This window comes from Macrotis lagotis, chromosome 7 (genome assembly GCF_037893015.1).
Source record: "Macrotis lagotis isolate mMagLag1 chromosome 7, bilby.v1.9.chrom.fasta, whole genome shotgun sequence".
In the NCBI taxonomy this organism is placed as follows: domain Eukaryota; kingdom Metazoa; phylum Chordata; class Mammalia; order Peramelemorphia; family Peramelidae; genus Macrotis; species Macrotis lagotis.
Genome location: NC_133664.1, coordinates 195372387 through 195444475, shown reverse-complemented (window position 1 = coordinate 195444475; position 72089 = coordinate 195372387). Strand labels below are relative to the sequence as shown.

The window sequence follows — 72089 nt, the reverse complement described above, 5'->3', positions numbered from 1 at the left end:
GGACTTTTAGAAGGGAAGGAAGAAACAAAAGTAAAAAAGAGAAAGGGAAAAGGAAAAAAAGGAAGTGGAGCTGATAGAAATAGGGCAGATTGAGGGATGTGATGTTCAGAAGAGAAACTCTGATAGGGGGAAAGGAGAAAGAAAAGTATAAATGGAGGGGAGATAGGATGGAGAATAATAAAGAGCTAATAATTATAACTGTGAATATGAATAGGATTAACTCTCCATAAAATGGAATTGGATAGCAGAGTAGATTAAAAATCATAATCCTACAACATGTTGTTTACAAGAAATACATTTGAAGAAGAGAGATACATACAGAGAAAAGATAAAGTGCAGGAGCAGAATATATTATGCTTCACCTGAAGTGAAAAAAGCAGGAATAATGATCCTTATCTTAGATAAAGAAACAAAAATAAATCTCATTAAACAGAATCTCCATCTTCCTAAAAGGAATTATAGACAATGAAGTAGCTTCAATACTAGCATATATGACAAAATGGTACAGCATCCAGATTCTTAGAAGAGTAACAAAATGAATTACAAGAAGATATACACAGCAAAACTATTCTGAAGGGGTATCCCTCTCTCAGAATTAGATAAATTTAAACAAAAAAATAAACAAAAAGGAAGTTAAAGAGGTGAATGAAATTTAAGAAAAGCTAAATATGATAGATCTCTGGTGAAAACTGAATGAGGATAGACAGGAATATGTTTTTTTTTTCTCAGAGTATATGGCATATGCACAAAAATTGACCAGGTGTTAGTGCATGAAAATTTCACTATTAAATCAGAAAGGTAGAAATATTAAACAGATCACCTCCAGATCATGAAGCAATAAATATCATGTAGATTAAAGAGCCATGGAAAGATAATCTAAATTGAAAGAATGAGTCGATCAAACAATAAATCATAGGAATAATTAATAAAATAACAATAATGAGACAATATAGCCAAAGCAGTTATTAGAGGACATTTTATATATCTCTAAATGCTTACATGATTAAAATAAAGAGGAGATCAATGAACTGGGCATGCAACTAAATAAACTAGAAAAAATTAAAATCCCCAATTAAATACCAAATTAAAATCCTGAAACTCAAAGGAGAAAGTAATAAAATAAAAAGTAAGAAAACTACTGAGCTCATAAATGAAACTGAGTTGGTCTTACAAAAAATAATAAAATAGATCTTAATTTTATTTTAACAAAATAAAGTCAAATTATTGGAATCAAAAATCATTAATGAGGAAGAAATTAAACTAATAATTTGGAGATATTTTCCTCCAACTGTATATTAACCAGTCTGACAATTTAAGTGAAATGGAGGAAAATTTACAAAAACATGAGTTGCAAAGATTAACTGAAGAGAAAATTAAAAACTTAAATAGCCCCATTTCAGAAAAAAAGAAATTAAATAAGTCATCAATGAACTCCTAAAGAAAAAAACTCCAGGGACAATTTACAGGTATACTCAACTAATCATTTAAAGAAAAATTAATTCCAGTTCTATATATTTGAAAAAATAGGTGAAGAATGAGTACTGCCAAATACCTTCTATGACATCAATATGGTTTTGTTAACTAAATCAGCAAGTGTCAAAACAGAAAAATATTTATAGACCAAACTGCCTAATGGATATGAATGCAAAAATTTTAAATAAAATATAAGTGAAACAATTACAGCAAATTGTTACTAGGATAATATAACATGCTCAGGTAGGAGTTATTCCAGGAATGTAAAATTAGCTCAATATTAGGAAAACTATCAGCATACTTGACCATATCAATTACAAAACTAATAAATCATATGATTATTTCAATACTGAAAAAGTTTCTGATATAACTCCCAGTCCTTTTAAAAATACTAGAAAGCATAGAAATAATTGGAATTTTCTTATAATGATGAGCAGCATCTATCTAAAACCATCTGCAAACATCATATTCAATGGGTATAAACTAGAAGCATTTCCAATAAGATCAAGGTTGAAACAAGGATGGCTATTATCACAACTATTATTCAATATCGTATTTAAAAAAGTTAACTTTATCAATAAAAGAAGAAAAAGAAATTGAAGAAATTAGAATAGGCAATGAGGAAACAAAACTCACTTTTTGCAGGTGATTCTAGCATATTTATTATATTCATTGTCTCTTGAATTATTGGAAGGTTTTCCTTGTGTTATTCTTATTGAGAACATTTCTTCTCAATACTTTGTTTCCTCTCTTACTGGACATAACCTTCCTAAACTGCTTCCAAAGTAATGACTAAGGGACAATCTCTTGAGAGTCTTTGCTAGGATGAACTTCTGTTGGAGCAATTAGTTTTGGTGATAATTCCTTGTTTTCATGCTCAGTTTTCCAAACTAGACAGCTCCTTCTTTGGGTGACATCTATTCCTAGCATTGATGATGCTTCCCCTTGTTCCAGTTGGCAGATCACCAGGGTTTTGGAGTCTGCAAGTCCCAAGAAGATAAGGATTCTGTGGTTCTCCAGCATTTCCTCTTTGTGCAGTTCCCTCTGAGGAGTGTTCAGCATGCCTCCACTCCTCAGGGGAGAACTACATGGTCACATTACTCAATGTCACTGATTTTTTTTAATGTGTAACTGTTTCCTGAGGCTCATTCCAGTCTCTAGAGACTCATTCCAAGATTGGAGAAGTGATTGATCTCTACTATTCCTTCTTCCAGTCTTGTAATTAGTCTCTGGGAGGTCCCAGATATCTGGGACTAGGAGCCATGGCCTCCTCTTCAGAGCCACCTCCTTTTCAGAGCCATCTCCTCTTGGTCAGGCAAAATGCAGAACTCTTTCTGGGAAGGAGCTGCCCCTGTTCCTCCACTGTTAAGTCTACATCTACAGGTCCTTGGTCTCCTTAAGCTCCCTTCTCAGTGTTAGGGCCAGGGCCAGAGATGCTATGATGCACATAGAGCTCCCTCCAAGGCCCTTAGATAAAATTTTTTCAAAAGATGAATGAGTATTTTATTTTATAAAGACAATTTTCTCCTGTTGATATTTATTTACATTTTGTTATTAATGTGTATGATTATGTTTTTAATTTTTCTCATATGTAGTGAATCCTCCATTCCTGCTATAGAGCCAACTCAGTCAAAATGTGGCTTCTTTTAAGATATTTTACTCAATATTTATTGCCAATATTCACTGAGGCAGTGATCTACAATTTCCTTTTTCTTTTTTGCCTTTCCTTGTCTTGGGTATCAAGACTATATTTTTTTATTAAGAAATTTTTTAGGACACCTTTCCTCTCCATTTTTCAAACAATTCATATATGATTCAAAATAATTTTTCATCAAATGTTATTAAATTTACCCCTTTGGAAATTCATTTTTTACTTGTTCAATATCATTTTCTGAGATTTGTTTAATTCTCTTTACTATGTTCTCTTAACATGAGAATTTTACATTTTCCTCAACTTCAATCTGTTTCTCTTAAGCTATTGCTTAATACTTTCCTTCATTTCCTCTTAATTCATTTTTAATTGTCCTTTTTCATTTTTCATATCAGTAATTTAGTTGTTCTTTCATTTTGGAAAATTAATTAACTAACACTATATCCAGTTTTACTTTTAAAAAAGTTCAGCCTTATTTATCTACTCAGGGTTTTTTTAAAAACATTTATGCAACTCCTCTATACTTATTCCCCTAATTCACACTCATATTCACACTCATAGATTGAGATGTCCCAGAGGATCATTTCCAATCTCAAGTACTAGAGGAAAGAATAGTGGATGACTATACTACTAACAATGAAGTTTCTGAATCCACTACTGATAGGAATCCTATTGGTAATTATTCTGTTTTACTAACATTTAAGTAAATATTAAAATGATTAAACATATGTAATTTGTTACATTTGAATGAACACATAACAAATTAACAATAAAAACATAAATATGCATAATTAAGCATATGTATAATATTTTCTAAGGAAATCACAAACCCTTAAAATATTAGTAGGTGATTTCTCTATATTTGTGTAGAAAATCAGTATTACACCATTCAGTATCTCCTATTATGTTTAAGAAAAAAAATACTTCCCTTAAATCCCTAGAGATAAAGTTGAAAACAGCTATCTGAGAAAAAGAGACAGAGACACATACACTGACAGAGGTACAGACAGAGAGACAGAAAGAAACAACTATACATTCTTACATCAAGGACATCTTTGATGATGGTATTAGTAGGGAATAGACAGATTTTTACAATTGATATTACTAAGTAATCACTATCATTATCATCACAGTTGACTGAAAGAGGTAGAAAATGCAAAATCTTGTTATACTTATTAATTTTTATTTTTAAAATAATTTTTCATTAATACTTCTCAGCAGATTAAAGATCTGTCAAAAGATGAGAGACAATAAAGGATCAAAGATGACAAGTAGGTTGTTAGAAGGGCTGGGAGAATGTTGCTGCCCTTTATATTTTAGGAAAGGTAGGAGGGGGGAAAGTTTAATGGAAACACTAATGAGTTCTGTTTTAGGCACATTGAGTCTAACATGTCTATAAGCCACCCAATTCACAATATCTGAAACAGTGAGAATTTGGGGAAGGATAGGCAGATTTGAGAATCATCAGTATAGAGATCTGTGGGAGCTGATTACTTCACTTGTTGAAATAATATAAAGGGAGAAGAGAAAAGTTTTTAAGACAGAAAACGCTGAGGAATGGCTACGGTTAGAGACTGTGATCTCGTGAAGGACCCAGTAGAAAGTCAGACAGATTGGAGGAATGTCAGGAGAAACTATTGTCTTAGAATCCTAGAGAGAGAGAGAGAGAGAGAGAGAGAAGAGTACCAAGAAGGAAAGAATGATCAAAAGTATCAAAAAAAATGAGAACTGAGAAAAGGCCATTGAATTTTTCAATTAAGAGATCTTTGGAGGTATGAACTTGGTGGAATAATAAGGTCAGAAGCCAGATTGTAAAAGAAAAAAAGGAGACTGGTAGGAGAAAAAGTGGAGGCACTTATTTCAGATTACTTTTCAAGTAATTTATCTGCAAAGGGCAAAAGAAACATAGGATGATAAGAGGGATAATGATGGTTAAATGAAGTTTTTCAGGATGGAGAAGAAAGATCATGTTTGCATGTAATAGGAAATGAGTCTGTAGTCAGGGAGAAATTGAAAATAAGTGAAAGAGTAGAGATCATAGGAGGAGCCAAGATAGCACAATAAACGCAGGGACTAGTCCAAGTTCTACCGCAAACACTCCAAATACCTTCAAATAATGACTCTAAACAAATTATAGAGTGGTAGAACTCAAAAAAAAAGACTGAGTGAAATAATTTTTTCAACCCAAGACAACTTGGAAGATTGATACGAAGTGTCTCCTGCACTATGATATGAAGGGAGGGCAGAGCAGTAGAGTTCTGCTCCAGAGCCAAGCAGCCCCAGCCATCCAGGAGCAAGCACCAGGGATACTGGGTCAGTGGCACTGGTGGTGGTGGTTTCCAGAGTTCTAAATTCAAAGATTACCAAGGACAAGTGGGAAGATCAACAAGAAAAGTCTGCCCCACTGAGCTGAAAAGTGGAGATCAAAAAGTGAATCTTTGTCTAGCTCAGGCTTTAGCAGCTAAGACTTGGCCTCAGCAGATCAAGAGAAGACCTCAAAGGGGGCAGTTACGTGGCACAGTGGATAGAGCATCAGCCCTGGAGTCAGGAGGACCTGAGTGCAAGTCTGGTATCAGACACTAATTATCTAGCTGTGTGACCTTGGACAAGTCACTCAACCCCATTGCCTTAAATAAATAAAACTAAGAGAGAGAGAAAGAGAGAGAGAGAGAGAGAGACAGAGACAGAGACAGAGACAGAGACAGAGACAGAGACAGAGACAGAGACAGAGAGAAGGCTTCAGAAGCCACAGAATCATCAGAGACAGCTGCTTCCAGAGCTTTTGACCCAGAGATGGAAAGGGGGTCAGAAGGAAATAACAAGGGTCTTGTTTGCTATTACTGAGATAGGACACTGTTGTTTTGCTTATTCTCTGAGCTAGGTTGAAGTCTGGAGCCCTAGTCATAGGAAAAGTAGCAGAGTTCAACAGAGCTCACATCACAGCAGAGAAGGGACCCTCCTCATAATTCCAGGGCAGAAAGGAGTGCTTGTGGTCACCCACAAACCATAGCACAAGTCAGGAGACTGGTATAAACCTCTCCTTAAAACATAAGACTTTCCAAGAATTGAAAATTTGCATATCTCTAGAAGTATTCCAAAAGCTTGGGAAAGTGTGTTCTCCACCCTAGAAACAAAACCCAACCTTAACAAAGAATTAAAATCAAGTCATAACCTGGGGAAATAAGCAAACAGCTGAAAATAAAAATTCTAACCATAGATGTTGGTCAAAAGGAACATCAAAATTCACACTCAGAAGAAGATAACAAAGTCAAAACTTGTACATCTAAAACCTCTAAGAAAAATATGAATTGGCCTTAGACCATAGAAGAGCTCAAAAAGGATTTTGAAAATCAAGTAAGAGAGGTAGAGGAAAAATTCAAAGAAAAATGAGAGCCATGTGGAAAAAAACATGAAAACAGAGTCAGCAGTTTGGTGAAGGAGACACAAAAAATACTAAAGAAAATAACCTCTTAAAAACTAGACTGGGCCAAAAAAAGAGGTCCAAAAATCCAATGAGGAGAAGAATGTCTTAAAAAGCAGAATTAATCAAACAAAAAAAGTAGATACAAAAGCTCACTGAAGAAAATAATTCCATAAAATATAGAATTTAACAAAGGGAAGCTGTGTAAGAAATCAAGAAACAATAAAGCAAAACTAAAAGAATGAAAAACCAGAAAAAAAAGATAAACTAACTCACTGGAAAAATAACTAACCTAGCAAACAGATACAGAAGAGATAATGTAAAAATTATTGAAGTACCTGAAAGCCATGATTAAAAAAAAAAGATCTTAAACATTATCTTTCTTAAAAACTATCACAGAAAATAAGGGAAAAAGCAGAGGGAAAAACAGAAATTGACAGAATCCACCAATCACCTTCTGAAAGAGATCCCAAAATTTAAACCATCAGAAATATTATAACCAAATTTCAGAGTTCCCAGGTCAAGGAGAAAATATTGCAAGCAAGCAGAAAGAAACAAGTCAATCATCATAGAGCCATAGTCAGGATAATACAAGATTTATTAACTTCCACATTAAGGGATCATAGGACTTGGAATATCATATTCTGGAAGGCAAAAGAGTTTGTGTTTCAGCCAAGAATTATAATCTTTTAGGGGGGAAGATGATATTCAATAAAATAGACAATTTTCAAAATTTCCTGATGAGAAGACCAGAACTGAATAGAATATTATGAGACTCAAGTGGAACATAAAAAAGTATACAGGAAACAAGTCATAAGGGACTTAATGACATTGAACTGCTTGTATTCCTGCATGGGAAGATGATACTGATAACTCATGACCTTTTTTAAGTTAGAAGGAGCATATATAGAATAGGCACAGGTGTGAGTTGAATATGAAGGGGTAATATATTAAAAAGATGGACTTAATGGGTGAGAGAGGAATGTTCTGGGAGAAAGGGAAAAGGGGAGAAAGAATGGCTTAATTTATTTCATATAACATAGGCAAGAAAAAACCTTGTGTTGTGGGGTGGAAGGGGGTGGGAGTGAGTGAACCTTACTCTCATCAGAATTAACCTAGAGAGGGAATAATATACATACTCAATTGAATATAGAAATCATTCACAGCCTAGAAGAAAATAGGAGAAGGGAATTAGAGAAAGGAGTGAGGGAGGTTATAGAAGAGAGGAAAGATTGTGTGAGGATAGGGTGAAAGGAAAGAGAGAGTAGAATAAATGGAAATGGGGGAATAGGATGGAGGGAAGTAAAATTAACAATGGAAACTATACAAAAAAGTATTGAACAAGTTTCTTTCATAAAGGTCTCATTTCTCAAACATAGGGAACTGAGTCAAATTTACAAAAAAAATAAGACTTTCCTCAATTGATGAATGATCAAAAGATATGAACATTTTTCAGATGGCTATCAATGCTATCTATGGCCATATTAAAAATGTTTTAATTCATTATTGATAGGAGGAATGCAAATTAGAACCATTATAAGGTACTACCTTATACATATTGGATTAGATATAAAGGGGAAAATGACAAATGTTGTGGGGAATAATGCGGGAAAAATTAGATATTAATGAACTGTTGAAAGAGTTGTGAAATTATTCAACAATTCTGTAGAGCAATTTGGAACTATTCCCAAAGGTCTATAAAACCATGTCTGCCCTTTGACCTAGAAATGCCACTACTAGGTCTATATTACAGAACAGATAAAAAAAACAGGAAGGAAAGGCCTTTATGTAACAATTTTTTTCTTGTAGCAAGGAACTTGAAATTAAGAGGAGGCCCATCAATTGAGGACTGACTGAACAAATTGTAATATATGATTGTGATAGAATGCTACTCTGCTATAAGAAATGATGCTGTCAGTAAAAAAACTTAAATGAGCAGATTCAATGGGAAATGTATTATATATGCATATGTGTGTGTGTGTGTGTGTGTGTGTGTGTGTGTGTGTGTGTGTGTGTGTGTAGTAACAGCAAATCTGTAGTATGGACTACTATGAGCGACTTACGATTTCTCACTATTACTGTGACTCAAGACACCTCTGAAGTACTTATGATAATGAATACTATTCATTCCAAAAACTGATGTATCTGAAAACAGAATGAAGCATTAAAAAAAAGAGTAGAGATGACAGTCAATCTGTTGGAGTCGGGATGAAATGGGATCAGTTGAATAAATGATAGAGGATTTAGTCTTGGTAATGAGTAAGGGCACTTGAAGGAAGAGTTAGTGGAAGAAGACATCTGAGTGATAGGAGCTTAGAAAGAGAGGAGAAGAGGAATGTCATGGTGTATTGCCCTGATTTTCTTTCTATAGGACTTCAAGGACAGAGCCAAGATGGTGGCACAAGCTTACCAAAATAATCAAGCAATCACCCAATCAACCTTTGATTGATGGTACTTTTATTGATAGTAATTTGATTGATAGTCCTTCTATAGGTCAGATAAAAGAAGTTTAATTTGATAAAAGGGAAAATAAGTATAAGACAGGGTTGAAATAATAAAAGCATAAAAAGGAGGTTAAGTATTAGTGGAAAAATAACACCAGGTGAAGAGGCACATAGTCTTATTATAGTAGAGGTAAAGAAGGGAAGGTGTGAACACAGAGTAAATTTTATTCAATAGATTTGGCCCAGAGAGGGAATAAGATTCATTCCCAGGGATAGAATACTGGTCCTGGAGTCAGGAGAACCTGAGTTCAAATCCAACCTCAAACTGTCAATACCTTGGACAAGTCACTTAACACCATTGCCTTGCAAAAAACAAAACTAAACTAAAAAACACAAAACTGTGAGCTTCCACAGGGCAGGGGTTGCTTTCAAAAAAGAGGTACATTCCCAATTGGGTTTAAAAAACCCAATTTCTAGTCTAGAGGGAAATGGGGGGGGGCGAGGAGGAAGGGAAAGAAAAGGGAAGAAGGGACTGATAAAAGGGAAGGTGAAGGTATAAATGAAATGAAATTAAAAATTAAAATTATTTTTTTATTTAAGGCAATGAGATTACACAGTCAGGCAATTATTAAGTGTCTGAGGCTGAATTTGAACTCAGGTGCTCCAGATTCCAGGGCCAGTGCTCTATCCACCATGCCACCTAGCTGCCCCAAAAGTTAAAATTTAAATGAAAAGTTAAGGGGAAAGGGAGTAAAACATTGCAAGGGAAAGAAGAACAAAGGAAAGAGAAAAGTAAATTGAAAAAGATAGCATGGAAGGAAATACAGAATTAGTAATCAACTGTAAATGTGAATGGGATGAACTCTCCCATAAAACAGAAGTGGATAACAGAATGAATTAAAAACCAGAACCTACAATATGCTGTTTACAAAAAATTCATTTGAAGCAGAGAGAAACACACACACACACACACACACAGGGTAAAGGTCAAAGGTTCAAGGAAAATATATCATGTTTCAGCTGAAACAAAAAAATCAGGAGTAATGATGCTAATCTCAGACAAAGCAAAAGTAAAAATAGATCTCATTAGAAGAGATAAAGAAGAAAACTTCATGTACTTAAAAGTCACCTTAGGTAATGAAACTATATCATTATTAAATATATGTGTACCTAAAGATAAAACATCCCAATTCTTAGAGTAGAAGTTGAATGAATTATAAGGAGACATAGCAATACTTTAATAATGGGGAACCTCGACCTCCTTCTCCTAGAATTAGATAAATCTAACCCCCAAAAAATAAACAAGAAGGACATTAAATAGGTAAATGAAATCTTAGAAAACTTAGATATGATAGACCTCTGGAGAAAACTGAATGAAGATAGAAAAGTATTTCCTTTTTTCTCTGCAGTACATAGCACCTATGCCAAACTTGACCATTTACTAGGGCATAAAAACCATACATTCAAATGCAAAAATTCAGGCATTATAAATATATACTTTTCAGATCATGATGCAATAAAAATTACATGAAATAAATGGTCATGGAAAGATAAACTGAAAATTGGAAACTAAATAACTTAATTTTAAAGAATGAGTGGATCAAACAACAAATCATTGAAATTATCAACCATTTCATCCAAAAAGTAACAATGAGACATTTTACCAAAATTTATGAGATGCAGTCAAAGCAGTTTTTAAGGGAAATGTTATATCTATAAATACTTATATTAAAAATGTAAAAGACAATCAATGATTTGGGTATGCAACTAAAAAAAGTAGAAAAAGAACAAATTAAGCATCTCTAATTAAATACTAAATTAGTAATTCTGAAAATCAAGGAAGAGATTAATAAAACTGAAAGCAAGAAAGTCATTGACTTAATAAATAAAACTAAGTTAGTTTTATGAAAAAACAGTAAAATAACTAAATCTAAGGTTAATGTGATTAAAACAAAAAAGAAGAAAAACAAATTATCAATATCAAAAATGAAAAGGGTGAACTCACCACCAATGAGGAGGAAATCAAAGAGAGAATTCATGGCTTCTTTGCCAAACTGTATGCCAATAAATAACCTGAGTGAAATGGATGAATATTTACAAAAATTCACACTACCCAGATTAACAGCAGAGGAAATAAAAATACTTGTATAGCCTCATTTCAGAAAAAGAAATTGAAGAAACTAACAGTAAACTCGCTAATCAAAAGTCTCCAGCTCCAGGTGGATTTACAAGAGAATTCATACAAACATTTAAGGAACAATTAATTAAAATTGTGCATAAACTATTTGAAAAAATATGAGAACAAAGGAGTTTAGCTAGATTCCTTTTATGACACCAGTATGATGCTGATATCTAAACCAGGAAGAACCAAAACAGACTAAGAAAAATATAGACCAATCTCCCTAATAAATATTGATGCAAAAATCTTAAATAAAATTTTAGCAAAGAGATTACTGCAAGTTATTACTAGTATAATACACCATGATCAGGTAGAATTTATAGCAGATATGCATGGATGGTTCAATAATAGAAAACACTCAACATAATTGAAAATATCAATAACAAAACAAACAGAAATCATATGATTATCTCAACAGATGCTGAAAAAGCCTTTGATAAAACACAACATACATTCCTATTCAAAACACTAGGAAAGTTTAGGAATAAATGGTGTTTGCCTTAAAATAATAAATAGTATCTATCTATCTAAAGCATCACCAAATACATGTAATTGGAATAAACTCAGAGCATTTCCAACAAAATCAGGGGTTAAACAAGGATGACCATTATCGCCATTACTATTCAATATAGTATTAGAAATGTTAGCTTTAGCAATGAGAAGAAAAAGAAATTGAAGGAATCAGAATTGGCAATGAGGAAGCAAAGCTTTCACCATTTGCAGATGATATGATGGTGTACTTAGAAAATTCTCTAAAAAAACTACTTTAGATAATTAACAAATTTGGCAAAGTAACAGGATATAAAATAAACCCACATAAATCATTAGCATTTCTATATATGAACCACAATGTCCAAGAACAAGAGAAAGAATGAAAAATTCCATTTAAAGTAACCACAGACAACATGAAATACTTGTGAACCTATCTCTCAAGACAAACCCAGAAACTCTATGAACACAATTACAAAGCACTTTTCACACACCTATATAGTCATGTCTAACAACTGAGAAAATGTCAGTTGCTCATGGTTGGATTGAGCGAATATAATAAAAATGTCAATTCTACCCAAATTAAATGACTTATTCAGTGCCATACCAAAGTACCGAATAACTACCAAATATTTTACCAAGCTGTAAAAAATGGTAACAAAGTTCATCTAGAGCAGCAAAAGATCAAGAATATCAAGGGAACTGATGAAGAAAAAATGTAAAGGAAGGTGGCTTAGCTCCACCAGATCTAAAACTGTGCTATAAAGCAGCAGTCATCAAAACTGCCTCCTACTGGTTAAGAAATAGATTAATGGGGACAGTTAGATGGTGCAATGGACAGAGCACAAGCCCTGAAGTCAGGAGGCCCTGAGTTTATATTTGACCTCAGACACTTGATACATAATTAGCTGTGTGACCTTGAGTTAGGCACTTAACCCCAATATCTTGCAAAAATTAAAAATTAAAAAAATTTTAAATGGATCAGTGGATTAGGATAGGTTAACAAGGAACAGTAGCAAATGATTTCTATAATCTACTTGACAAACCTAGAGACATTAGTTTCTGGAACAAGAATCACTATTTGAGCAAAATTGTTGGGAAAACTGGAAAGTAGTATGACAAAAATTAGACATAGACCCCACATCTCACACCCTATACCAAAATAAAGCCAAAAGCAGTTCAGGATTTAGATATAAAGGACAATGCAGATCAGAAGTACTTTATCTGTCAAATCTATGGAAAGGGAAGAAATTTAAGATCAAGCAAGAAATAGAGTACATTATAAATTGCAAAATGAATGATTTTGACTATCAAATTAAAAAGATTTTGCACTAATAAAATCAATGCTGCCCCATTTAAAAGAAAAACAAAACTGAGAAACAATATTTACAGGTAGGGGTTTTGATAAAGTTCTCATTTCTAAAATATATAGAGGAATGCATCAAATTTATAGTTACAAACCATTCCCCAATTGAAATGTGATCAAAGAATTTGAACAGGCAGTTTTAAAATGAATAAATTAAAACTATAATCATATGAAAAAATACTCTCAGTCATTACTGATTAAAGAATTGCAAATTAAAACAACTATTAGGTTCCACCTCACACACATATCAGATTGGCTAAGATGACAAAATAAGAAAATTATCAATGTTGGTGAGGTTGTGGGAGGATTGGGACATTAATGCATTGTTGGTGTAACTGTGAACTGATCCAACAGTTCTGGAGAGCAATATGAAACTATTCCCAAAGAGCAATAAAACTAAACATACCCTTTCACCCAGCAATTCTAATACTAGGTCTATATCCATAAAAAAATCGTGAAAGATGGGAAATTCCCCCCTTTTTCCAAAATATTCATAGCAGTTCTTTTTTGCAGTGGCAAAGAACTGGAAATTGAGGGGATTCCTATCAATTGGAGAATTAATGAACAAGTAGTGATATATGAATGTTATAGGGTGTTATTGTTCTATGAGAAATCATGAATTGTTGGACTCTACAGAAGAAATGGAACAAATTACAGGAACTGATGCTGAGCCAAGGGAGCAGAACCAAGAGAATATTGCATGCATTAACAGCAGCATTGTGAGTTGATCAAGCTTGATGGATGCCACTCCTCTCAGCAGTTCAGAGACCTGGGAGACCCACTCTGGACAATGCTATTCACAATCAGAAGAAGAAAACAGAGCAAAGCAAAGCAAAACCAAAACTTACAAATCTGAATGAACACTACATTCACTTTTTTAAAAATTTCTCATGTTTTTCTTTCTTATCTCATGGTTTTCTTTCTTTTCCCTTAATTGTAATTCCTCATACAGAAAATGACTAATCTGTAAACATATTAAATATAAATTATATGTATAATACTCACCAGTCTATTTACCACTGAGGGAAGGAGAGTGGAAAGGGAGTGTGGAAGGAAATATGTATATGTAACTTTTAAAAAAGTATAAGTATATGGATGAATGTTGAAAAGCTTTTATAACATGTAAATGGAAAAATATAATAAAATATTAATTTGAAAATATAAGAATTTTATTTCTGTGAAATAGCAAGATTGTCAACTAAGAAAGTGGGGAAGGGGGAACCATGAAAGATCTGAGGAAGAATGAAAAGATTTGAAAGAACTGCTAATGAAAGTGGGATAGTAAACTGAAGGCCCAGTTAGGTTGTGTTACATAAATTAAAGTGGACTGAGAATGCTTGAGACAGATTGACAGATTTGGGGAGAAAATGAGAGAGAGAGAGAGAGAGAGAGAGAGAGAAATAGGCAGAAAAATAATATTTGTTCAAACTACTAGCTGAATTTGAATTCTCAGGTTCCTAAGGTAAAATGGCCGCTTTCCAAACATGTGCTTCGATAGTTTTATGATTCTATGATTAAGATAGCATTGTAAAATAATAAATAAGAAATATTCTGTCCTCTTCCCCTAATCCTTGGGTATATTCTCACACAAATACCTTGTCCTTGGGAAGATGGGTATATATTTAGAGTACAATGGCAACATCATTGAACATCAATAGGATAAACGTGTAGCCAAGCTCCTGGTACTGACTGAAGGACTTGGGAATCCTTTTTCAGTTGAAAGAATCCTGCATTGATGCAGCTCCCCTCTTCTGCCTCATCTCTGTTGGGCATGTGGCTCTTTCCTACTTTCTATTGCCAAGGCTATCTCTCTCTTAAGTCTATAGTAAACTCTTTTCTGCACTGCCAGGGACACTTTCCTTGGAGCTACTTCATCTGTTTAACACCCGATTTCTTTATGTATTTCTGCCTGAAGTATATTTCTGCTCCCTCAGTTGAGATTCAGAAATTTGGAACAAACTAGTAGAATACTGTTCTAATATTAGAATGTCTCCCTTTCTTTAGACAAATTGTTGTATATGCCAGGGTCTATTCCAAGGAAGGAGAGAATAGAAATCTGATGTCCCTACCCCAATCTCCCCACAAAGTAGGGAGATCCTAGATATTTAAAGCCTCCTGGGCATAGTAAATTATTTGCTTCTGACTCAAATAGAGAGGTAGTCATAATTTGAAAAGTGGTTGAAGAAGCATTCCTTACCATCTTCTTGTCACTGCTACTTTATACCTGGTGATGGGGTTGTAGAAAAACTCTTTAAGCCACTCCTTTACACTAGAAAGAAAAGAATTAAGCAAAGCAAGTTAAGAAAAAGCAAAAGTATGCAAAATTCTGAGTTTCTAATGAGAAAAGAATATGTAATAAAATCTGTTCTTTAAGAACTAAGATTGCTCATTGCGATTAACCTACATTTAACAGTATTTAAGTGATTTTTTATCCTAGTCATTGCACATATTGCTCTGGTTCTTTGTTCTTCACTGTGGATCAGTTCTGAATTCCCTTTAATTGACATTTCTTATGGTACAGTAGTATTTGTTTGTATTCATGATCACATTTGTTCCACCATTCCTCAAATGATGGGGAACCATTTTGTTTCCAGTTTTATTTTTGTTTTGTTTATTTCTATGACAAGATTGTCACAACTATAAATATTTTGTTATCATCGGATATTTTCATCTTTGTTCTCCTTGGAATATATTCATTGGTGAAGTTTTTGGAACAAAGTCATGAATAGTGTTATGACTTGCATCATCAAGTTGCTTTTCAGAACAATTGCCTGGATCATAGCATACAGTTTATTGGTTACAATAGAAATAGCAACTATCCTGCCTCCCCCTACTAAAATATAAGATCTGCATAGTAAGTTTACTGACTTATTTCCATTTTTGACTATATAGAATGATTGGGTGTTGTTAAGAGTATTACCTTTTATTCATATTCTGGGTCCTTTTGCTTAAGAAAGGACCTAGACTATCTTCCATTTCCTTATAGAATAGAAAAATAGATCCTGGATAAGGGAGGAGGGGAAACAGAGTATAATAACTCTGAGGGATCAAAATTAGGCCATTTATCGATCACTAATAAACAAGTGTGTGTAGCATATATTGGTAGCTCCATGTATAGGAAGCAGTATTCTCCAATTGAGAGCTCTGCCCTTATATCTGATGTTTGTCCATGGAAAGATTCAAGAGAAATGTGTAGCAGAAAGATTTTTTTGTACACTCAGTGTGTTCTTTGTACTTTGACTCTCCCAAATCCTTTATCAACCACAGTAACATTATCTATTTGGATTAAATAAAGTTGGCTAAGCTAATAGTTTACTAACTTTATATTTCTAACCCTAAATGTAGCAGATCAAACCAGTTGTTGGATAACATAAGAAGTTCCTCAGTATATAGATAGGTTAACCAGTGGTCAAGCATGGAGTCATTTCTGCCAGCCAGGACCTAGTCAAAGGCTAATCCTCTCATCCTAATTCTTTAGATGTCTTTTGAGAAAGTATTTTTCTTTTTTCCAGTAAAGAAACTTCTAATAACTTATCTGATTGGATTCTTTGAACAGTATTGTCTTTCTCACTTTACCTGAGGGGAAAGGAGAAAAAGAAAACATAATGTGATCTCTCCCTACTATTTTCAAGATATGTTCCATGTGAAACTAAAAAAAAAAAAGTGGCTAAATTTCTGATTCAGAAGTCAGACATGAACTTTTTGAACATAGACTTGAAATTGTGATTGGGATATTTTTGTCTGCTTTATATACTGAATTTCCTAGAGGAGTTCCTCTGGATTTAATACTCTTAGAATTCTCAAAATGAGTTTGGAGGTTTTTCTGAAACTCTTAGACAAATATAACAAAGGTCATAAGGGAAAGTCTTACCTCTCCCATTCTGCCATCACACCCTTCTTTTCCTTTGCTGGCTCACCTTTTTTTCATTCCAATATGAAAAAGTTGCCTAGATAATAAAGAGTAATTAGTGTTTTACTATATCAGGGTAGAATATTTTAAAATCTTGTGCTGATTTCAATCTCATCCACCTAGAGCAAGAGCACTACCAGAGTTTTGAGGAGTGATTAAAACATAAATGTTTTAATTTCAAAGCTGCCCAATTTCTTGAGTTAGCTTGACTTTGGTCAAAGTAGAACAGACCTTGAGAAGTCTGCCTGATATATCCATAAGAGAGGTTTCAAAAGAGAAAAAAACAGCCTTTATGAATTTTTGGAGTTGGACACAACAATACCAGTTCATTGAGAGGGAAAAGAAAAGGAAACATAATCTCCTACAGAAGTACACATGAGAATAAGAAAGTTTTAAGGCATTTTTAAACAGAAAAATATAAATCATATTAATTTAGAAATAAGTTCTTAATTTTTAAAGCTTAAAATTAATATCATTATAAAGAACTAAAGGAATATATATGTATATATATATAAAAGTCTATGCATACATAGATTTATTTCTTTTCAAAGAACAGTACTATGTTATTTACTCATCCATATCATCTAGCTCTTTCTCTTCCAAATAGGATGATGGCAATTCTATACCCATTTATTATGAATATGGCTTAAAAACAATTTAGCACAAAAGTATTGCTGTTGGGGTGGCTAGGTGGCACAGTGGATAAATCACTGGCCCTGGAGTCAGGAGTACCTGGGTTCAAATCCAGTCTCAGGCACTTAATAATTACCTAGCTGTGTGGCCTTGGGCAAGCCACTTAACCCCATTTGCCTTGCAAAAACCTAAAATAAAAATGTTTGCTTTCAAAAAAAACAGTATTTCTGTCAGTATGGATTATGGGTTTTAGGCTGTTGGTTTGTAATTAATGATATTATTATTGTTATTATTATTATTATTAAATATTTGGAAAATTACTGAATAATCTTTAATTTCTTATTGTGCCATGCAGATGTTCACCTCATACTATGATACAAATTGTAAATCAATTGGTAAACTCTCAAGTTCTTTATTTGTCTCATATACCAGCTGTATTAATATTGAGAATAAGGTAAAATAATGAAATAGCAATCTACTTTTTTATTTTTAATATTATAAACATTTAAGTTTCTGTCAAATATTGGTTTTCCATGTGACGACTTTCATTTTCAGTTCTAGTATCTCTATTCTATGCCAATGAGGAAAGAGAGATTAAAAATTACTGGGGGAAAAAAGACCTCACCAGTCTACACTCTCCACTGCTAAACATCCATCAAGAGGACCTTCACTTCTGAAATCATAGGTCACAATTTAAGAATTCAGTCTTTGGAAGACTGGCAATATAGTTCCTGCAAATTCAAAGGCATTGACCCACCTTTAAAAAATGTCTTTTTGTTTTTTCAGTAAGCCTCTCATGTGTATAGGTTCCAAATATATGCCTTGAAAGAAGAAAGAGTTTATGAGGTAAAAGATAAGAGAAAATACCTTCCAGATATAGGAAATATACAGTATAAATATAGAAATGAGAGATCAAGTATCTCTTGCTTGAGAAACTAAAAGAAGGCTGGTTTGGTTGGTTGACTTGTAAAGTGTAAGGTTTTGTGATATACATTTATGATGGCTAGATGATTTGAGGATAGGTGATGTAGTAGATAGAGTGTTGAGCTTGGAGTCAGGAAGATCTGAGTTCAAATTCAACCTGGGACACTAGCTCTGTAACCTTGGATTAATCATTTATCCCTGTTTGTCTCAGTTTTCTCATCTGTAAAATGAACTGGAGAAGGAAATGGCAAGCTCCTTCAGCATCTTTTCAAGAAAACCCAGATGGGATCACAGTCAGACATGGCTGAACTGACTGAACAAGAACAGCAGATGGTTTGGGTTCAGGTTGTAAGGGGCTTTAAAATTCAAAACAGGAAGATATTATCTTCAAGGAAACAGCAAACCACTGGAGTTGATTGAGTAGAGGAAAGACAAAGTCAGATCAATCACTTAAATTGAATTGGGAGAAACAAAATAGGAGGCCAACGCAATAATTTATACAGAAGGCAATGTTTTTCTTAACTAAGATAGTAACTGAATAGAGAGGAGTCAATGCAAACGATATTATGGTGGCAAAAATGATAAGAAGTCTGGAATAATGTTGAGATTACTAACGAGACATTGACAAGATAGTGGTATGTGGCAGAAATAGGGAAGTTGTTAGGCAATCGTTGATTCAGGAATGAGGTTTGGGAGAGAGAGAGATTTGAAGCTAAATATATAGATCTGACAGTTATCTACATAGGGTTGATAATAAAATCCATGGGCGCTGGACAGAGGAGAGAGAGAGAGAGAGAGAGAGAGAGAGAGAGAGAGAGAGAGAGAGAGAGAGAGAGTAAAGGAATCTACTTGAGTTAATGAGATCATTAAGGGAACTTGCAACAACAAAAACAACAACAACAACAACAAATATCTGTGATAAAACTGTACATAGAATTCCAATGTCTGAGTGGTGATCTTCTAAGGAATGGTCAAGCAGGAGATCACAGTTTCACAAAAGCCTAGGGAAAAATAAAGTTTCCAGAAGGAGGTAGTGGTCAACATTTCTATGCTGAATAGAAGTCATGCTAGATAAGATTTGAGAAAAAGCCATTGAATGTGGAGATTTAGAGATTTGGGCTAACTTAGGAAAATCAAGTTTAGATTGAATTATGGAATCTGAAGTCAGACTGCATGAGTTTTTTTTTTTGAGTGATTGATTTATTCTTATCTTTTAAAAAACAATCAATTTCATTTCTAATAATATTATTTGATGTTTTCCATATCCTATACTTTCTTTCTCTTTTTTTGAAGAATCTAACCAAGATATATAATCAAAAGGCTTCTGTGTAATCTATAAGTCTTTTATCATTCTCATTTCCAACATGAGCACTGCAGTCAATCCTAGGACTACCATTACAATGAAGTGATTGAATATTGAAGTATATATTGATTCAATATAATGGAATCTACAGAATTTCTTCTATAATTTATCTAGCTCTTTATTATTTGAAACAATTGTATCTCAGCTGAAGTTAATTTTGTGGTGGCATCTTATCATATGCCCTTAAATACAAAATGAATAAATGTCCCCAATTTATTCAACTGTGTCAACTCTTTTATTGGCCTTTTTTGAGGGAAATTTATGTTTAGTGATTAGATATTAATTGTAACTTTATTACATCTTCTGGTTTCATTATTATAAAACATGCTAAATTGATATGATTGATAATTGAAGTGATAAGTATCTCAAAATACAGTACCAGTATTTAAATTGAATAAAATGACTTTTAGTATCATTTTTTCCTCCTTTAAAGTCCTATTGTAGTGGTAGAAGGGAACAAAGGGCTAGCCCAGGTATGGGAATAATTTTGCATATTTCTTTTTTCATTAGAGGCAATTGGTGGTTCAGTGGATTACAGTGCTACTCCTATATCAAGAAGTCCTGAGCTCAAACCCAACCTCAGGCCCTTACTAGCTAGGTGACTGTAGGAAAATCATTTGACATCTGCCTCAGATGAAAATAATAATCAGTTCCTATCCCCCCAGCATTGTTCTGAGAATCAATTAAGATGATATTTGTAAAAAGCTTCATGACTGGCATGTAGTAGGCACTAGATAAATACTTACTCTCTTCCTTTCTCTCTTTATGAGTTTCAACAACCAAAAAATTTATCACCCAGTTATTAGCCCATTGATGATGAGTTTCTTCATAAGACATGAAGTGAAAGCATGATTGTTAAAACATGAGAAGCCTTTCAGATATGAAACATACTATTATTTCTAGAACCATATTTGCTTTGCCCATTCTTCCAAAATACTTCTTAAGCCTGGAGTTTCTGTTAGTGCTGGACTCTGAGTGCTTCCAAGAATGTTTGACCTGAGCCTTTGTTCTCTTAAATCTTTCTTCTACCTTCATAACTCAGACTGGGACCTGACAGCTTTTAGTGCTCTTTGATCTTTTGTTCTGAGCTCTGCAAGTTCCTGAAGCAGGTTTAGGTTCTGTCAGTGTCCTGGGCTGAGAGTTTTAGAAGAGTGCTACAAGACATAGATATTATTAGGCTTCTGGAAGGCAGACTGGATTGTAACCTTTCCTTTGGTTAGAACTCCTGGTTTTTTCAACATATGATTCTACTGGGCTATGGAGGCTAATTCTTGCTCTGGAGGCTAATTCTTTCTCTGCATCTAAAACCAGTCACATAGCTACTATTACTTTGACTTTTTTCCTTGCACAGAACATCTCTAGTGTCTTCTAGTGACTCCTCTTCTCTGTCACCCCCATTGTAGATCTTCTCCTAAGTCTGCCCTAGAATTGGATAGTTAATGGGAGGTATAGCTTCCAGATAACTTCCATTTATTCCCCTTGTGCTAGATGAGGGATCACCTGGAATCTCTGCTTGCCCTGGTTCCTGCTACATGGGAAATGCTGGTACAGGACTGCTCAGCAAAGCAGAATTATAGAAGCACAAAGGAAAAGTGAGTTATGTAAATTCAGAACTGCCTCTACCCTAAAAGTTCTAATGGACAAGTTGTGCCTGATTTGTGGAAGTAACCTTCCAAACTCATATTGGACTGATCAGCTACAGCTGATCCCAAAATCATATTGTAATTGATCTTCCAAAAAATGGAAAACAAACGACTTCCTGACATGATGCATAGTCGTAGCTCTCCTTCAGTCCAGGGGCATAAAAATACTCTGCACATGACATTGGATCCAGGAGCCCTCTCTTAGTCAGATCTCATTGGTAAACCTCTCTGTCTGTCTCTTCCAAGCTTTCCTTGGTTGGAAAAATGACACATTATAACTTTTTCTTGGATTTTTCAATCAGAATTAGGTCTGGCACATTTTCTGTTTTTTTTTTCTTTTTTTAAATCAGCATTTATTTATTAAGTTCCTATTGTGTAGCGGACATGGTCTTAGAGCTACAGTTACAAATAAAGACAAAATCCATCCCTGCCCTCACTATCTAATGGGGAAACAACATGCAAGCAAATTTCTCAAATGAGATATACCACATAAATTGGAGGAGGGAAGGCAATGAGATTGCAAATTTAGGGATTTTAAGAAGAAAGACATGAAAGGCAAGAGAGGAAGAGAGTAATAGCTAGGAGTAAAGCCTAGTTCTTCCAACAAACCACCTCCACAAGGATCTTGAAAACGTGTCAGCTCCTTGCTGATCCTTACACAAAACAGCCTATCTGCTATCTCTTTGAATTTCTACTTTTTTTGCAATATTTTTTAGGTTTTTGCAAGGCAATAGGTTTAAGGTCACACAGCAAGGTAATTAGTGTCTGCAATCTTACTACCTTCCCTCCTCCTGGATCCAATGTTCACACTCATGTCAAGATAAAGCAATATAGTAAGATTTTTGTGGGAAGGAGCTAAATTGTCCTTTTTAAAAATATTTATATTTTAGAATACTTTTATTTACTACACTGCTGTTTCTACTTACATGCAAAAATATTAACTTTATTTTCAAAATCTGCATTTCAAAATTCCTTTTGCCATTCTACCTCTCCTGTTCTTTGAGAAGGCAAGAAATAGGATATCAATTATATATATGAAGTCTTGTAAAATATATGTCCTTATTAGCCCATGTTGCGAATGAACCAAAATAATCTTAATTAATTATAACTAGATATAACTATAACCTTATAAGATAGACAAGTGAACCATAGAAATATAAACTAAGAATTACCCTTAAATTCTTAAGTATATAATGTTTTGTTGTTGTTGTTCTGTCTTTCAGTAATGTCTGACTCTCTGATCACTGAAGTATTAAGAGGAACTGTGTCCATCATAGTTGATCATCTCACAATGTTGTGATTACAGTGAAAAATGTTCTCCTGGTTCTACTCACTTCATTCAACCTGCAAGTCTTTCCAGACTTTTCTAAAGTCTTATCAGACACTCAATGTCTGACTCTTTAAGACCCTAAGGACTACAGCAGGTCAATGCTGTCAATGGGACTTTCTTAGTCAAGATATTGAAGTGATTTGTCTTTTCCTTCTTCACTGGATTAAGGCAAAGAAAGATTAAATAACTTGCCCAGGGTCACACAGCTAGTAAATGTCTGAGAACAAAATTGAACTCTGAACTTGTTGACTCAGCACCCTATTTACTGAGCCACCTAGCTGTACTTAAAACTCAGATGTAAAACCATTTACCAAGCAACAACTTCTTAAACATGTTCTTGTGATAACACTTACCTTTCCCCTATATAATAAGGCTCAAGGAACTCTCAGTCAATAGGTCAATGATCTGTGGATTTTCAACTAATAGTCAATCAGCACTTTCCATGTCCTGGAAAGAAATCCCTTGTATACTAGACACTAGAAAGAATGTTTCTCCTTTGATGGAATCATTGTCTATTCTGCAGTGAGTTCATGTCATACAAACATGATTCTCTATTAAAATTTGTGTCTAAATAATCTTGGATTTCTGGTAATGCCAGAAATCACCAAATCACTATAAAATCTCAACCATTTATTTAATGTACAATCAAATTTGAGAGGGGGATACTGATAGTCATATGCATCCAAAAAACTGAAAATAGACAACTTCTTTTGTTTTTTTTCAAGGCAATGGGATTAAATGATTTGCCCAAGGTCACACTCAGGTCCTCCTGACTCCAGGACCTATTCTCTATCCACTGAGCCACCTAGGTGTCCCGATAGACAATTTTTAAAATAACATCTGCCATTTATTTAATGCTTATTATGTGCCAGAAAGACGCCAAGTACTTTGCAATGAGACAAACAGGGATTAAATGACTTGGTCTAGGGTCACACAGCTATTAAGTATCTGAAGCCAAACTTGAAGTGAGATCTTCCTTGGTAACTCTAGGTTTGGTACTCTATCCACTCTGTCATCTAGAATAATCCTCAGAAAAAAAATGATGTTTATTATTTGTTAATACTTCAATAACAACATTTATTCTTTGTATTACATTGTTCTAATAAAAGCAATTATCAAACTATACAAATGCAAATTGACATAATTCCTAATGATGGATTTGCTGCTAGAAATATTATATTTCTTGTGATCCAAGGAAATCACTAGCTATTCACTGTTGAAACTTTGAGAATGTTCCAACACATCTGTTTAAAAAGTCACCTTTTTCTTAGTTTTGATTTAGAAACTTTAGATCTCAGCATTATGTTGCATTTTGCCCAGAGCTATTGACTTAAGGCAAAGGACCGTGAACAATAATTATTTTGCATGACTGAGCCCTGGCATACCATTGTCAGATATGCACTTAACAGGAAAACTACTTTCAAAATTGAGAACAGAATTGTCAAACAAGTGAACACTTATACCAAATACCTTTCTCAAGTTATAGTTACGAACACACATTCTAAGATGTGCAATAATGGAATGAATCATTTTGCTCTTACAAAAGCTTCTGATTTGACAGTCTTAAAAACTAAAGTCTATTTCTTTCTAGGATAGATATATCAGTAGTAGCAATAATGCGATTTCTCAAATAAAGCTGAGAAATGTCACAGGTGCTAGATAAGGAGAGGCAGGTATTAGTTGTATTAAATATCTGTGAGAAGGGTGGTTTTTATGTTGGACAAAGAGTATCTTACTTAAAATTAAAACAGGACTGACTTGATTCAGCTCAGTTGGACATCTGTTCAACCATCCAAGAAAACTTCTTAGTAATTGCCAATTTAAGCTCAATTAAACTCTTCATCCTAATAATACCATATGTCTAGATCAGAGGTCTCCCAACATTTCATGAAACCTAGAAATACCACTATGATTATTATTGTGGCAAATAGGTACAGTTTAATAAAAATAAATAGACAGATAGGAGTTTTGATTTTTTTAAAGCACATCCTTCTCAAAGCAAGATCAAGAAGGTTTCAACTACCAATTATTCAAGTGTAGCCAAGTAGTACTAGAATTAATACTATTATTCCATACATTTGAATACCAGTGGTGAGCTCCAATTGCCTCATCTGATTCTCATGACAATTATATGTGATTTACAAAGCAATTATTATTATCATCATTTTACGGATGAAGAAAATGAGGCATGGAGAGCATTTAGCGATCCAAAATAACCATCCAAATCTAATCTCTAACTTATATAATATTTGAAATATTTGAAAATGGTGATTACATATCCGCAACTCTATCTTAGATTCTTCCCTAAAATTTGCTCCTGGTCAGAATTGGGTAAAACTTGTAATAAAACTCAGATCTCTTGATTTCCAACTTAGTAGTCTTTCTATGATAGCACTTGACATATTGACTTCTTATTAAATAAGTAGTAAGACCAAAAAGGAAAACAAATAGTTGGACATGACTGAATAACAGACAAATCAAAGAGAGAGATGCCAAAGCATGACTGAGGGAAGGAAGATAGGTCGTATCTCACCCTTCCTGTAATGGCCAGCAATAGGATTTGTCTCTATGAAAACCACATTTGTTAATCATCTATGATAGGTCCAAATTTTCCCAGTGTACTATCACATCCTGTTGTTGAATACCTCCCTACTTCCCCCTAGATCACCTTGAGGTTAAAATAGATTTCTCTCAGAGAGCCGGCTACAAATCCTGTGGAAAGGAAAGGTGAATAAAATTTTTACCCTACTCCTCTTCTTTAGTTTTGGATGAGGGAATGTAAGTTGCATAGGATGAGCAGGCAAGAATAGATAAAACTTATTAAATTATTTTTAACCCCAAACTCACTGTTCTACTAAATTTCTCTAAATTTGTCGAGGGAACCACTATCATTCTGATCACTAAGGTTCACCAACATTGTATCATCCTTACTTTTTTCATCCAAATAGTTTTTTTTAAGGTTTTGGTTTTTGCAAGGCAATGGGGTTAAGTGACTTGCCCAAGGTCACACAGCTGGGGTAATTATTGTGTCTGAGGTGAAATTTGAACTCAGTTCCTCCTGACTCCAGGATCAATGCACTATCTACTACATCATCTAAGTGCCCCCATCCAAATAGTTTTGATAAGTCAAGTCTTATCATTTATCTGCAAAGTATCTTTGATTTTCTTTTCACTCATTCTAGTTCAGAACATCACTATCTTTCACATGGACTATTGCAGTGGCCTCCTAAATGAGCCTCCTGTATCCAGTATCTTCCCACTCCAATTCATTGACTATATTGTCAGTCAACAAGCTTGTATTACACACTAACGTTAGGTTAATCATTGTATTAAATTCTGTTAATACAAATATAAAGAGAAAGAAAGGGGTGAACTGACCTCAAGGAGTTTGCATTCTGAGAGAAGACAGCACATAAAATCTGTTAAAAAATGAAATGTGGCTCTTCTGAGTACACTCCTTAAATGGAGATTTGGAGAGGGAGCTTTCCAGTCAGTGGAGGCTACTTGCAGTATTTGAATTTCGGGAATGTAATGAGTTTTAAGATGAAGATCTGGGAGATGGGAGAGAAAGTCTAGAGTGTGGAAAGTGATGAAACTCATTGACAAATTGATTTTTCTAATATGAAAGTTTGAACAAGAACCCCACTACCTATTCAATTAACTTCAGTGGTTACCTATTGCCTCTACAATCAAATGTAAATTCTTCTGTTCATCATTTAAAATCCTTCACAATCTGGATCCTTTTTCACTTTTCCAATATTATAAATTACTGCACTTTTAGTCAAACTGACCTTCTTGCTATTCCTTACATTCATTGAAACATTCTCACACAAACACAGATACAAATAGTCAAAAGAAATAGAAAATCAAAGCATTATGCCATTCATTAAACACATCTACACAAAAATGAGATGAATTTATAGCAAAATGATTTTTGCTAAATTTAAATCAAAACACTTTACTTTTGTTATTTTTGTATCAACACAGAAACACAAAACTTGCTGAGAAATGGTTTTATTCACTGACTGTGAACATGCTATTTTCTTGCTGTATTGTGTATCTTTCAATGAAAGTCTTTTTTTAAAAAAAGAAAAGAAATGCATCTGCTTGGCTAGCTACATTGATTAAATTAATTAATTACTATGAAACAACTGGAGTTGACAAGTCTATCCTATCCCATACCACTTTATTATCCCTAGGTCAGACACAGAGATTATTTTTAATGAGGCATATTCAATCAATCACCTTGTTTTCAAGATTAAAAAATTTTCATATCATCCATAAAGAGATTTTGAAATTTTGTTCTTTACCTCATATTTTAAAATTCTGATTTTGTGTATATTTATAATTCCCCATGATATAGTTCATTATATTTGTAGATAAATAAATATACATATGTTGGGTTTTGGTGCTCAAAAAATTTTGCTTATAGGAGTGCACAATCAAAATTTGAGAGGCCTGGTCTAGATAATGAAGCAGTTGGTAGATTACAAACTTGTTGAATGAGTGAACCCAAAGCATATTTCTTAATATTTCCATTTCAACCTGGAAGAATGTTTCTTATGTAGATTCCCAAGACACTGGCATATTTCTATTCTATTAAACATTTTTATCAATGATTTGGACAAAGGCCTAGACACCAGGCTTATCAAATTTTCATGTGATACATATCTGGGAAGGATAGTTTAAGATCTTAACAAATTAGAATATGGGCCAAAAAGAAAAATAAAAGGAAATTTAATAGAGACAAATGTAAAGTCTAATCCTTGAGTTCAACAAATTGATTTTATAAGTACCAGAAGGGAAAAATGTGACTAGACAACAGTTCATATGGAAAAAAAAAATACGAGTTTTATTTTAGGGGACTACAAGTTCAAAATGTGATAATAATGTGTTATGGCAGCCAAAAAAAAACCTAATGAAGAAAATAAAATAAAACAAAACAAAATACTAATTTACTCTTAGACTACAGTGTCAGGTAAACAGATGTTATAGTCTCTCTAGTCTGATAATTTCTGGAATAATCATGTTCATTCCTATGCAACAATTTTTAGTCAGGACACTGATGAGATGGAGTGTCCAGAAGGCAAGTTAGATGATGACTTTAAAAGATAAAATTAGGAACAATTTGAGGAATTTGCAAAGAGGGAAATTTAGGTGTAATAGAAAGGAAAAACTTGTCAAAATAAGAGTTATCCAGAAGGGAAGTTCACTATCTTGGAACATAAAGATCCTCCCACCCCCACTGGAGATCTTGAGTCAAATTCTCAATTTATTAGGTATATTGAATAGGGGGAGGTTAGTCATATATGAGGCCCCCATCCAGCTCTGAGATAATGTAATTATGTGATTTGATCTTTTAGCACAACACCAAGGTAATTAAAGGCCAGCCTTCTCTTTCCTTACGCCTTCTCCTAAATACTGTTAAAATGCTAAAACTATAAGAAAATGATATAGATTTACTCTTTGTATCACGCTTACTGAATTTTCAAAAGGGAGAATCTAGGTAAGGTAGGAAGTCTCCTAAAAAAACAAATGGACACAGAAAGAAGGACTCTCCAGTGGGATCTGGAATATGTCCGAGTTAGAAAATAGGGGAGGCAAAACCTTTAGTTAGTTAACAAATAGAAAAGAGAGAAAATTTGGCTCCCAAACAGCTTTGACTAAGGGGAGGAGTCAACCAACTGCCAAGAGTATTGTGAAACTCTGGGCAGGCACCCGGACAAAGTGGGTGAAACTTGCTGAAAAAGGTTGGTTATTTTGCCTTTTCATTGTTTTACAATTCATTATTGGGTGTAGGAATTAGAAACAATATTTGAAGGTCTGTTTGCGCATTGGTACTTTTGGTGGTGGTGGTAGGGTCAGGTATAAGATTGCAGGGAAAAGGAGTTGAAACTTTCTGTTTCATATTAATCTTTTGTTTCTTTGCAGGGAAGGAAAGGATGTTGGGGGAGGGAGGAAGCTGTTTCCTGCAACCCTGTTGCAATTAGTGGATAAATTTCTTATTTTTCTGGGACACAGCTAGTTTCTGTGGAACATGAGTTTCTTCCACTCTTACTAAAAGTTTTTCAATTTTTCAAATTCCATAAAACAAGATAAAGGCTTCTTAAGAATTTCAATATTTGCATGCCTGTGTGGTGAATCAGACCGTGATTTTCTAACTAAAAAAAAATCCAGTGGGAAAAAATTGTTTACAATTGCCATAGAAAATCACAGCTAAATTTTTTGTCTTTGTTGCATGATGGATGGGGCATTTTACCCTTGAGATAAATGGCTTGAAGTTCTGCTAGTACTGTGACCCTGAAACTAGGAGATATCCTTTGTATTTTAAGGATCTGAAATCTGCCCTGACCTTGCTTGCTCTTTTTGATAAGCAGTAAAAGATATCAGCAGCCTGTGTAAATGAAAAGATTATTATAAGACCTATGCTCACTTGCCTTCACACACTAGGAAATTCAAGACAATTTGGTAGTAGGGCAAGGGGCACTCACTAGTCTTATCTTTATTGGTGGTAGTAAGAAGCTAGGCAAGAGAAAATAAATACAAAAGTTCAAACCCCTTCTTGAGCTGCTGTTCTATCCTGTAATCTCCAAATAATTAATGGGGTGTAGAGGGGAGGGGTGTTGTATATTGACTCAGCTTCTCTGAAGGAGTCCTGGGGCAATGGTACATGTACATGTATCCCCTTTACACCCCAGTTTTTGAAGAGATGATTTCAAGAAGATAAGGTTGTATTTGCCAACTTGTAGCAGGAATGTAGTTTCAAGGTCACTAGTTGAAGTTATTTAAATCATTAATATTTAAATCCCTATCTCCTCACTCTCATACCCCACCCTTCTTGTGGTGAAAAGACTTCAAAAACCTCCTGGCAGGTGATAGAGCCCTTTAGTGTTTGGGAAGGGCAGGAGGTTAATAGTAACTACTTCTGTGATCTTCAAGGTAAGAGGGAAGAACATGAGATATCATTAATATGACTTTATAAATAGTAATTTGGACAAGCTGAAAATATTCCACTTTAGTGGTGAAGTGAAAGGTTTCTACTTAGTGTGGGGTGGAGCAACCAGAGAGCCAAATTCAGAAGTAGGGGGTGAAACTGGTGAAAAGATTGTGAGCTATATAGTGTTTGTCATTGTTTTTGTTAAGTTGTGTCCAATTCTTCATGACTTCATTTTGGGTTTTGTTTTGTTTGTTTATTTGTTTTTTTTTTTTTTAGCATATCCTTCTATAGTTTATTTAAAAGTGAGGAACTGAGGCAAACAAGGTAAAGTGACTTGTTTAGGGTCACAAAGGTATTAAAAGTCTGAGGCCAGATTTGAACTTCTGGAGATCTGTCTTCCTGACCTGGTGAAACTCTACCCACTGTCCCAGGGAATATCGCCTTTACATATGAAATCAAAAATCTTACCTCTATTTCTATCCTTCACATGGACACAGAGACTTTACCTTTGGTTAATGACCTTAATCTTTTTTTTTAGGGGGCGGTGATAACACTCCTTTTTGAATCAGCTGATTTTTGGTTTAAATCCTAATTCTGATTGCTTACTACTTGTGTCACTTTGAGACTGATACTTAGAGTCATTGGATCTCAGCTTCCTAATATGGAAAATGAGGAGATTTGATTGCTTTTGAAGTCTCTGCCAGATTAGCAGCTATGAATTTCCTGATTGTCCCTCAGCATATCTCAGCCTATTAGTCCTCCAAGAAACTCTGAAATTGTAATTTACAGAACAATTCTTGATCTAGATTAATAGCATATTTATCTAGGAGTGTCCTTTTAGAAATGTACTCTGTACCCATGAAATTATAGGTTCAGACACGTCTTTCAGCTCCCAAAAGGTAGGAAGTGGGTGTCACCATTTACCCCTCAAAATCACTTTTTTTCTTTTTTAGGTTTTTGGGGTTATTAGACAAATGAGGTTAAATGGCTTGCCCAAGGCCACACAGCTAGGTAATTATTAAGTGTCTGAGGCTGGATTTGAACTCAGATACTCCTGACTCCAGGGCTGGTGCTCGATCCACTGTGCCACCTAGCTGCCCCTCAAAATCACTTTTGATTCTTCAATTAACATTGGTTTTCTTCATGTCATACCTTCCAGGAATAAATGACAGGCTATTGTCTTTCTAGCTCATCTAGTTTTAACTCTCCTCTCTTCCAGAAAAGACCATCTCTGAGAAGATCATGCAGTTAAATATTCACCAGTTGTGGTCCATGTACCACAACTTATTGAATGCAAATCATCATTTAAATTTTGTTGTTGTTGATGATGATATAGTTTTAATATCTAGGGATTTTTGACATGAGTCCTTAATAGACAACTTAGAAACTCACAACCGAAATTTTATCCTTATGTGTTAAGAAAGTTTCTCAATAATGTTTTAGTAGGATAAAAGTGCTATGTGAGAAAATGCTGAGTCACGGCCCTTAGGATATGTAGTTACACCATTCTTGTATTTCACAAAAGATTATGTAATTTCAAAAGGAGAAAAAAAAAACTTTCAGAATCATTTTTAGACTCTTTAAACTAGAGATTGCAAATCTATTGCAGTAGATACTATGGGGGAAACGAGCAGGATGTAGGGGAGAATGTTGAACATAGAAGCTTCTAAAAAAACAAGTACTCTATCAAAATATCTAGTTAGTACGAAATGTATGCTGAGGTCTGCCTCAGAGATGCTGAGTATATACAAAAGAAAGTCAGGGCCTATTCCAATTCATTTGGATTAGCCAAACCTAACTCTTTACAAAAGACTGAATGAAAAAGCATGCTTGTTGTTGTCCTCTGACTACTTTCCTGCCATCAAAAGCCTGCCTACCCTCAAAACTCCACACTTATAACTTCTTTATAAAACCTTCCCTCATTGCCCATTTGGAACTATATCTCCCTCCTCTGAATGGCTGCTATACCATAAGACAGTTAATACAGACTGCCTTAAAATGAAGTGATTTTTTTCATATATTAACAGCTTTACTCCTCGACTCCTCAACCAAACTGCATTTCTTAAAAGTAGTGGACAAGTTTTATGTCTTGTATCTCTGACAGTGCCTAGGATAGGACCATACACAGTTTAAGGTTCTTTCATTGATGACAATGAACATAATTCATCAATGAAAAACATCAATCCTTGAATCTTCCATTTTTTATTCTGTCTATAATAATGATCAAAGCTTTAGACTAGAATCAGGAGACTTGGTCACACAAGATAGAAAAATTTGAGTGTTGGAAAAAGCATTAACATCGTTTAATCTAACCCATGCGTGGAAATAAATTCCTAGCAGTCATTTTTCCTGTACTTGATCACCTCCATTGAAGATCTGGTTAGTTTCTGGGGTAGCACATTTGATTTTTTTATAATTCACTTTGATCTCAAAGCTTTGTGAAACTGGGTAAATTATATAACATCCTTGGACCATATTTTCTTTTTCTGCAAAATGACATATGATACCTTATGAGTTATATTATTATGAGGATTAAATTAGAAAATGTATACAAAATGCTTTGAATATTTTGAAGCATTCTTTAGTAATAAAGAAGAGTTATTATTATTGTCCTTAAAATATATGAATGAGTTTATAATCACATTGAAATGTATGTTCTCATTAATCATGAAATTCAACACCCATCTATGCATATCCATGCTGTAATTTTCCTACATAACATTTTATAACAAAAGTTCTATATGTTGTACTGGAGTCCTTTTGCTTTACATCATTTTATATTCTAGTAGTGCACCATTTATATATACCATATGATAATGCAATCTTCTATTTTGATCACATATTTCTTTTATAATATCTATTTAACTGAAACTTCTTTTTGTCTTCTGATTTATTTCACAATGAAAATATATGTTTCATCTTGCACCCCTGTATTCCCTATCAGGAGATGGACAATGTGCTTCATCATGAATTATTTAGAAAGTTGGTCAATTCTTCCAAAGTTGTTTATCCATAATTGCTGTTAGAGTCAAAATTTTTCTTTTTTTTCACCTCACTCTGCATCATCCAGGTCTTTCCAGGTTTCACAGAAACTAGCTCTCTCAACTTTTACAGCAAATAGTATTTCATTACTCTCTTATATCATTTTTTCAGTCATTCATTAATTAAAGAGTACCGTTTAGTTTCCAGTTCTTTGTCTTTATATAAAAAGTATCTGATAGTAGTATTTTTGCACATATAGGTTTTATTCTTCTATCTTTGAATTTTTTTGGGTTGTATAGATAGACAGAGAGTTCTTGAAACTCATTATTTAGTTTCTTAGATCCACCACTTTCCTGGCAAGGAATATATTTTTATCATTTGTGTTAAAAATGAAATGGCAAATAGTATTTTTATATGTTTTGATAAGTAAAATGTATTATTGATGACATTTGTCATTATAAATTATGACATATAGTCTTTTCAGACCATTTTAAAGAGTAAGGTTTTTATATTTCTCATTATATCTTCAGTCTTGCTCACAGCAGGTAGTTAATATGTGTTTTTTCCAAATTTGACTTAGATTTTACTTTTATAATAATTCCACCACTGGATTTGGAAAGTAGTTCTGATGTCTCTTAGTCTCACTCTTCACAAGAAGAATTCTCTACACCATATCCCCAGTAAGTAGTCTTCCAAACTCTGCTAATGGGGAGCTCCTCACCTTCCAGAATGATCTATTCATTCCTTTGTTGGAGAGGCTTAATTGATGGTAATTTTTTTCACTCTTTTTTGTAGTTTTCTCACATTAGCACATTCAGAAATGCTCTAAGGTATACAGGTGTTTAATAGTGTAAAACCAATATTATGTTATGTAAAAAAAAAATTCTTGTTTCTTTTTGAAGCCAAGTCATATAGACTTTCTCCAAGTAATTCAGGATGGGGTTATAGTTTATTTCGTATTTATTTAAAACTACATTATTTTTGCCACTGCTAAAGAGAATCAAGTGTCTAATGAATACTACTTTGGTTATTGCAATAATTTGAAGTTAAGTTCTTTTTTCTTTTTTTTTAGAATATCAATAGGATTCAAATAACAAAATGCCTAAATTAATCCAGAATGATGAGGTTTTCATGGCTTTTATATCCTATTCAACCATTGTCCTTTCAAAAATGATGATGATGAGTGTTTTAACAGCATTCTTCAGAATAACAAGAAAGGTAAGAAATGTGAAAATTAATATGGCAGAACTAACTAAAATATACATTAAAATATGAAGATATCAAAAGTGATTTTTTTCCTTTTCCTACTTTCAAACTTTTTTTGAGTTTCTTGAAATAATTATCTTCAGCTACTTTTCTTAGTCCAGTAGTTCTTTGTTTAATGTCACAAATGGAATATATTCCCACTCTAATTATTAGGCAGTCATTTTTTTTGCAGCTGTATCTGATATAGTTATAGTATTATTATTTCTCTGTTCCTGAAACTTGTAAACTTTATTAGAAATATTTCCTCCACCCACCTCCTCACCTACCTCCATTGTAGCTTTCACCCTTTGTCATGCTGCACAGAGTTCTCAGCACTGGAAATATCTATTTTTAGCAAACAAGAATACTGTGATTTAAGAAGTGAGATAGCAAATTAGAGATTAGGGTAAAAAAAGTTCTTTTCGGTCCACTATTTTGCATGAACACAAATTTGGGGGATAGGTTAGAGACGATCTTAACCTAACTCCCTCATTGTACAGATGGAGCCACCCATCAAAGCTTAAATGATTTCTCTAAATCACAAAGACAGTGTAGTAACTATGGGTTGTTCTACCTCTGGCACATGACCCTATTTTCTGCAAGTAGCTCACTAAAGTTTCATTATGCTACTAAGTGTCAGTATCAGGATTTGACTCTGGGTTTTCTGATCCGTGTTACAATAAAGAAGCTACTGAATTTTGAGTCAAAGGATCTCAGGATGAATCCTGATTCCTTGACTTAGTATTTGGGTGATGACTAGATGGCCTCTGAAGGGCCTTTTAGTTCTAAATCTACAACAAGATACTATGAGGCCAAAAATTGTGTTTTTTGCTTTTATATTCTTCAGATCATCCTGGGACCTGGGCAAATTGTTTGACTTCTGGATGAGTCTAGATTCTTTTAAAAAAAATATTTATTTGAGGCAATGGGATTAAGTGATTTGCCCAAAGTCACATAGCTAGGTAATTGCTAAGTGTCTAAGACTGGATATGAATTCAGGTCCTCCTGACTTTAGGGCCAGTGCTCTAGTCACTGTATCACCTAGCTACTCCCAACCCAATCTCTTGAGTTTTTTTAATGGAACTAAAATTATTATGTAGCATAAATAATATACATAAAGTGTCATATTCTATCATCTTGTGGGTGCTATCCTTTACTCTGGCCCTCTAACCTCAAGTTACAATTACCTTATATGCCATAACACTGGTGTTCTGCTCTCAATCAACTGCTATATTCCCTAACATAGATTTAATATGAAGTAATATACCCACACACACATATATTATGTATGTTTTTATATATATATATATATATATATATATATATATATGTATATATGTTATAGTATACATTTCCTAGATCTGATCTTATTTTGCCTTGCTTAAATTACTTTAACTTAATAAAGATTTTGTGGGAAAATAACCAAAAAAGTAATTATAGGGGAAGACAGGTGGTATAAGCAGATAGAACACTAACCCTGGAGTCAAGAGGATCTTTACTCAAATCCAGCCTCAGATACTTGATACTTACTAGTTGTGTGACCTTGGACAACTCACTTACATCTGGTCACTGAACCCAAATGACTCCAGAGGAGATGCTGAGGCCTGTCACTTGGTCCAGCACCCCCTCAAAGTTTTCTCTAGTGTATATAATAAAATATTCTTTATAAGTATTGAGTTCTCTGAAACTATCTTAACTTTTTGCATTCTTTTAGACATTGTCATTTTCTTGTTTTTGTGACACTGATTTTTTTATCTTGTGATATAAGTGCTTTATTTTGCAGAGAACAAAATTCCCCATTTTAACCAACTATTTCTCCATATTTGACATTGTATGTGTTTATGTATGTATTTGGAATAGGCTTTTGCCAATCCAGAAGATGCTCTGTCCTCAGGCAAAGGGGAGAATGCTAAGAAGTTTCTTCGGACAGATGATAGAGTTGAACGTGTACGCAGGTAAATGAATACCTCTTGAAAACTACAACTATTGGGAAAAAAAACTGGAATAGTAATTTGAAATGCACAAAGTTTTGCAGCCTAAAAATTGTCCAACACCTACTCTAAAGTTGTTAATTCAAAGTAGGAAATCATAGGGTTAGAAATTTGAAAATCTCCATATTTTGATAAAATTGATTATGTTATCTCAGTTCTGTGTATACACTATCCACTGACCCCAACCCTTTCATGCCATTTTTTTTTGTTCTGGTCATGTCTTTGACTTTCCATAAATCTTTTATAGAGAATGCATACAAAATGTTTGGGACCTTTCCTCTCATTCTCTTGATAGAATATGATTATCAATGGAACATAGTCTCTCTCAACCACTATTAGTCATTATTGCCAAATAATTATCCTACCTTTTTAATCCACTAATTTTTGTAATTGCCGTTCAGTTGTCTCAAACAAATCTGATTCTCTGTGACCTCATTTGTGTTTTTCTTGACAAAGATATTGAGGGTCATTTTACAGATGAGAAACTGAGGCAAATAGAGTTTTGACTTGTTCAGGATCACACGGCTAATAAGTATTTGAGACCTGATTTGAACTCTTTTCTTCTTGACCCCAAGCCTAGCTGTCTATTTACTGTGCCACTTAGCTGTAATTCAATAATACATAGGCCTATAGAATATAGATGTTGTACTCGAAGGGACTTCAGAGACCATATAATAAAGACTAATTTTATGGATGAGGAAAGTGAGACCCTAGGAGATTAGTGGCCTTGCCTAAGGTCCTACAGGTAGCAAACATCTTTTATATCATTTCTCTTATAGAATTCTTGGTTAGTAATATGTTATAGCCTAGTGATGCCCACCATATGATCTCCATGCTAAATGAAAATTGCATTTAGTATGTATTTCAGAGGCACCCTCTTGAGCGTTATAAGGAATTAGTTTTCATAGGGGAAAATATGAAAGACAATGGGAAGGAAGCCAAATTCAGAAAAATAGAGTCTCTTCTATAAACTACTTCCTTTTTAATTTTCTGCTGGTAAAAATATTACCTATTGCTTAGAGATGGACAATGGTTTATTTAGTTTTCTCTCCACAATTTACAAACCAAAAGGGATTTTATTTAAAAACATATTCTTGGGAATTAAAAATATCTAATTCTGCCACATCCAGTGGCTTTATATTTGATTAAATATGACACACTCTTCCCCAGATTTAAAACACTGACAGCAATTATTTATGTAGCCTTGGAAGAGTTTTGTAGTCATTTAAATAAGTATACTTATTTTTAAAACACTGAATATAACTTGAAGGGCTCCAATCTTCATATTTACGTTCATATAAAGTGTATTTTTTACATCCAAATTGCAGTGTTAAAGATGTGTTCTAACTTCTTATTATTTAGAGAACATCAAAGTCAATTTTTTCTCCTTTTCCTCCTGTTCCACCTTTAATTTCTTCTAATTCATACTATATATGAAAGTGATTACAACACATTCAGAATTTAATGTGCTTGTTTTATTTACATATTTGAAGTTTTAAGATAAAAACACAATTAGTTTTGTACAAATTAAGATAGAAAATGGTTGCATGCATTTCTTCAAAATACTATCTTGGAAGCCCCTATCTATATGCTCCCATTTTTAAGTCAGTCATAGTGCAAATACAAAATGCAAGTGTTTAATAAAATGTTTATAAAAGTAGCAAAAAAAACCCCTATATGTTTGGGGCATACTATCATATCTCACCATAGGTAGGAAGGGAGGAAGATGGAAGATCACTCAGTATGATAGGGCACACATAAAAATACAAAATTCTAGAGAATGTATGTCACCCAGGCATATCATGAGAGAACACAGAGATAAGGAGATATACATGTGATGAAAACTTCAGCCGGGGGCACATATTGAGAACATGTGGCCAGGGTCTACATATATAGGAACAATTCATACTTCAACCTTGGAGCTGCAGGCACCTCCAATAAATTATGGTGAAGCCAAATTATTATTCTACCTTCCTACCTCTGGAACCATATACCATTCTTCTTATATTTAAGGATAGCTAACATTTTTAAGTGAAAAGTTTTTAATTTCCTTCAGCAGTCTCCAGTGAAATTGTTATATCTTGTCAAGTTCCCTTCTAAAATACAGCACCAAGAAATGTATGCAGAACTACTACCTCCCTATCAACACCATATTTTTAGTAATTTTGCTTAGGACTACATTAATTATTCTGGTTGCCATATACCAAACCTGACTCATATTGAATACACTAGAACTCCCCTAATTCATTGAATTTCAGCCATCTAGGATAGCCCATGATATCTGAACAAGGATTCATTTTATTATGTAGCTCACAAAACATCATCTATTTCTGCCTGAATATGGCCAACACCACATTACCAATCTTAGTTGATGTCTATAAATCTTTTTTATTCATTCATAAACCTTGAAAATGTGCTTTATTTTCATTTTCAAAAAGTTTAATCCCATCCTCTATCTTTTAGTATTTTAAATTTTTGTATACTTTAGTTACAAAACATTTTTGAAAACTCAATTGAACATCTGCAGGACCAAACACCTCTTTCCCTCTCCTTATCATCTTTTTCCTCTCCTAAAAGTTAATTTATAATCAAAATAAGAAATTAATTATTCTCCAGTAGTCATAGATGTGTATAATTGCCTAGTGGATTGCGTTCTTTGATTTTAAACTGAAGCAATTGACATTGATGATGTTATAATAGTATAAATATTTTTCATCATTATCATTCTCCTCCTAAGGGAATTTGAAGTCCATTATGTGTTCTCCTGAAAAAAAAAAGAAGCAGGATTCTGACTGATCACCTAGTTGAGTGAATATTCAACACACACACACACACACACACACACACACACACACACACACAGACATAGTTGAGACAGTTGGCTTCCATCTTAGTCAAGAAAGTAATAAATGAAGAGCCTTCTGATTGTATGTATAATGCTTTCTGATGGTGAGAAATGTGCTTTTAGTATTACAGAAATAGAGGTATTGTAGAAAAATAGATTTGGATAAAAAACATTTTTGTTACTATGTGGACAACGTAATGATGCTCTATCCGGATAGGAGCCACTTGGGTGACTCCCAATACTTGATCTGTTCCTCCTCCTTTTGAACTGACCATCCAACTGTTCATTAACTCAAGGAGTATTTATTGAGTCCCAACAATGACACATGGAATATAAACTAAACAAATTTATCAAAGTGAAAACAAAAGTAAAGCATTAATAATATCACATTTTTAAGGGACTGTCCCTAGTCCCTCCTTTTATCATTTGAATTCGAAATGTCCTGTTCCATTTCACTGACTTGCTTTTACAGGGGGAAAATAAATACCCAAAGGTAATTTGAAGAGTAGTATTTGAGGGATTATAGGTCAAAAGGGAGTGAGTAGTCACCTCATATTGTTTAGGCTCCTTTATATGCTAGTATAAACTGAGGATTTGATGGACTTCAGAAAACCTAGAAACCCAAGAGAGGATCAGTGACAAGTTATTTTTTTCCTCATCTATTAAAATTCTGTCAGAGAGATGGGTAGGACAAGAGATAATTGCATAAATTGTCTCTTATACCTCATACATACTCATATACATAAACACTAGATAGCAGGATACTAGAACAGACTGGATGTTTGAACTTATATTATTACAAAATACTGATTTTTTCCCTTTTGGAAAACCATTTTAGAAGGCATTTATATACTCAATTTCAAATTTAAACCCACCTACTTATGGAATTCACTTATTCATTCAAAATATATTTATTGTATACCAAGAAAGTACAAATAATTGTGTTAGTACTGAGGGGAATGTAAAAGAATCATAAAGTACAATTCTTGCTATCTAGAAGTTTAAAATCTAGTAAGAGGCAAAAGACAGTTAAGCAATGACATCAAGCAAGCATTATAGGGCGAAGAGTCAAGGGGAATATTTGAGTTTTAGGAGCATTTAGAAAATTGGTTTTGGTGAAGTTCAAGCACATTATAGGTTAAAAATATCATGTGTCACTTATAAAACTTATTATGATTTGAAATTGAATTAAGAGAAGCATGGTATTCAAAGTGAAACAGATTGAAGTCCCAATTCCTTTCTGTTCTACTTTGTTCACATTATCTTACTCGGTTTATGATAGGTAACACAGTGAAGGAAGAACATTAGCAGAACTGATGCCAGATAAGGGTAACCTCTGAAAAGATAACCATAAAAGGTAACTAGGATAATAAGGAGACTTGAAACAAAATCATATGATGAGAAGTTGAAACGACTTGGAAATTTAGCCTGCATAAGAGAAGACTAATGTGAATATAATAAATAGACTTGGAACATCTAGCCTATATAAGAAAGAACTGAAGTGTATATAATAACTATGCAAATATCTGGGGCATTGTTTGATAAGTAATTTGATAAATTTATTTTGGGGGCACTGAGAATAATAAGTAGAAGCAACAGATAGAAAAGATAATGATGTAAACTTCAGATTTAAAAAAGAAAGAAAGAAAGAAAGAGAAAAGAAAGAAAATTTTTAATAGGTAATGAGTTTTTTGATTTTATACCTTAAACCTTAAATTCAATGATCAGCTGTTGAAGATATTGTGGAGCATATTTATATTTTAGGTTTGGGTTGTACAGAATAACCTTTGTTTTCCTTCTGTAATGTAATTCAAAGTCAATGCTCAAGACTTTTGCTTATGTTAATGGTATAAAAGTTTATAGAGAAGTCTAAATTTCTCAAAAAAGACTCCAGAAAAGACCTGGACACCAAGATAAGGCAACAATGCAATAATAAAGAAATCAAAAACAAAATAACAGGAAACAAAAGTCAAGGTCTGGCCAAATTCTCGACTACAATTAATAGGAAACAATTCAGTTTGCAGTCCCCCAAAGCACTTTTTGCCCACAGGGGTAGGTAGCTTAGAGTGTGTGGATAGGGAAGTCTTTTAGGAAGGAATAAATGTCAGAACATCAACACAAGACATTTTCAGGAGGTCCCAATACTGCAACATTCTGAACCTAGTCAATTCATAGATCTTGAAGCTAGTGATCTAACCACCAAAATACCACAGGAGTTAGAATCCAGCAATAGGAATGCAGGAAATTGAGATAAGGATGAAGCCTCCTTACCTTCCCCTCCTCTAAGGGAGTCAAAAATAGTGGAACATAGCCCCAAGTCTCAAATCAGGAAATGAAGCTGGAAATATGAGTAAACAGAAGACACTAAATACCATGAAGAAATATTATGGTTCAAGAAATGTCTGAGATAAACCGAAGAACATAGAATTATAGATGCAGAGTTGGAAGGCTTCTCAGTCCAATCTTATAATTTTACATGCAAAGAATTTGAGACCTAGGGAAATTATGATTTGCACACTCCACAAGGAGAAATTGCCAGTGACAGTGTCAATTACATTATATAAAAGTTTCAACTAATCAGATTTACGACTAATTATGGAAAAGGTTTTTTTTAAACAAGTAGGAATAGGTTGTCTGAAGAGGAAGAATGTTCTAGTTCACCAAATGTCTTCAAATGGAGACTGGAAGTTCCAATGTTTTTGAACAATTATGTTAAACTCAAATAGAAACAGTTCCCTACAGACTACCTATTAACTTAGAAAATCAGAGATTAACATTATGTGTTGTATTTTTATTTATTTTGTTGTCTTTCCCAAATACATTTTAATCTGGTTCAGGATACATTTACCACTTCTTTTATAGAGAAAGCTTCTATTTAAGAATTAGTTAGGGGAAGCTAGGTGGCATAGTGGATAAAGCACCGGCCCAGGATGCAGGAGTACCTGGGTTCAAATCTGGTCTCAGACACTTAATAATTACCTAGCTGTGTGGTCTTGGGCAAGTCACTTTAGCCCCATTTGCCTTGCAAAAACCTAAAAAAAAATAGAATTAGTTAGATTAGATTTTGTCTCAGTTTTTTTCCAATTTTGTGATTGTTTGAAAATAATCCTTGGATTGGACATTCAAGTGTAAGGTAAAGACTCAATCTTTTAGATATTTTAGTCAAATAAAAGGAAATACAAATAACATTCTGGGTAAATGGAACAAAGAACCCAAGACTCAAAGTCAATAATGATCATGTTGATTTGTGGGATATAAATACACTCTATTGGCTAAAATAAAGTCAGAAGAGTAGAACATAGGTTTCAATTAGAGTGGATGGGTCTAGAAAGTAAGAGAAGAAATTAAACTTTCTCCTTTAGGTAACAGGTTTGTCAGAAGTTTTTGTGGAGACGAATGAGATGAGAAAGAGTATTTTGGGGAAGAATATAGAGAATATCTAGAGGCAATGTGATATGGAGAATACTGGGACAGTCTGGGAGAAAACCATAGCTGAGTTCAATTTCTTCATCTGATCCATAGCTATAAGATTAAGGATAGATATTCTATCTCTTCTATTCCTACACAACTAAGATAATAAGTTATAGGAAAGTCATCAGTCTCTACTGATGAAGAGAGTTACCACACATTAGTCATTCTCCAAAATAGATGAATATATAGATAATTGGAGATTAACTTCAGAGGAATGAATGCTAGCATTGAGACTAGGATTAACTGAAGTTGATGAAAATAGGAAATCGTTAGTAAATGTCAGAACATGGTGAGAGTGGTAGGAATAGAAAGGAAGAATTATTAGAATGTAGTGACAAATTAGCTAAAAGATTTGAAGGTGAAGAAAAAAATAAAAAATGAGCTGAAAGCTTGAGAGCCTTAAACAGTAGTGCTATAGAAGGAAGCAGGAAAGCTGATACAGGAAACATGTTTTTCAGGAAAAAATGGCATGCTCATTTTTCCCCCCAAAGTTTCTTTTGATTTTGGTTCAGCAAACAGTTATTTTTTGTTGATCAAAATCAAGCCCAGATAAAACTTCCACTTCTCACCTTTTTTTGTTTGTTTTTTGTTTGTTTGTTTGTTTTTGCAAGGCAATGGAATTAAATGGCTTGCCCAATGCCACACAGATAAATAATTATTAAGTGTCTGAAGCCAGATTTGAACTCAGGTACTCCTGATTCCAGGACCAGTGCTCTATCCACTATGCCACCTAGCCGCCCTACTTCTCACATTTTCAAGGATGAATTATTTTCATAAAGAATGCCTAAAGTTATCAATTATTCTACTTTAATCAGAGACTAAAAGAAGAGTAAAACAGAGGGAGACAGATAGTATCAAGCATAAATGTGTAGTTTGCAGTCTGTTTTCCCAAGTCCTTGTGAGAAATGGTTAATTTGGACCTCTACTCCATTCCAATTAGTATTAATGAGATCAATGTGATTCCATAAGGAGGTAATGATTAATAGAAATTATTGGTGATATTTTCTTCTAATAATATATTTCTTCAGTTATCTAATAAGGTCAAGAATAAACATTAATTAATGCATATTTTACATGGCTTGTGTAGGATAATTAGATTAGATAAATTCTTATAGTAGGTCTGAAACTTTAATCAGCCATTCAACATTTGTTTAACAATTGTCATTTACTTGCCTGACCATAAGAATGCTGCTAACCAAACTCAACTTGGGTGGGATGTCCTAATAAGATTTGTAAAGCCCTCCAATTTAATTTTGTATCTCCAGGCCTCTTGGTCTGTATGAGAAGGTGACCATTGTATAACCACTTGATCAACAGAGATGTACTTTGTTCAACTAATATTTCATTTTTTGACCCTCCAGGGTCTCTCAAACATTGGGATTTTGTATTTTACTTTGCCTCTCCTGAGAGCCTGGATATCAAGCTCTATGAAAGTAAAGCCTTAAGGAAAAGGAGGCATCACAGATCTTGAAAAAGATCTGAGGTCCATTTCATTAGAGAAGATCATGTAACCTTTAATAATCAGGTGGCCTTTGCCTCAGTGAATTTTCTTAAAGATTGGACTCAACCCTCATCTGGTTTATCACATTAGCCTCCTAATTAGTCTCTCTGCTATCAAGTATCTCTATAATCTTTCTCACAGTTGTCAAAGTCATATTATTATAGTTCATGTAGAAGGTCACTTTGCCCTTGTCTCAAGAAAATCCATTGACTCCTTCTATCTTTCCTGTAGGACAGGAAAGTCCAACCTTTTAGTTTTGGGGCCAAATCACCCAATTAAAAAACCCTCAAGGGCTACATACAGAATTCAATACACAGTCATGAATACAATGCCACCAGGCTGTGGGTTGGACCCATCTGCTTTACAATAAAATATGAACTACCCTGTTGAGAGTTCTGAACATAGACCTAATCTATTATACCTCATATATCATGGCCCTTCCTCTATTCCTTGGTACAGTGAAACTAGTCTCTCTTTTTTTAACTGTTCCTTATGTTTGACATTTCATCTCCTGTCTCCATGACTTTTCACTGACTATCCCTATTCCAGGAATACATGTTCCTTCCTCACCTTTACTACTTAGATTTTTTTTGTCTTCTTCAAGAATCAGTGCATGTTCAATATCTACATGAGGTCTTTCACTACCCCTTTATCCCTAATTCATAGTGTTTATCCTTCAATAAAGTATCTTTTATTTATTTTGTATATGATCTTTACATGATTATTTTGTACATATTATGTCCCCAAATAGGATTAAAGTCTGTGAGAGCAGTAACTGTTTCATTTTTGCCTTTGTATTACCAGTTCCTGGCATTGTGACTTTAAATATAGGCCTATTGACTAGTAGAGTTATATGTTCATTTATATATGGACATTAGAGGCTATCAGGCTTATTTTTTTATTCTCTTTTTAGATATTTTCTCTCTTTAATATTTGTTCCTTTTCTTGCTATTTTTTCCTTTGCTATCTATCATAGTATACACATGAGATTTGTCAGAATTATGTTGTTAGTTTCCTTCTCCCTGTTCAGTTTAAAGTTCTCTGTTATTTTCCCAATATTCCAGGATAGTATATTCTTAATGATCATAATTATGCATTGTCAAGAGATTATTATTCCTATATTTTAAGTCATGGTTATCTTGATCATTTCCTAAGATATATTCTTAGCCAGTTGTTCCCTTCAAAGTCTGTCGTTCCCTTTCTCCACATTCAATTGAAATAGTGTTGAAAACACCCCCTGTGCCTCCTAGGATATTTAGTATTTTACAGATAATTTTATAGTCCTTAGTAAAGCTTTCTAGTTTCATATGTCCAGTATCAATCATTACAAGTAGTTTGTCATTGTTTTTTCAGGATTACGCCATGCCAGAGATACAAGGAATTAAACAGATCTCTGTGTTGTTTATATCTACTTTGTACTCCTTAGGGAGGAACAATCTACAATCACTGATCTTTTCTTCTTCTGACTATTGTAGCATGAATTCTCACTTCATGACACTTTGATTTTATCATTTCTTGGAATAAAATGAAGTATTTCCTTAAAATTTTATTTAGCTTTCTCTTTTTATAAGAAGTGCCTCAAGATTATAAGAAAGGTTTTACCATTGTATCTGTCACATCATTGTTCCATTGTTTAAATCTCCTATCATTGGTAATATTTTTCCTTTTTTATAAACCCTTCCTCTACTCTTTTTCTTCTTCCTTGATTTATCTTTTTCATGCTTTCAAAAATAATTTATTCTTTTTTTATAGTCTTGAAAGTAGAAATGATTCATTCTACTACTTTTTTCTCTAGAATTCAGAATAACTTGGTCATTATCTAATATTACTTAGTATATTTGTTGCATGCTATTATTGTAGAAACAAAAATGTAACAAACTCTAAAGAAAGCAAAATATTCCTTGCTTTCCATAGTTACTACAAAATCTAGTCTTTTGTTTTCTTTTGTAAAAATACATGTTTTATTTATTTCATTAAATATTTCCCAATTTAAAAATTTAACATCCATTTTTTTAAATTAAAGACGTTATTTGAGTTTTACGATTTTCCCCCAATCTTAGTTCCCTCCCCCAGCCCCGCCCCCATGGGAATCAGTCTGTCAGTCTTTACTTTGTTTCCATGTTGTACCTTGATCCAAATTGAGTGAGATGAGAGAGAAATCTTATCCTTAAAGAAGAGACAAGAAGTCTAAGAGGTAACAAGATCAGACAATAAGATATCTGTTTTTTTCCTAAATTAAAGGGAATAGTCCTTGAACTTTGTTCAAACTCCACAGCTCCTTATCTGGATACAGTTGGGACTCTCCTTTGCAGACAGTCCAAAATTGTTCCTGATTTTTGCACTGATGGAATGAGCGAGTCCTTCAAGGTTGATCATCACTCCCATGTTGCTGTTAGGTTATACAGTGTTTTTCTGGTTCTTCTCATATCACTAAACATCAATTCATGCAAATTCCTCCAGGCTTCCCTGAAATCCCATCCCTCCAGGTTTCTAACAGAACAATAGTGTTCCATGAAATACATATATCACAGTTTTCTAAGCTATTCCCCAATTGAAGGACATTTACTTGATTTCTAATTCTTTGCCACCACAAACAGGGCTGCTATAAATATTTTTGTACAAGTGATCTTTTTACCCTTCTTCATCATCTCTTCAGGATATAGACCCAGTAGTGGTATTACTGGGTCAAAGGTATGCACAGTTTTGTTGCCCTTTGAGCATAGTTCCAAATAGCTCTCCAGAAATGTTGGTGAGTTCACAGCTCCACCAACAGTGTAATAGTTTCCCAGATTTCCCACAACCCTTCCAACAATGACCATTATCCTTTCTAGTCATATTGGCCAATCTGAGAGGTGTGAGGTGGTACCTCACTTTAATTTGCATTTTTCAAGTAATTAATGATTTAGAGCAATTTCTCATATGGCTATGGATTGCTTTGATCTCCTCATCTGTAAATTTTCTTTGCATATCCTTTGACCATTTGTCAATTGGGGAATGGCTTTTTGTTTTAAAAATATGATTCAGTTCTGGCCAAGATGGCAGAGAGAAGACAGGCACAGTTCTAAAGTCTCCTGATCTTTCCCCATCTATCACATGTACCAAACCTCTTAAAAGAAATCTGACCCACAAAAGGCAGAAAGAAAAGCCAGGAGAAAGAACATCTACCTCAGGATTTGCCTCCTGCAGCAGCATTGGCTGAATTTTGGCAGGTGAGTCTGGGCTCAGACAGAGGATCAGCCCCAGATCAACCAGATTAACACCTGAATTGGAGCCAGGAGTCTGAGGGCTCCAGAGCCGGACCTACTAGATCAGCAGTGGGGCTAGACAGCAGGGGCTTGAGTCAACTAGGGAATAGAGGCACTGGTGTTGGTGCTGTCCCCTGGGAGCTTGCAGACAGGGCTGGGGGGAGAGTTCCAGAGAAAGAGAGCTGGGGACACCATCCCTGGGCTCCTCTGGTCTGAGGCACTCAGAGTCCCATTACAGCTCAGACTTCTTCCCAGAGTAAACAAACCACTTCTGCCTGAGGCCAAGGTGTGTGAGCAGAAGAACCAGCCCAGCTGAGGAATAACCTCAGGCCAGGGTAAAGAGCACCATTGATTGAAGGTAAAAGAATTCAACAGCTCCAACTCCTCCCTTCAAGCAAAGGGAGAAGGGCTCAGCCAAGGTCACAGACACTCCAGAGAAAACAACCAACACCTCCTACTGGCCAGCAAGCGAAATTGCATTCAGTGAGTAAAGCCTTTAGCAATCCCAAGCCCCTGTGAACCAGCCCCTCCCCAACTCAAGGTCTTAGCAAAATGAAGAAGGGTCAGTGGAAAGGTGGATCCATAGAAAAATTCTTGGAAGGGAAAGACCCTAACTCAGAGAGACTTGGAATCTCTGAGGAGAATACGATCTGGTCTCCAGCACAGAAAGACTTCCTTGAAGAAATAAGGAAGGAGCTTAAAAATCAACTGGAAAATTTTGGAAAGACAATACCTTGCAACAAGGAAACAAAACCTTAGAAAGTACAATTGGACAAATGCAAAAGGAGAATAGATCTCTCAGATCATCGATTGGACAATTAAAAAAATGAGAATAATTCTCTTAGATCCTCAATTGGGCAAATGCAAAAAGAAAATAATTCTCTCAAAATCTCAATGGGTCAAATGGAAAGCTCTTTCAAAAGTAGAATTGACCGATTGGAAAAGGAGTTGCAAAAGGTTAATGAAGAAAACTCCTCTCCCAAAATAGAATGGAGTCTACAGAAACTAATGACTCCATGAGACAGCAAGAGTCAGTTAAACAAAATCAAAAAATAGAAAAAATAGAAGAAAATGTAAAATACCACATCAACAAAACCACTGACCTCAAGAATCGATCGGGGGCAACCTGAAAATTATAGAACTTAGTGAAAACATTGAAGAGAAAAAAAAAGCCTGGACTTAATATTACAGGATCTAGTGATGGAAAACTGCCCTGATATCATGGAATCAGAGGACAAAGTAGTTATTGAACGAGTACATCGATCCCCACCAGAAAAAAAAAAATCTCAAAATGAAAACATCAAGAAATGTTGTGGCCAAACTCCAGAACTATCAGGTAAAAGAGAAAATCCTGCAAGCAGCCAGAAAGAAACAATTTAAATATCAAGGAGCCACAGTAAGGATCACGTAGGACCTGGCTGCATCAACATTAAGGGATCCAAGGGCCTGGAATGAGATATTTCAAAGAGCAAGGGAGCTTGGAATGCAACCAAGAATCTACTTTCCAGCAAAATCGAGCCTTCTCTTCCAGGGAAAAAGATGGAATTTAACAAAATGGAAGAATTCCAAAAACTTCTGATAAAAAGACCAGAGCTAAACAGAAAATTTGGACATCAAACAGGAGGTTCAAGAGAAACATGAAAAGGTACAAAAAAAAGGAGGGGGGTGCGGTAAAAGGAAAAAAAAAATGTGATCCAGTAAGTTGAAACTGGCTATATCCCAGCATGGGGAAAAAGATTCTCATAAATCTTGAGAATTGTAACCCTAACAAAGAGAATATACCTAGCCAGAAATGAAGGACATTCATGACCTATCCATGAGATTGCTATCTAAAGAGATGTAACTGGCTTTAACCCCACTTGGGAGAAAGACTCTAATAACTCTCAGGAATTTTGACTCTATTCAAAAAAATATACTGAACTAGAAGGGACAGACACTCAGAATATTCTATGACTTAGATAAAATGATCTAAAAATCACTAACTCCTTAAAAAGGGGGACAGGAAAGAGATGGGTGGAGGGAGGGGATTGAATGTGGTAAATCTCATTACACTATGAGGTACAAAAAACCTATGGTAATAGAGGGGAAGAAGGGAGCAGATGAGAAATACCTGAATCTTCTTCTCATCAGACTTGGCTTAAAGTCAACCTACACATATTCAGTTAACTTATAAAAACATCTAACCTTTCAAGTATTAAAAGGGGAAAAGGGGAGGGGGGGTGGGAGAAAAGGAAGAGGAGTGGGGGAAAAAGGGGGAAATAACAAAAGGAAGGGAAAGGAAAAGGGAAAAAGGGAAAGAGGAAAGAAAGGGGAGGGGGGTGATATAGGAGGGTAAACACACTGAAGGGGGTGGTATTCAGAAACAAAATACTAGGGAATATGGATAAAGTGAGGGGAAAGGGGGGAAAAATACAAACAGAGGGAAGGTAGCACAGAGGGCAATAAAGAATTAGTAATCATAACTTTGAATGTGAATGGGATGAACTCTCCCTTAAAATGTAAGCAAATAGTAGAGTGGATTAAAAACCAGAATCCTACAATATGCTGCTTACAAGAAACTCATTTGAAGCAGAGAGATACATATAGAGTAAAGGTAACAGGTTGGAGCAAAATATATTTTGCTTCAGCTGAAGTAAAAAAAGCAGGAGTAGCAATCCTTTTCTCAGACAAAGCAGCAGCAAATATAGATAGCATTAAAAGAGATAAGGAAGGAAACTATCCTCCTAAAAGGTACCATAGACAATAAAGTCATTTCATTACTGAATATCTATGCACCCAGTGGGACAGCACCCAAATGCTTAGAGGAGAAGCTGAAAGAACTACAGGAAGACATAGACAGAAAAATTCTACTAGTGGGAGATCTCAACCTCCCGCTATCAGATCTAGATAAATCGAATCATAAAATAAACAAGAAAGAAGTTAAGGAGGTAAATAGATTGTTAGAAAAATTAGATATGGTAGACTTATGGAGGAAACTGAATGGGGATAGAAAGGAATATACCTTTTTCTCTGCAGTACAAAGAACTTATACAAAAATGGACTATGTACTAGGACATAAAACCTAATGATCAACTGCAGAAAGGCAGAAATAGTGAATACATCTTTCTCAGATCACAATGCAATAAAAGTCATATGCAATACTGGGCCAAGGAGATATAGACCCAGAACAAACTGGAAACTGTTACATCCCATTAGATAGCAGTCTCATGGATAGATCATGATTGCCCATCATTTCTGGCTAGGTATATTCTCTCTGTTAGAGTTACAATTCTCAAGATTTATGAGATTCTTTTCCCCCATGCTGGGATATAGGCAGTTTCAACTTATTGGATAGCAGTATTTTTTTCCTTTTACCGCCCCCCCCCCCCTTTTTTTGCCTTTTCATGTGTCTCTTGTACCTCCTGTTTGATGTCCAAAGTTTCAATTTAGCTCTGGTCTTTTCATCAAGAATTTTTGGAAATCTTCCATTTCATTAAATGTTCATCTTTTTCCCTGGAAGAGAAAGCTCAGCTTTGTGGGATAGTAGATTCTTGGCTGCATTCCAAGCACCCTTGCTCTATGAAATTTCTCATTCCAGGCCCTTCAATCCCTGTATATTGATGCAGCTATGTCCTGCGTGATCCTTACTGTGGCTCCTTGATATTTAAATTGTTTCTTTCTGGCTCCTTATAGGATTTTCTCTTTTATCTGATAGTTCTCTAATTTGGCCACAACATTCCTTGGTGTTTTCATTTTAAGGTCTTTTTCTGGAGGGGATTGATGTATTCTTCCAGTAACTACTTTGCCCTCTGGTTCTATGATATCAGGGTAGTTTTCCATCACTAGATCCTGTAATATTAAGTCCAGGCTTTTTTTTCTCTTCAATGGTTTCAGGAAGTCCTATAATTTTCAGGTTGCCCCTCCTCTATCTATTCTCAAAGTCAGTTGTTTTGTTGATGAGGTATTTAACATTTTCTTCTTTTTTTTCTATTTTTTGATTTTGTTTAACTGGCTCTTGCTGTCTCATGGATTCATTAGTTTCTTCAGACTCTATTTTTTTTAGGGAGGAGTTTTCTTCATTAACCTTTTGCAACTCCTTTTCCAATTGGTCAATTCTACTTTTGAAAGAGCTTTCAATTTGACCCATTGAGGTTTTGAGAGAATTCTTTTCTTTTTGCATTTGCCCAATTGAGGATCTGAGAGAATTATTCTCATTTTGTATTTGTCCAATTGATGATGTGAGAGATTTATTCTCATTTTGTAATCGTCCCATTGAGGATCTGAGAGATTTATTCTCCTTTTGAATTTGTCCAATTCTATTTTCTAAGGATTTGTTTTCATGTTGCAAGGTATTAATTGTCTCTCCCAAATTTTCCAGTTGATTTTTAAGCTCCTTCTGTATTTCTTCATGAAGTCTTTCTGTGCTGAAGACCAGATCAAATTCTCCTCAGAGGTTCTAGGTCTGAGTTAGGTTCTTTCCCTTCCAAGAATTTTTCTATGGATCCATCTTTCCGCTCACCCTTCTTCATTTTGCTAAGACCTTGAGTTGGGGAGGGGCTGGTTCACAGGGGCTTTGGATTGCTAAAGGCTTTACTCACTGAGTGCAATTTCTCTGGCTGACCAGTAGGAGGTGCTGGTTGCTTTCTCTGGAGTGTCTGTGACCTTTTTGAGGCATTCTCACTTTGCTTGAAGGGAGGAGTTAGAGCTATTGAATTCTTTTGCCTTCAATAAATGGTGGGCTTTACTTTAGCCTGAGGTCATTCACTCTCCATTGTCATCTGGGATGATTCTTCTGCTCACACACCTGGGCCTTAGGCAGAATTAGTTTGCAAATGTTTGTTTGGGGAAGAGGCCTCAGCTGTAATGGAGGTGTAGACTCAGAGTTTCTCAGACCAGAGGAGCCCAGGGATGGTGTCCACAGCTCTCCTGCACTAGAACACTCCCCCCAGCTCCATAAAGACAGCACCAACACCAGTGCCTCTGCTCCCTAGCTGCCTCAAGCCACTGCCATCTAGCCCCACAGCTGATCCAGCAGGTTCTGGGCCCTCAGACTCCTGGCTCCACTTCAATTGCTAATCTGGCTGATCTAGGGCTTAATCACCCTCTGAGCCCAGACTCACCCACCAAATTCGATCAGTGCTGTTGCCTGAGGCAAGTCCTGAGGTAGATATTCTTCTGACTTTTCTTTCTGGGTTTTGTGGGTCAGATTTCTGTTAAGAGGTTTTTTTCATAAGATAGATGGGGAAAGATCAGGAGACTTTAGAACTGTGCCTGTCTTCTCTCTTCCATCTTGGCCTGGAAGCTTAACATAAATTTTTCTAAAAATTTGAGTACCATATTCCTTTCACCCTGTCCCCCTTAAGAAGGCAAGCAATTTGATGTCACTTATATGAATGAAGTTATAAAATTGTATTTTCGTATTAGCAATGTTGTATAAGAAAAACATGAAAAGAAATGAGAAAAATATTTAAGTTTAAAGAATATGATTCAAAATGGCAGAGTTCTTCAGTTTTTGCTCTGGAGATGGGCATACTTTTTTGTCATAGTTTGGAAGTATCTTGGAACATTGTCTTGGTCAGAGTACCTAAATCTTTCACAGCTGATCGCCTCAATAAGACTATTGTTACTCTTTACACTATTCTCTTGGTCACATTCATTTCACTCTGCATGAGTTCATATAAGTCTTTTTTTTTTTTTAGGTTTTTGCAAGGCAAATGGGGTTAAAGTGGCTTGCCCAAGGCCATACAGCTAGGTAATTATTAAGTGTCTGATACCAGATTTTAACCCAGGTACTCCTGACTCCAAGGCTGGTGCTTTATCCACTACGCCACCTAGCTGCCCCCATATTAGTCTTTCCAAGTTTTTTGTGAAATCATCCTGTTCATAATTTTTATAGCACATTTATATTCCATCTCAAACATATACCACATCTTGTTTAGTCATTTTGCAATAAATGATGATCCTTTTGATTTCCAATTTTCCTCCACCACAAAAATAACTGCTACGAATGTTTTTGTACAAATAAGTTCTTTTCAATTTCCTTTGATATCTCTTTGGCACAGATCTATTTTTAATATTGCTCAATCAAAGAATATACAGTTTTATTGCCTTATGAATATAGTTCCAGATTATTGTATAGAATGGTGATATTAGTTCCCAATTCCATCAGTTTATTAGTGTTACAATTTTTTCAAACATCCTCCTGCATTCAATTTTCCTTTTTTTGTAGATTAGGGGAATCTGATATGTGTGAGATATTATCTTAAGTGCTCTTTTAACTTCCATTTCTCTATTCAATAATAATTTAGAATATTTTTATGTAATATTTATTTAATTTATGTTATTATGTAATTATTTTATGGCTTCTTTTGGAAACTGCCTGTTCATGTCCTTTCACCATTTATGAAATGGGGAATAACACACACAAAGTAGTATAAATTTGATTCAGTTCCTCATATATCTGAGAAATGAGACTCAGAGGAAAATTGCTGTACTATTTTTTACAAGTTTCTAGTCTTCCTTCTAGTTTTGGTAATGTTAGTTTTGTTTGTACAGAAGTTTTTTTTTAATTTCATGTGATCAACATTTCCCTTTTTATTTACCATGTTCTATCTTCTTTGTAGATAAACTTTTCTCTTATCTATTTGCCTGATATGTATATTTCCCTATGCTCCCCTTATTTACTTCTGTCTAAATTATTTATCCATAACCTACTTTGGTATACAGTATGAGTTGTGAGTCTTTGCTAGTTTCTGCCAAACTGTTCCAACAGTTCCAACAATTTTTGGTCAAATGGTGAGTCTTTACCCTAAAACCTTGAATCATTGAGTTTATCAAAACCTAGATTACTATGACTATTTTCTATTCTATATTGTATACCAAATCTATTCTATGAATCTACTTCTCTATTTCTTAGCCAATTCCAAATCGTTTTGATGATTAATGCTGTGTCATATAATTGACAATCTGGGAATTGCTAAACTGCCTTCAGGCACATTCTTTCCATTAATTCCATGAATATTTTGACCTTTTTTTTTCAGATGAATTTAAAATTTTTTTCTAGCTCATCTATGTGTCAATTTTAGTGTTGTACAATTGGGCAATATAATTCCTAATAATTATTTTAATTTCATTCTTCTTGATGGTGTATTCACTTTTTTATTTTTGATACTGATGATTTGGTTTTCTTGTTTTATAAAAATCAAATTAACAAATAATTTTTCTATTTTTTCCATAAAACTAGGGTCTACTTTAACTTTCAATTTTATTAGTCTCTTCTTTGATTTTCAGAATTTCCATTTTCGTGTTTAATTAGAGATTTTTAATTTGTTCTTTTTCTAGTTTTTTTTTGTGGCATGTCCAAATTACTGATTTGCTCTTTATGGTTTTTTTTAATGTACCTATATGGAGACATAAATTTTCCCCTAAATACTCTTTTGTCTGCATCCCACAAACTTTGTATGTTGACTCAATTATTGAAGGATTAATTGTCTCTATGACTTGTACTTTAATGTACTCATTCTTTAGGATTAGATTATTTAGTTCATAATTAATGTTAATTTTGTTTGTGCAAAAGTTTTTATTAATTTCATGTGATCAACATTTTTCAACATTTCCACAATGCTTTACTGTTTATAATTATTTTTACATTATGAGCTGAAGATTGCATTTAATATTTCTGACTTTTTTGCATTTGGTTTTGAAGTTTTTATGCCCTAAAAATTGATCAATTTTTATGAAGGTGCCATGTACAGCCAAGAAAAAGGAAAATTCCTTCATGTTTCCATTCATTTTTCTCCAGATCTTGATCATTTTTAACTTTTCTAAGATGCTATTTGTATCCTTAACTTTTTCCTTATTTTTTATCTAATTCTCAACTATTATTAGTTTTGATCACCGTTTCCTCCTATGATTCATTGAAGTTTTCCTTTAAGAATTTGATATTGTTTCATTTGATTAATATATTTGTATTGACATTAATTCATTTTTTTCTGTTACCTTTTAGTAAGGTATAGCTTTCTGGCTCATCAATTTTTTCTTTTGATTTAATGGGGCCATTTTGTTGTTACTACCTTTTATGTCAGCTGAGAATGTGTCTCTGATTTAAGCTTGTTTCTTGAAGGCAAGATGTTGTTGGATACTGGTTTTTAATCCATTCTGTCACCCATTTCTGTTTTATTAGTTAGTTCATTCTTTTCAGATTTATAATTCTGATTATTAACTATGCATGTTGCAGTATCCTATTTTCTTGTTTTCCCTTCTGTCATACTTTTTAATCTTCTAAATTCTGTTTTGGCTTTTGACCATGGTACATTTTTTTTTAACAATCTGCCTTCCCTTTAATCATTCCACCTTTCTCTTATCTCCTTCACCCACCTACTTCCCTGTAGAGGAAGAGAGATTCCTATACTCAATTGTCTATGTACAATTAATATATGTACATATGTATGTATTTAAATACATACATATATCTGTGCATACACACACAAACACACACATCCTCTTTGAGATCATTTAGACATGAAGTTCAGCATTATTCCACTTCTCCATCATTTTCCCCCTGTTCTCTAAAATTCTTTCTCATTCACCTTTTTTATAGAATATTATTTTCCCCCCCATTCTTCCTTTCCTTTTTCCCTTTTTCCACATGATCCGTCCTTTGTGCCAAGCTGGCCTTTTTTTACACCTTCTAAACATAATCCACTCTCTCCCATAGCTTCTGTCTTTGTAGAATTCTTTCAACTTAAATAATTTTGATAAATTTCTTAGAAGTCAATGTATTATGTATCCACTGATAAATGTAAACAGTTTAGCTTTATTCAGTCCTTCTTTCATGTTTACTTTTTATACTTCTCTTGAATATGAAAGACAAATTTTCTATTCAGCTCTGGTTTTTTCCATCAGAAATGCTAAAAAGTCCTCTGTTTCATTAAATATCAGTTTTTTCACCCTTGAAGTATTATACTAAGTGTGGCTGAAGGTTAATGTTGGTAGTAATCCTAGCTCTCTCATCTTCAAGAATATCATTATTTCATTCCAAACCCTCAATTCTTCTATCATAGTAACTGCTAAATCTTTTGTGATCTTGACTATTAGTCCATATCTGAAAATTTTTTTTGGCTATTTTTCTGGCTTTTCTGACTTGTATTTGAAGTAATTTCTCTTTTTCTTTGCAACTCTGGAATTTGACTCAAGAGTTTCTGAGAATTTTTTTGAAATTTCAAGTGGTAATCTACAGACTTTTTCAATAGAATAGTTAGGTCAATTTTAGTTCTAAGATATTTGCAAGTTTTACTTTCTTGAATATGTTATCTAGACTCTTTGATCATGACTTTCAGGTGGTCCAATAATGGTTTTTTAATATTATTTTATTTTTTCAATTACCTGCAAAGATAGTTTTCAACATTCCTCTTTTTGTAAACTTTTGAGTTTCATGTTTTTCTACCTCCCTCCTTTTCCTATAACAGCTGATAATCTGAGTTGTTATACATGAATAATGATAATTAACATATTTCCTCTTATTTGTGTTATGAAAGAAAAATCAGAAATAAATAAAAAATGAGAAACTTAAAAGAACAAATTTTAAAAAGTGAAAATCTCCTCCATTGATTTTTGTCCCTCTTTTACCAGCCTGCTAAATTGTTTTTTCGTAAGTGTCTTCCTTTCCTCTCATGTCTTTATCTAATTTTTCTTCTCCCATCCTTATTTGATTTTGAAAGTTTATTTTAGCTCCTCCAGGATTTTTATTGGGCTAATTTTATTGGACTAATATCTAATTCACAATTTTTCTGTGAGGCTTTGATTATAACTATTTTGATTTGTCTTATTCTGAGTTTGTAACTTGATTTTCCCCCTTCATCATAGAAGAATTTTGTCATCAGGTTCTTTTGTTCTTTGCTCATCTTTTCCCACCCTATTTCTTGATTTTGGACTTTATATTAAAGTTAGTCTTAGCTTCTGACATAAGGGTGGGTAGGGAAATTGTCTCAAGTTTCTAACTTGTAAGTTCATATGAACAATTATATTTTCTCTTCTATGAAATAACATAACAACTGTATCCACAGAATCATAGACATTTCTAAGTGAAAAATTTAGGGACAATATTATTCAGATACCTAAATTAAGGAAACTCAGGTATATTGAAATTAAGTTAGTTGCCCAAGATTATTTTGGCAGTGAGTGATAAATTTTAGCCTTGAATTCATGTCTTCTTCCTGCAGGTCAAGTGTTCTTTCCATGATTCTATGATGACATAGTTATAGACAGTGATCATACTAATCCCCTCCTCAATCATCTTCATAAGTAATATGAAGTTGCTTGAATCTCTCTTCAAAGCCACCCATTATTCCACTAGATGCTATCTGGCTTGTTAATATTCCACTGTCGCCCCTCCCCCCAAAAAAGAAATATGATACTTGGAACCATGGAATATCACTTTCTGCCTGTGGACAGTCTGTTAATGAAGATTACTTTATCTTTTTAGTTTTATATATCAGTTTTTTGATTGATAGCTAGAAGAGATCACAAGGAATATTTAGGTCAACTTCCTTCTTTCTTAGATAAGGAAATAGTGATTCAATCTTACTATCACCAAGATAGCAAGATTCAGCACTTTTTCCAAGGTTTTGAGTTTTATATTTTGCCCCCTCCCTCCCTTCCCTTTCTCCTCCCTTTGACAGAAAGTAATCCAACATAGGCCACACATGTATAATCATGCTAAACCTAGATTCATGTTAATTATGTTGGGAGAGAAGAATCAAATCACAGTGGAGAAAAACAATAGAGAGAAAACTACAAAAGACAACTTTTAAAAATTGAAAATAGTAAACTTTCATCTTTATTTAAATTCCACTTATACTTCTCTGGATATGGATGGTATTTTTCCATCACATATCTTTTAGAATTATCTGATTATTGTGCTGCTGAAATGAATAAGTCCATCATAGTTGATTGTCACTCCATGTTGCTTTTAGTGTATAACAATGTTCTGGTTTTTGCTTACTTCCCTCAGCATCAGTTCTTTCAAGTTTTTCCAGGCTATTCTGAAGTCCTGTTCCTCATTATTTTTTTAAATATAATATTGTTCTGTCACATTTACATATCACAATTTAACCAACCATTCACCAATTGATGGGCATCCCCTCAATTTCTAATTCTTTCCACTACAAAAAAAGAGCAGAGCATCTATTTCTAATCTCTTATCTGAGTTATAGATTGACATTCCTCTTAAGATTTCTTTCAATTCATCCCAGGCATTTCTTTTTTTTTAATTTTTATTTTTTTAGATTTTTGCAAGGCAAATGGGGTTAAGTGGTTTGCCCAAGGCCACATAGCTAGATAATTATTAAGTGTCTGAGATCGGATTTGAACCCAGGTACTCCTGACTCCAGGGCCAGTGCTTTATCCACTGCACCACCTAGCCACTCCCAAAAGAGCTGTTATGAATATTTTGGAATCTGTAGGACTTTTCCATTTTTTTTTAGGTTTTTGCAAGGCAAACGGGGTTAAGTGGCTTGCCCAAGGCCACACAGCTAGGTAATTATTAAATGTTTGAGACTGGATTTGAACCCAGGTACTCCTGACTCCAGGGCCAGTGCTTTATCCACTATGCCACCTAGCCACCCCAATCCCAGGCATTTCTAAAAGCAAAATTATAAAAAAAGAATTAGGGCTTGGGTTATTCTCCATAGTCCATTTTTTATATGTTCATAATTGTTTTGTCTTTATCTCCCCAATTAATATCTGGTCTCTCAATACATTTTCTATTAAGTGGAATTTCTTGATATGACACTATTTTATTTACAATGTCCTATAAACTGGAGATCATGAATCACCATAACCATTTACTAAAGTTATAAGGCTATATCCTGATAATAGAAAAAAAAATGAAAATATATCACAGGGCAAAATCTAGGAAAGTATAGAGACTAGCTGATTTTCCTTATTTTAGAGAGACAAATTATAATTAGTACTTAGCTTCATTTTATGTTTTTTCAAAATTATTACATTTTTAAGTTGTTAATACATTATGTATATATGATGTGACAAAAATATATCCAAAATTTTGAGATAATATAATGACTTATGAATAAGGATTCACTGAAATGTGAAAATAATAAAGCATATACTTATTTGAAATCTATGGATCCCATTAGTGGCAACAGAAAACTGCCTTTGATCTAGGATGATGAGTGTTCTTTCATTTCTATTTGCTATCTTCCCCTCTCCCCCAAATTATAGATTTTAAAACTTTATTCTTTTTTTTTCCATAGAACCCACCTGAATGACCTTGAAAACATCGTCCCATTCATCGGTATTGGCCTCTTTTATTCCATGACTGATCCAGACCCGTCCACAGCTTTATGGCACTTCAGGATTTTTACTGCATCTAGAATCTACCATTCAATTTCGTATTTGGTACCTCTTCCACAGCCAAACCGTGGGTTGAGTTGGATGATTGGATATGGGGTTACTCTTTCAATGGCATACAGAATATTGAAGAGTAAATTATATTTGTAACAGATAACAGCATAGCATCCAACCTTTAGGTTGGCCTATTGCTAAGAATTTTAGTCTTAAATGAATCATTTTTTGCTTGGAGTTAGAGGTATTGGTGGAGGAGATAATTATTTTGATTCTAGATTAGCTTTTTTATCTAAGATTTTCCATAATGACTTTTCATTTTTTACTTTTTTGCCTTATTATTAGATTAATGATTTTAAAACATGGCACATGTTACATTACTTTTAACTTTTCAAACTTTTACATGTACAATGTAATGATTGTAGCTTGAGTTATATTGCTATTAAAGCTAATGTATACCAATAAAGAACTAAAGCAATGGATTAACTTGTCTTTTCCTTTTAATAATTGCTGGCAAAATTAAATAGGATAACCTTAAGTGAAACTTCAAAGGGAAAAATTCCCTGTTATATTATGGCTAAAATCTGGAGTTTCCAAATGAAAGAAAATCAATGTAAAAAAGTCAAAAAAAGTACCAATGGACCACAATAAAGATTATTTGAGAATTGGCAACAGGCAAATCTGGATATAAAGAAGATAGAAATAATGGGATGGATTAGAATTTCATAGTATTTTGTTTACAAGAAGTACCACAAAACAAAGGTTCATATGGAGTAAAAAGTCTAGAGGAAAATCTTTGTTTTTTTTAATAAATTCAAAACATTAACAATCATGATTTCAATTAAAACAAGAGTTTTAAATACAAGCTTCCAAAATTAAAAAAGAAACACTTCGAAGCCATAATAAGTTATCTGACAGAACTAAATATAATCATGCAGGGGAGAAAATTGATCTTTAATTTAAAAACTTCCTAATGAAAAGGCCATAACCAAGGGAAATCTTTGAAATGCAAACACAAGAGTCAAGAGAAAAATATTAAGATAAATATATTTGTTCAATTGGAAAAGCATTAGATGATGGTGAGTTATTCACATTCTAAAAGGGGAAGAAAAAATTGTTCTCTCAGAATCTTAATTCTAAAATCAGAAAGACAGAGGTACTATGAAGGTGGTTTTGTTCTGATAAAACAAATAAAAAAGGTATGCAAGATATAAAAATATGCAGAAGAAAAAAAGAGGAAGAAAGAATAAAAAATTTGAGTATATAGAAAAGGAGAGGAGGCATTCCATCAAACTCATTTCTACATATATTATATATATATATGACAAAGGAAAATAAAATATTAGGAACATTAATATATTTGTTCACACACTTTTTCGCACACATACCTATACCGTGCACATTTATGCACACTTATAAACACAAGCTTTCACCCTCAAGTAGAAATACAATGGTGGAAAAGTACATTTAACTCAAAAAGGAAATATGAAAAGATATAGAGAAAGAAAAGAAGGGTTAAGTGAAAAGAATCTCTAACACTCAAAAATGAAATAGAAAGGGTTAAGAGAAAAGGAATAGAAAAGAAGGAAGGAATGAAGGAGGAAAAGAAGGAAGGAAGGATAAAATCTACATTTGGGGGTAGGCAATAGAAGAAGATGATGGGAAAAGGGAGAGAAATACATCATCAGAAACTTCAAATCAAGAAATTCCCTTGTGCACTTCTGTGTATAAAGAGCTAGAGATAAAGAAATGAAAAGGTACAACAGAGAAATTCCCAACTATCAGTCATAGCCATGGATATAAACAAGATGGAAATAATGGAATGGATTAGAATTCAATAGTATATTGTTTACAAGAAGTACCACAAAACAAAGGTTCACATGGAGTAAAAAAGTCTAGAGGATCTATAATGTTTTTTTATAAATTCGAAACATTAACAATCAAGATTCCAAATGGATTTAAGTAGTAAGAAACCTATTACATTATAATGAATTATGCTTACAGGTAACACCAATAATGAATCATTATTAATATATTTTACATGCATATTATTTTACATGTATAAATGCATATTATTTATAATAAATAAGGATATGTATTAGTGAGTATGAGTACATATTGAATGATATATATCTAAATACTTAAAGGAAAAGTTAATGAAATTGAAGGGAGAAATAATAAAAATGTACTATTGTGGGGATATAAACATATTCCTCTTAGTTGTAAATAAATCAAATAAATAAATAAACAAGAAAGAAACCAGAGGTCTGAATAAAGTTATAGGAAAGATGGGTATGCTGGAATGAGTAATTACTGAACATTACAGAAAAATGTTTCCATATTTCCCACTTATCTCTGGCAACTTTACAAAAACCCTTTACATATTGGAGCTCAAAAAAGTCACCAAAAATTCAGAAAAGCTTCCATAAAATGTTATGCACAACCTTTGCTGACTATAATGCACCAACAGTTAAATAATTTATGTTAGAAAAAATTTTCAATGACTTAGAGACTAAATAATTTAATCCTGAATATTTAAAATTAAATTAAAATTAAAGCAATAACATTATTAAAGGAAACAAAAGTAGCAAAACAATTTATAGAATAAAAACTCAAGTACTACTTAAGAAACATTAAAGAATAAATCAATATATTATTTATAAACTTAAAAAATCTAGAAAAGTAACATAAAACCTCAACAAAAGCATAAAAGTAGAAATTCTACTTTAGTAGAATCAAAAATTAGTAAAGAAGGAAAACTGAAAATATACATTGAATCCAAAAAAAGCAAGAAAAATAGAGGAACAGTTAAGTGACAGTGGATAGAGCACAGACCCTGGAGTGAGGAAAATATAGGTTGAAATCCCCAGGCACTTGACAGTGTCTAGCTGTGTGACCCTGGGTAAGTAACTAAACTCAACTGTCTTGTCAAAAAGCATGCAACTAGAAACAAGTTTTTAAAAAAACTAATAAAATATGCAAATAGTTTAATAGTTATTTTATTTTAAAGAGAAGGGTAAATCTAATTGTATCAGAAATGTATAAAAACACATTCATATCAATACAAAATGAAATAAAGGACATAAGCAAATCTGATAATATAAATGAAATCAATGAATGCTTGTAAAAAATATAAATGCCTAGATTATCATAAAGGTGAATTAAATAGTGTAAAAATTTTAATCAGAAAAAATGTCATAAATGATATCTTCTTCCCATAATATACCAAACTATATGATTTTATAAGTAAATTCTATTAACTATTAAAAAAATGATTAAATCCAATGTGTCTTGAAGTGTTTGCAGAAACAACAAAAGACACTTTGAAACAAGAATGGCTTTGATAACCAAAAATAGAGAAAAATAGCAGAAAGAAAAAAAATAAACCAATATCCCTAAACAGAATTCCTGCACCATATTAAAATTATTTTAGTCAAGGCTACAAAAATATATTTAAAGAGCTGACCAGACTTTTACCAGGAATAAAGTTTCAGTTTCAGGAAAAATTATAAGTATGATAGATGATACTAATAGTAATAAATAGTAAAATATAGTAATGATTATTATACCAAAAGATGATGAACAAGTCTTAAGCAATTAATTAATTAAATTAGAAAACATAGTAGTAAATGAACCTTTCATTGTTATAAACCTTGAACCATTATTTGTAATGGGTAAGAACCATTTCCATTATGATTAGGGTAAAGTAAGAATGTCCATTATCACCATTTTAGCAGAAATATAAAAATGCCAGCTATGGTAAAAAGAAATGTAGGAAATAAACAGGGATGTTATGTCATGACATACAAATGAATTGGATTTCAGTGAGGGAGGGCTGTGCAAAGTCACCAGTCTCACTTTCTCCTCCCAAGTCATCTAGGTCCAGGGGACAGTCATGGATCAAGACACTGAAAATGCACCTAGATGGAGGAAATAAGGGTTAAGTGACTTGTCCAAGATCACACAACTAGCAAATGACTGAGCTCAGATTTCAACTCAGGTCTTCCTAACTTCAGGGCCAGTGAGACATCTATCTACCCACAGAGACACCTAGCTAACTATAGTTTGGGCACTTTATCTGAAAGTGAGAAGAGGTGGAATATGTAGTAGGGACCTGCCCACTTTCACCATAGTATCTATTGTGCCTGAGAAGACTTGATTTGTTTGTGAAACAAAAGAATTTCGGTTTCCAAATTATTTTGAAACTGTAAAGTTTTCTTCATTCTTACTGTTTCTGAAAGGCAAAATCATACATTATTGAATCTAAAAATGCATGGGTTCTAATTTCTTCCTAATATTTTAAACACACTGGAGTAAATCTGGGTTTTAAAAACATGAATTATATAATATAACTGCCTGAAACAAATTATTTTTTCTCTGATATCTATTATTTTTATCTTTCTCTCCTTAAGTAAAGGCCTTTCTTTGATTCTTCCTTTTCTCCCTATACGCTTTGTATGTGTGTGTGTGTGTGTGTGTGTGTGTGTGTGTGTGTGTGTGTGTGTGTGTAACCTCCTTTTTTTGGTGGTTCTTAGCTTCTCTCACGGACTTCAGTTCATTCTGAAATTTAGCAGTCAGGACCATGCCTACTTCTATTTTTCTATACATTATTTAAAAAAAAACTTTTGTGTTGGTTTGTGAATTTTCTTTATATCCACATCAGTCTTTTTAGAAAAAAATCTATCTTTGATTAGAATTGTTTTATTTTTTTGACCCTGGAATTTTAGTATTAAGTATAATGGATGATGTTATCGTGAATCATTTTAGTCAATAATATCCCAACTACCTTTCTTTTGAATTCTTTTAAATCTGATTTCCTGGGGGCATCTAGGTGGCACAATAGATAGAGCACAAGCCCTGGAGTCAGGAGTACCTGAGTTCAGATCCAACCTAGGATACTTAATAATTACCTAGCTGTGTGACCTTGGGCAAGTCACATAACTCCATTGCCTTAAACAAATAAATAAATATTTTTTTGAAAATCTGATTTCCCAAAATCATAATTATAGAACCCTCTCTCCCTTCTTTTTACATACTTGAGGATAAAATATTAACTTCTCCTGTAAAGTTGCCATCATTTCCACAAAAGCAGCTACTTTCTTCTCCTTAGTGTTTCTTGTTCCTCTTATCTTTTGAAGGATGAAACTGAAAATAATGCAAGTTCAGTAGTTATTAACTGTTCTGTTTTTATCAAAAAATCTCATCAAGATAACTGAAGTTCCTATCACTACTAAAGCATGCCTCTCTATCAGGCTTGTAATATTTTTCCTGAACTTACTTTTTTGGGTCAGTTTGTCTTTTGTATTTTTCATTATCAAAATCACTTGGTCTCCTTTTATCTCTACACAAATATTTTCTTTTATATTTTCACCTGGTAGTTCCTGTATTTTCTTTACTGATTATAGTTTCTTGACATTGAATATTATCCCAATTCCCCTTTGTCTATCTGTTTTCTTTTGAATGCATACTATCCAGATCCATGATCCAATGATGAGTTTGAATCTACCAAGAAATAGTGACAAATATCTGGTCAAATTTGCCTCTTTGCTGAATTAAAACCTCTTACACAAAATGTAAAGTACTCTTTCTTACTGATTAAACATTTTGTTGTTGTTACATATGTAAAGACATTTGAGTTCATATATATTTTACTAGTGCCATTCTTGGATTTTGTCTCCTGTGGACATTTCAGTATCTCAGCTACCTGGGCCTCTTGAAAAACCTCTTCTATGTGTCTAATTTAGGGAATATACAATGACCATCTTCTTCTTTCCTCATCAATATTTGCTTAAAATCCTCTTCATTAGCTTTAGAAGATGCCCAGCAAATATGTTTTGTCCCTTTTGTTATACTCCACCACTATTTTAAACTTGGTTGTTCCTATCTCAACCAGGTTGGAAATGCAGCACCTATCTACAACTCGGTTACACTGACTCCTGCTCCATTTCGATCTTCTCCATTTCCAATTTGTGCTGGTTCAACCCTCCTAATGCCATCTAGTAACTGTGTTACTGCAGAAATTAGTGCGGACACACAATCAGCTTAGCCCCTTGGAGTTCAAAAAATATCTATCTCAAGTAATCTGCCAGCCTCAATTTTCCTAGTAGTAGTGATTATAGATCTGTGCCAGCATATGCAACCATTATTCCATCTATGAAAAAGAATCAGTAAATTCCATTTTTTAAAGTCATAATTCGAAAATGGAAATTCCAGTCTCAGGCTGCAGTTTTCAGACACATTTTTATATCACGTTTTTTTGTCTTCTGCATACCATGGCTTCCATGGAAAATAATGAGGAAAACAACCTTTGCAATGATGATCTTCAGTTACCCAAGATTGTAGAAATGTAGATAATACATTTTTTATTTTTAAGATTTTATTTATTTTGGGTTTTACAATTTTCCCTCCATTCTTGCTTCCCTCCCCCCACCCCCCACAGAAGGCATTCTGTTAGTCTCTTTACATTTGCTTCCATGGTATACATTGATCTTAGTTGAGTTTGATGAGAGAGAAATCATATCCTTAAGGAAGAAAAATAAAGTGTGAGAGAGCAAAATTACATAATAAGATAACTTTTTTCCCCTAATTTGATGGTAATAGTCTTTGTTCTTTGTTCAAAGTCCACAATTCTTTCTCTGGATTTGAATGGTATTCTCCATCACAGATAGCCCAAAATTGTCCCTGGTTGTTGCACTGATAGAATGAGCAAGTCCGTCAAGTTTGATCATCACCACCATGTTGCTGTTAGTGTGTACAATGTTTTTCTGGTTCTGCTCATCTCCCTCAGCATCAGTTCATGCAAATCCTTCCAGGCTTCCCTGAATTCCCATCCCTCCTGGTTTCTAATAGAACAATAGTGTTCCATGACATACATATACCACTCTTTGTTAAGCCATTCACCAACTGAAGGACATTCACTTAATTTCCAATTCTTTGCCACCTCGAACAGGGCTGTTATGAATATTTTTGTACAAGTGATGTTTTTACCCTTTTTCCTAATCTCTTCAGTGTATAGACCCAGTAGTGGTATTGCTGGATCAAAGGGTATGCACATTTTTGTTGCCCTTCCTTTCCAGAAAGGTTGGATAAGTTCACAACTCCACCAACGATGTCTTATTGTCCCAGATTCCCCACATCCCTTCCAACATTGATTACTATTCTTTCTGGTAATATTGGATTGTTTGAGAATTGTGAAATGGTATCTAAAAGATGCTTTAATTTGCATTTCTCTAATAAATGATGAGGTAATACACTTTTTAGGTTCTTCTGGGGATATCATCTGGGCCTGTATGTAATCAATAGAAGTTGTTAACTGTCATTCATTTTGACTAATCTTGGGAGGCTTTCTATTATGTCTCAGATATCATACTCTGGAATATCAGACCTCTCTATTGTTTTTACTGTCAATAAATAATTATCTCAATCTAAGAAGAAATAATGGCGTAGCTAGGTGGTACAATGGAAAGAGCACAGACCCGGGAATTAGGATGACCTGAGTTCACATTTAGCCTCAGACATATAATAATTACCTAACTGTATGACCTGGAGCTAGTCACTTAACCCCATTGCCTTGAAAAACATGAAGAAATCACCAATTATTCCTACTACTTTCTTCTTTCGATCTTTAAAAGAAAATTGCCTAATAGTTTTGTGACTCAATTACTTAAATCTTTGGAGGAAGTTTTTTCTGACTTAGCGTATCCAGCAAAGTCTTCTATGGAAAGAGCCTAAAACCTGTTTATAATCTTGAATTGTATAACTGTTTTTTTCCTTTACTTTATCCTCTGTTTATCCTTCTATTCCCTAGTATTCAGATAAAGATCATCTCAGATCCACTTTTTCTCCCATAGAAGCTTTGTTTCTGTTTCCTTTAAATACTTCATTCTCCCTTGGAAAGGGAATGTGTAGTACAGAGAGAGAGAGAGAGACATTCTTTCAGTCCCTTGACCTTCTCTAAAAGAAGGGAGATCAGCATACACTGGGAACCCAGATAACAATCACTTAACTATAGCTAATATAAATACAGTATAGTTGATGCCAGTCACAATTTCTTCCACATTCCTTAATCATTAGATTTTCAGTTTTCTTTCTTTGACTGCTTATAGATGTTTACATCTAAATTCCAAACACTGGTTTAATAATATTAAAGCCAGTCATAATCTTAATAAATTGTCAATCCCACTTAAATTGATTTCCTTTTTTCTTTCTAACTTCACATCCATATTTTCCTTTCCTTCCAAATCTAGATTCCTCTTTTAAATTTCCCTCAATTTCTCCCAAAATCATTCATAATGAGCTTTGCGTATTTATTTATCTCAAGTCCTTCATTATCTTCTCCCATAAAATAGAATGGTGGAAATAGAATGATGAGAAAATAAATTCAGAGGAGCCTGAGAATACTTTTGTGGAATGATGCAGAGTGAAATGAATAATACCAGTAGAACTACTTAAGCAAGGGTCACAATATTGTCAATGAAAAAACATTTTGAAAGAATTAAGAACTCTGATAAAAGTAATATCCAATTATGATTCCATGATGGAACATATGTAGAGAAGTGATGGATCTGGGGAGCAGAATGAGATACATTTTCATACAAATAGAACACGAATTAGTTTTTTTTTTACTAAATGTATTTGTCTTTTATTTTTCTTCAAGAGAGAAGAATAGTATAACACATAGGATCACAATGATAGTGCTATAAAAATAGAAAGAAAAGTCCTGAGGCAAGCAAAGAACTATTGCTTCTGTTACCATGTTACTTATATTATATACATATATATTTTAAAAAATCATTCATCATTGTATATACAATCCCCTTTCATGGTCTTCTTTGAATATAGAAGTGTTCATATTTTTATGATATTCTACTACATAATTTTTAGAAAGTCATTTTAATGTAGTAAATTTAAAATTACTAATGTACATCAAGGAAATAAAATAGCTAAATTTTATATGATGCTTACTGTGTACCAGCTACTGTGATAAATGTTTTATAATTATTATTTCATGTGATCCTCATAATATCCCTGGGAGTTATGTGTTATAACTATCCCCATTTTACAGATTAACAGAATTTAAATGACTTACTCAGATCACAAGTCTAGGAAGCATTTGAGACCAGTTTTGAAACACAGGTCTTCCTGACTCCAGGTCCTTTAGTTATACTCAAACACACACACACACACACACACACACACACACACACACACACACACACACACAAACACACACACATTCTTTTTCAACATTAGAAGTAAGTTTCTTTAAAGCCAGGGCTGTTTTCATTCATCTATTCATGTAAAATGCTGAAAAGTTGTTCTTAGATGACTTGATTGGAAGACCTCAATGAGGATGGCTAGTCTTAAGAAGTAAGCCAAAAAGTGCTAGAAAAATTCTGGGAGTTGTAGAAGAAATGCTTCTTTTGAGAAAAATGGAAAACGTTAAAGCTCTGCAGTATATTATAAAGAAATTAATTCTATAGCTGCTAACAAAAAGCAAGGCACTATAGGACAAGATAGATTATCATCAATTTCTTTGTGCCTCTCCAAAAATATGGGAACCTTGTGGGAAACATTTGACTGATTTTGTATTCAGATGACCCTTTGACCCTCCCTGTGCTCCCATTCTCTCAGGGTATTCCATTCTTTAAACATTTTGTGAAATTGTTGAATTTGTCAGAGAAAAGAGTAAAGAAGACAGAGTAGTAGAAAGTAGTTTTTATGAAGGAAGTTAGGAAGTTAAGTTGAATTTGTCCTCAATCTTCCATGTTTGAAAGCCCAAGCACAGGACTGTGGATAAGCTATCGGACCTTTGGGCCTTCTTAGTCAGCAGACTCAAGCCTTAAAGGAGATATAATTCAGAAAGCCTTGATAGTACCGTATAAAATTTTAGCAGTAAAATGGAGAGGAACTGCATGCCCAAGTAGGACATACCATTTTTAAGAGGAAAGAAAGATTCTAATGCTTTAGGGCAAAATCAAAGTGAAAACCAAGAGGTAAGAAATAGAAGCTTATTACCATGGGAATTTTAACTAGACCTTTACATATAAAGTAACTGTTGGGGGAATGATTCACTTTGATTTTGGCCTCTTTTTCTTATTTAGTCTTGTGACCACAAATTCAACTTCTCTTCATTTTACTAGGCTTTGTACCTTTACTCAAATTCTTTACAGAATTTCAGATTTAGAAGGGATCTCAGAAGGTGTGAGTTCCTATCCTTATCCTAGCCTAAGGCAATTAAATAATATAACAGATAGAGCACTGAGTCTGAAGTCAGAAAGACCTGTGTTCAAATTTGGTCTCAGACATTTAAAATTTGTGTGACCCTGGACAAGTCACTTAGCCTCTGTCTATCTCAGTTTTCTTATCTATAAAATGAGGATAAGAATAGCACCTATCTTTTCCCAGGGTTATGGTGAGGATCAAATGAGTTAATAATAGCAAACATATGGTGTATAACAATCAGTATTAAATAAAAACTTCCTTTTTTTTCTTCCCTCTTACGGGAATGGTGATTATCTTTGAGAAATGGTCACCATTCTTTGATTTAACAGTTCAAACAATGGGAAACCTTTTGACCCATTCTGTTTCTGGACAACTTCAATTGTCAGAAATCTTTTCATTTTTTATTGAACTGAAATATTACTCCATGTAATTTCTATCCCTTGAAATTTGGTCTCTCCTTGAAGTCAAATTAGTCCAATCCTTTTCCTACATAAGAGTTAATCTTTCAATTTTTTTGAAGACTGTTGTCGATTACATTCTTATTTGTTTATTTCCAAAACTTCTCTTCTTTGGTCCAATTACTACAATCACTTTATGTTCTTTTTTACTACTAAGATTGGTCAAATCTATTCCTAGTGATTATTTATTAATATATTATTATTTTGCATCACTAATGTCTTAATTATAGGTTCAGGTATATGACATCAAAATTTGCAAAATTTGGCTAGAGTAATACACTTAGTCTTTTGCAGATACCTGCAATATTATGTTTTCTTATTACATATTAGGGGAGAGGAAGGGGGAGTTACAAATATTTGATGATCTTCCTGATATATCAAATTGGTTATTTCATTCAATTTGTACCCCCTTTTCCTTAGGCTTTAATTGTCAATTATAAAATTAATTGTTACATCTAAATATTTCACCAAAATTAGCCTATATGTGTATATATATGAAAATTGAGTTATAAATAAAAAGCATTTTCTAGTTTTGGGAATTACTGAAAGAAATGCATCGTGTACCACTACAAGTTATCATAATCATGAAAACAAGTGTTGGCCCCTTTTGCCCAGGGCCTAAAGATGACAAGAACAGGCTCAATGAAATATAGAATATAGTTTGCCTCTCCTTTCTAATTCACTTTTCTTGGGAATGATGGTTTGTAGTAGAAATAGAAGACATAAGTCTAACCAGAGCTGGTTAGAATAAAATGCCTGAAGCCTTGCAAAATTGATTTAAAGAACTTTAAACTAAAAATGAAGAGATACATATATCTACCAAACAAAACATGATACAGAGTAATTCTAGTTAGCTCAAAGAACAACTATAATACCTTCAGAAATTCACTGGAGACAAAAATTTAAGGAAGTAGCCAGCAATAAAATCCTTAGCCAAAGCTGACTATATAAATGGATTAATTATAGATAACACAGAAAAAGAAATTGAGATTAGAAATTATTTGATATGGAAAAAATAGGGGCTACAATTTTGTAAACTAAATGACAATGTATTCCTTTGGCATATATCCTCACTGTTTTAGGTCAAAGTAGGCATCATTTTTGATGGCATTGATAAGCAATATCTTTTTGATATTTGCTCAATGACTTAGTGTATATTTCACTCCAAATTGAAATTGAATTTACAGAATTCTGATGTCAGATTTACCCTAATAAAATTTAATTATTTTTGAGCTAAATGGCTTCAATAATTATCAAGTGTATGGATACTAATAGGGGGGGAAGAAGATTAGTGTTTTTCAAGATCTAACTATTTTAAGAGTCAAAGAAGAAGCAAAGAAAAAGGTTCCAGAGTCTGTGTTGCATTTTGTGCTGTTTTCTTTGATTTAGGAGAGTAAGGATAACTACTTCAGGAGATGATCCAGAATAAGGAGGCCCACAAGGGAGATGCATAAAAATAAGTCCAAAAAAATGAATTGAAGGTACAGATGTCTTATTAAGTTCTTTCTTTTCTAACCTCAGAGAAGGGAAGTTGAGCTACATTCACTCCTTTGTTCTTTCCCCCTGCCCCAGATTTTAGTTTAAAAATTCAAAAATCCTAAATGAAAAATTAGTATGATGGGTTATTTAGTACGGATATAGCAATACTAACAGAGATGTGAGTGATAAAGAAATAAAAAAAATTATCAGAAGCAAAATTAATTTCAATAATGGATGTTAGACAATAATATGGGAATTAAAGAGAGAGGGAAAAGACAAGAATCACAAGTTAAGTCTAGGCAGGGAAAGAAAAGGAGAGTAGGATCAGATAAATTCAGTTATACATTAATTTTGTTGATTGCACTTCCTTACTTTCATCACTTTCATTTTCTACCTCACCCCCCATAATAAAAGTGGTTAAAGAGATAAGCAGGGAAACGAAAATTTGGTTAAAGGTGACATGGCAAATGATATAATATCAATGCTAGTTATACAACAAATAACAAAGCATTCAGATATATAGGATCAAAGCTAATGGAAATA

At 33.8% G+C, this 72089-nt stretch overlaps 1 protein-coding gene across 2 annotated transcripts; it reads left to right on the top strand.

Annotated features, from left to right (window-relative positions):
• Positions 1-28472: 28472 nt before the first annotated feature.
• On the top strand, positions 28473-59867 carry MGST1 (microsomal glutathione S-transferase 1). Of its 2 annotated transcripts, none has more exons than XM_074194354.1 (4): positions 28473-28576; positions 33818-33963; positions 35851-35945; positions 59295-59867. In XM_074194354.1, the coding sequence occupies exons 2-4, from the start codon at positions 33844-33846 to the stop codon at positions 59539-59541; spliced, it is 462 nt and encodes a 153-aa protein (XP_074050455.1). In that variant the 5' UTR covers positions 28473-28576; positions 33818-33843; the 3' UTR covers positions 59542-59867. The 2 variants fall into 2 exon arrangements, with proteins under 2 accessions (XP_074050455.1, XP_074050456.1); XM_074194355.1 differs by lacking the exon at positions 28473-28576 and adding an exon at positions 29672-29765.
• Positions 59868-72089: the final 12222 nt, after the last annotated feature.

What these genes read in the sequence shown, in the direction of transcription:
- MGST1 (XM_074194354.1), top strand. Translation starts at nt 33,844, where the DNA reads ATGCCTAAATTAATCCAGAATGATGAGGTTTTCATGGCTTTTATATCC. An exon ending in TCTTCAGAATAACAAGAAAG is followed by an intron (nt 33,964 to 35,850) that starts GTAAGAAATGTG and finishes TATTTGGAATAG; the next exon opens with GCTTTTGCCAATCCAGAAGA. An exon ending in AGAGTTGAACGTGTACGCAG is followed by an intron (nt 35,946 to 59,294) that starts GTAAATGAATAC and finishes TTTTTTCCATAG; the next exon opens with AACCCACCTGAATGACCTTG.